A 72,089-nucleotide genomic window follows, 5' to 3' on the forward strand; every position below is an offset into this window, starting at 1 on the left:
AGTTATATGCATATATGAAAATTTATATTTATATACATACACAAACATAAAAAATAATATAAAAAAAATAACTCAACATAAAGTTATATTTATAGACATACAAATAGTCAAAATTATATTATGTTTTATTTAATTTTTATTATTATTATTAGTCATTTTATTATATTTTTATTAAAATTACTTTAACTTATTATATCATGCTTTATTTAGTCAATTTATTATATTTTTTATTACAATAATTTTTTATTTAGTTTCCACAAAATATCAGTAAAAAAACCCACCTTGGACTCAATTTTTGGACGAAACACAAGTTAGGTCCAAGGTCCAATAGATCAAAACAGACAAAAAGGTAAAAAAAGAAAAACAAATCACTCTGAAACCTTAACCATGTGTTTGGATGGGGGATTTAAAAATTTCAAAGAAATTTAAATATACTGCATTTTGATTGCCTTGATTTAAATTCCTTTCATTTTGTAAATATTTTGTTTGGATGAGACAATTCAATTTCTTGTATTTTAATTTTCTTATTTGGACAAAGTAATTCAATTTTTCACACCTCGCAATTCACAGCGAAGATGGGGCAGTGGCGGCCAATGAGGTACTGCCACACGGTTCACGACTGCAATCGCAAAAGGAGAAAAAATAGTGAGAGATGCAATGGCATCGTATGGAAGGAAGAGAAAATCACAGAGAGTGAAAGGGGAAATGGGAACGAACGGAGTGGTATTAACCCATGCAGCTCATGGGAATGATGTCGTCGGGTCTGTAAGCGACGGCGATTGAAAGAAATGACGGTAACAGAAGCACAAACGACAGTGATAGAAGCGGTTTCGCGGTGGCTGCTGCAGCCATGGCTACCAACAATCAACTGTAACTCCAACTCAGCTTCAACGTTTTAGGATTCGGACTCTGACTCACGGTGTCGTTTTGGAGCTTGAAGCACTTTGCCAAAGGAAACCCAACTCAGAACGATGGTGTGGATCAATAAGGTGCAGACGAACCTGGAATCAAAAAGCAGAGAGAGAGAGGGAGGTGGTAACTGTGCATTGAGAGGGAGGGAGAGAGAGCGCTGGATCAATAAGGTGCGAACTTTGAATCAAAGAGTAGAGAGAGAGAGAGAGGGAGAGGGAGGTGGTAGCTGTGTGTTGAGAGAGAAGGAGAGAGAGAGAGAGAGCTGGTGTGTTGTAAGTGGCTAAGGAATTTTAATTTCTTTATTTTTGGTGAGAATTTGGAATTCTGTGAAGTTACTATATTAAAATGCTTTATAAAAATGATAGTATTTTAATTACTTTTAAAATTTCTCCATCCAAACAGATTATATTATAATGAGGCATTTTAATATCTTTGTTGAAATACTTTACCTAGTTTAATTTTCCCATCCAAACACATTGTAAGAGAATGCAGCAAATGCCAACATGACCCATCACTCCATATTTTAGCAATGTACAATTGCCAACAGAGGACGCACAATGACGATGATGGCATTGTCCGGCAACAGTGATAGGGACATCAGGGACATAGGCTTCTGGTGATAGTGATGAGAAGTCCGTTGACAAAAATAGAAATGTTGAGATCAGACCACATACAGGAAGAGAAAAATTGAGCTACAAAAACCTACATCGCCACCTTTAACACGAGAATGGAATGACGTTCCTCCTATTTGCTAGAAAACACGTGTTGCCTGTGTGATCCGCCACAACTCCATTCTTTTGCTTGTGTTAGCTCAATGGAGCCCTCAAAACTTGTAACATGTACAAGTGAGTTTATTCGCGTTTTTTTACAGCATTGGAGGGTGCAATTGGTATCTAAAAAAAAGAGAGAGGGTGCAAAGGAATAGAGAGGAATAACAATGAGTACCAAAGGACAAAGGGGGTTCGACCAAATGAAGGTGTTATTTAAAAATTAAATAAAAGGGAAGGATAATTAGGTAACTTTATATATCAAATAAAAAGGAATGGGGGTATACTTAGTAAATTGGGAAGTATGAATATCAACAACCTAAATTAACCATTTAAGTTCATTGAACTTTTTGTTTCAGATTGAGTCAAGGCACTGTTCCTCTCATTTTGCAGTCATTTTTTAAAGGTTAATTATATTTTTAGTCCTTGAACTTTTTTAAAGTTTAGTTTTTAGTCCTTAAACAAAAGTTTTATTAGTCTTAGTCCTTAAACTTTTGTCCTGTTAAGCTTTTATTTCTTGTTGTCTATTTGTGTCGTTAAGTGATGACTTGACATTAATTGTAATAATATTTAATTAATTTACATTTGACAGATAAAAACTAACAAAAATTATTTAGATCAATGTTTATTAATAGGAAGGGTACAAAACAAACATGATTCTATTTGAGAACCCTCCCCCAACCAAAAACCCTCTCTCAAAAGACCAATGCCCATCGTCAAAACGTTCTCTCAAAAACCCATTACCCATCTCAAATCCAAGCAGCACTGAAATGGCATCGTCAAAACGTTCAGGTTGCACTTCTTGATCTGGAGCTAGTGGATGAGCACGACGTTGTTGAGGTTGCTATTGATGACAAAGATGTCGACGCGGTCAAGGAGATATTGGGGTGCACGCAAAAGCCATTTTTCTTACTCGAAGAATCCCTTCCTGTGACATCTTGCTACTTCTGAGCCCCTTTGACGTCGTCATAGATATGGTGTATTATGTGTCATCGTTCATGCATTGGCTTGTGCAGAGGCAGCTCGAGACTCGTCAAAGATTGCCCCAACACCACCTTCTAGATTCAGGAAACCCGCACAAGCCCACAAATCAATGATCAATGACGCTGCAAGGGTTTGTTATGATCATCCCACTTTTTTTTTTACTCGTGCGCCCCACCACCTCCTAACTTCTTTTACGTTGTGATTTGTGGAGTAAAAAAAGATTCAATTCTTATGGATTTGAATGGGTTTTGGTGTCACTGTCACAATTTTTTTTCTGAATTTTTATTTTTAGATATGGCTGGTGAACAAGAGTAGGTAGGTTTTTGGTTTGTTTCCAATTTCCAAGTTTTTTCTCAGATCTAATTGAAAGTGGGAATTTTTCCCTTTTAATGTTAACTACGTTAAGCAACAAATTGTGAAAAAGGATCAAAGGCTTATTGAGGATATATATTTGCAGTAAATATAACTACATAGGGATTCATCAATTTGTTAGAGTGAAGAAGCCATTCAAAATTATTTATGAAAATGAAATAAAACCTTTCGAAAATTATGTAGTCCTAAAATAAGCCTCAAGCATTTTCTGACATTTAAAAACCATCAGAAAATTAAACGAGATAAAATAAAATTTAATAACACTACTAAAACTAATGCCACATTATCATTTGAGAGTGATATTTGCAGTAGGAACTTAAACTTAAAAAAAATGTTAAGAGACTTTGACTAATCAAATAAAAGTTCAAGGATTAAAAATATAAATTTGAAAATATTTTGGACCTAAAAACATAGTTAACCCTATTTTTAATTGGGCCAATAAAACAAATATTTTATTGCTTTCTCAAACTACTCACTACCAGAAAATGCAAAATAATCACTGAATTTACCGACTTAACAATCGTGGTTGCTATAATAATGAGCATTTGGTCATTATAAAACGTATAGCCACCAATTAGTAGCGGATATTATCTCGATCTAAATTAGAATCGCTAAATCCATCTCAATCTGTTTCATTAAGATTTTGGCCATCCATTTAGCAACTGAAATTGGGACTGAACATAATCATATATTAGAGACTGGAGTTGTGATTGAACATAATTATATATTTGTGACTGAAAATTATTATATATTAATGTAAAATTGGGACCGCATGTTTGGTCGCTAATTGACCTAAAAATTGGAAATTATCTAAAATAAAATTTGCTATGTAGAAAAATAAATAAATATGTAAAATTGATAATATAAATTAAAAATATTGTTAATCATAAACTTTAAAAATATAAAATTAGATATTTATATTTGCTATAGTTAAATTAATAACTTAACATTTAATTGTTTTTAAACAATATTTATTATCATAATTTAAGAAATTCAATATATAAATAATTTTTAATTTTTTTTACATAATGATATACAACTCTTAATTTTAAATTTATGTTAGTTTTAGGATTATATTAGTTTATATTAAATTGATTTAAATGTCTAAAATTTCATGCTAGTTTTCTCTTCACATGATGCTTTACTTATTTACCACAAACCCGCTACTTCACTTTGGTTTAGTTGGTTTTTTAAATAATAAAGCACAATTCGACCTAATTGTAATATTAATGATTGACTAAGACCCAACTAGGTTAAAGTGTTACACTAATAATTTTTTTAGCACAAGTGATTGACAAAGGTCGAAGTGTAACATTAATGATTGGTTAGTGCTCAATAAGATCCTAGCTAGTGAAAGATTGATGATTGATCAATACTCAATTACATACAAGTGTAACATCGACAATTGATCAAAGCATAATAAAATGGTTGATCAAGGCCGTACCCGAATCAAATAAACATTAAAAATGCAGTATCTAGGAAGTGATCCTAGGTCGTCTCCCAACGAGCAATGATCAACCAAACATTCATAACAGATAGTAATAAAACAGTAACAAATTGGGGGGGGGGGGGTTTGTTTGTTTTTATAAATTAAACATCGAGTAAAATTGAATTAGAAAATATCAGAATTAAAACACGTTGCTTCCCCTTGATTCACAAGCAAGTCTCTTATCCTAGGTTACAAAAGTTTATCCTTTATCAGCTCAACCACTTAATCCAACCCTAAATTAAATTACTAAGCAAAATTTAAAATCAGACATTCATTATGTGATTAAGCAACACATACACCAATTAATCATGAATGATCATTAAGCATGAACGTAAATTAAGCGCAAAGACAATTAATCAAGCACTAAGCATGCATGAATTAATAGCAACAAATACAGAGTAATTGGTGAAGAGGAAAAACTTATCAGAATTTAATAGTAATAATAGAACCTCAAAGAGAACTGTGCTTGATCCTCAAAAGAAAACAACGCTGGAGACTTAGCCTTCCATTAATCAATAGAGAACGAAATTTTATTGCTAAAACGAAAAGTAAAAACTGGAATTGCAAAACGAAAAAGTGTCTAAAAGCAGAAGAGAAGCCTAAACTAAAAACGAAAAAGGAGAGAGCTAAAACTAGAGCCTTGGTGCTGCTATATATTTTCAGCCCCAAAGCTTACAAATCTGTTTTATGTCCAAACCCATAAATAAAATAAAATCTAGACAAGATAAGATAAGATTTGATGAAATAAAATCTAAATAAGATAAGATAAGATAAGATCTAGATGAAATAATATGTAGATTAAATAAAATCTAGATAAGATAAGATTTGATCTAGATAAGATAAGATTTGATAAAATTGTCTGCTCTCTTCAAGTCCAAGCCCAATTCTGGATTCAAGCCCAATTGCTTATAATTCTCCTGAAATTAAATTAAAAACACAAAGTTAGTCCAATATGCCCAAATGATAAAACTGCATAATTAATTTGACAATTAAGACTAATCAGTAATTAAAATGGTGCAAAAAGGGTTAAGAAATAGGAAAAAATAATGGCACATCAAAACCCCCCATACTTAGCCTTTTGCACTCCTAGGCAAAATGAAACAAAGAACAAAATCCAAGGGTATCAAAGAGAGACAAACAAAGATATTTACATATTTCTCAATGAACATCAAGGAATGAAAGGAATGGGTAACATCTAACATGAAGAGATCCAAAGAGTCAAGACATTCGTGAAAATCATCCAAGTAACCCAATCATGGCAAAATAGTTAATCAGCTCAAGAATGAAAAGTGATAAAACCTCACAAAATATACACTCTATCTCTCAAGTGTCTAGGCTACTATTTACCCTCAAAGCACCCATGAAAACCAACACCACATAAACTTGGCAAGATTCTAAAATTGACAATCAACCTATAAACACAAGCACATGAGGATCAAAAGGTCTTTTAAGGTTGTAATAGGGCCAAGGACAAGGTAGGGAAAAATATGGAATAAGTAGCTAAATCCCAAAGGAATAGAGGAGTAATGGGGAATAAGTGCATATTAAGAAAAAAAATAAGAAAACCTAAAGATAAAATTTTAAATGCCAAGAGTAGAGCCAAGAGTCGTCATTCTTTTTCCATTTAAGATCTTATTCACTCAACTTTATTGCTTTTCTTTTTCTTTTTTTTTCAAATTGATTCAACTTGATTTTTTTTTTTTGCAATTTTTTTTTGAAGAACGGTAGCATTTGAGAACTAGCATATCATTCGGCAGCATGTCCAACATTTAACCCATATACAATGTACATCAATATGGCCTAAAAATACATCATGAAGCATAGCCAACAAAACATGTTATCCAACAAAACCCCCCCACACTTATTCCCAAAACAATTCCAAAGCTCCAAAATTCCTTAAGGTTAAGGTGAGATCATGGTTTTTCACTTAAGGCTTGTAATGAGCTTCAAAACAAGAAAAGGGAAACAAGGCTCAAAAGGGCTATCAAAGGAATTAATTCAAGGTAAGTCCATTTGGCTAGAGGCTTATAAGAACAAAATTGCCTAAATCATTTCCAAATATGCATGTGAATTAGGAAGCATCAACAAGAATCAAGCCAAGGCTATTGTGCAAACAATCAATGGGGAAAAACACACCAAATGATTATGATGATGGATGGCTCAAATTCTCACAAAGGTAAACTTATCACTTTCAAATTGAGCTTTCAAAACTATCATGACATGTAGAGGAAAAACAAGGATTTCAAATCACAAAATGTCAAGAGACTTTTATTTTCAAAACAATTACCCATTACTTGAACATATCCTATAATTCAAAGAAAAACATGCAAAGTTGTACATGCAAACAAAATTGACCTAAAATATTAAACTAGAAACCCAACAAAACTAACAAAATTAACAAATCCAACAAAACTAGCAAAACCAAAGAACACTCCCCCCATACTTAAACAACACATTGTCCTCAATGTAGCACAATTAAAAGATTAAAGGCAATTAAACCATCAAATAGAATCGGACAAATGTAATAAAAATAAAGGAGGAGATAGGAAAAGAAAAACTTCCTAAGTCATGGTGGAGGAAGAGTAGGGTGGAGTAAGGAAGTCTCTTCCACCACTACGTCCACTAAAGAATGGTTTGTGAGAAATGGCTTAAGTCGGTGTCCATTGACCTTGAAGCTCTTGTTTGTGGAGTTGCTTTTGATCTCAACTGTACCATAAGGAAAAACATTAGTAACAACAAAAGGACCAATCCACTTAGACCTCAACTTACCACTCATGAGTCCAAGCTTAGAATTATACAATAACACTTTTTGCCCAACCATGAAGTCCTTCTTAATTATCATGCTATCATGGAACTTCTTGGTCTTTTCTTTGTAGAACTTGGCATTCTCGCAGGCTTCTAGGCGGATCTCATCTAACTCACTCAGTTGCAACTTTCTTTCCTCACCAGCTTGATCCATAGAGAAGTTGCAGGTCTTCACTGCCCAATATGCTTTGTGCTCAATCTCCACTGGAAGATGACATGCCTTTCCAAAGACAACCCGATAAGGAGACATTCCTATGGGTGCTTTGCAGGCAGTCCTATGTGCCCAAAGAGCATCATCAAGCCTGTTTCTCCAATCTTTCCTGCTTGGCTACACAATCTTCTCTAAAATTCTCTTGATCTCCCTGTTAGAAATTTCTGCCTGTCCATTGGTTTGCGGGTGGTATGGTGTGGATACCCTATGTACAACCCCATACTTTTTAAGCAAGGCATGCATTGATTCGTTGCAAAAATGGGTTCCTTGATCACTAACGATTGCTTTAGGTACTCCAAACCTGCAAAACAAATTAGATCTGACAAAATCTGCAACAACCTTAGCATCATTAGTTCTAGTGGGCTTGGCTTCCACCCATTTTGAAGCATAATCAACTGCAAGGAGAATGTAAACATAATCAAAAGAGACAGGAAAAGGGCCCATGAAATCTATGCCCTAGACATCAAACACCTCACAGAATAGCATAGGTTGTTGAGGCATTTGTTGTCGCCATGTAAGTGCACTTCCTACTCTGTGACACTGCTCACAAGTGCTATAAATCTTCCACGCATCTTTAAAGATGGTGGGCTAATAAAAGCCACAGTCAAGCACTTTGCAAGCTATCCTTTGAACACCCAGATGACCTCCCGGTGCGGAAGAATGACAAAACTGCAGGACTGAGTCAGTCTCATGATCTGGAATGCATCATCTAATGACCTGATCACTGCACAATTTCCACAAGTAGGGGTCATCCCAAATAAAATGCTTAGCATCACTTTTAATTTTATCTTTTTGAGCCTTAGATGCTAAGGGAGGAAAAACATAAGCAACTAAATAATTGACAATGTTAGCAAACCAAGGAGTAGAAAGAGAATTAGAAATACTATACAATATATACAAATGATCATCCGGGAAATCATCCCGAATGGGTGAATCCTCATCACACACACGTTCGATCTGACTCATATGATCAGCAACTAAATTTTGTGCTCCACTCCTATCACGGATCTCCAAGTTAAACTCTTGGAGCCAGAGCATCCATCGGATCAATCTAGGCTTTGAATCAGCCTTCTTCAATAAGTACTTTAGAGCTGCCAGACGTTCAAGCATTTGATCAATGAATGACAGGGAAAAATGGTCCTTTTTGGTAACCTGGTTCAGCCTCCTATAGTCGATGCAGACTCTCCAACTGTTCTGCACCCGAGTAGGAATCAACTCCTCCTTCTCATTTTTGATCACGATGAGGCCGGTTTTCTTCGGGACTACCTGGACGGGACTCACCCATTGGCTGTCGGAGATAGGATAAATGATTCCAGCTTGCAAAAGCTTGGTTACCTCCTTCTTCACTACATCAAGAATTACCGGTTTGAGTCTTCTCTGTGGTTGTCTTATTGGTTTAGCCCCATCCTCTAAATTTATCCGATGCATACATGTGGATGGGCTAATACCAGGAATGTCCGCCAGGGTCCAGCCTATAGCCTTCTTATGCTTATTGAGAACTGATAACAACTTCTCCTCTTGCTCATCAACAAGGGAGGCAAATATAATTACTGGAAAACTTTTGCTATCATCCAAGTAAGCATATTTTAAATTTGATGGCAGAGGCTTCAATTTTGGTGTGGGTGACTGGATAGTGGTAGAAAGAGATGGTTTCTCAGCCTGTACCTCATAAAGAAAGTCAGAGGTATGTGTACTTCCTGAAACAGGTTAGTTCTATCTGACTCTATAAAATCAATCTCAAGAGGTAAAACATCACCAGACATGTAATCAATATCAAATTTAGAGTCACTCTCAGCATCAAATTCAGACATATGATCAAGTACAAATTCAGATTTAATGCATGAAGAGTGACAGACATACAGATTAGAACGAAGATCAGTCATGTATTCATCAATAATATGGTCAATTATTTCAACACGAAATACAGAAAGATCTTCAGATGAGTGTTTTATAGCATCAAGAATATTAAAATGAACAGTTATATCACCAAACTCCATAGATAGTGTGCCTGCATATACATCTATCTTAGTTCTAGCAGTTTTCATAAAAGGTCTGCCTAGAATGATGGGAACTGATCCTTTAGAAAATCCCTCCTCCATATTCAAAATATAAAAATCAACAGGGAAAATCAGTTCACCAACTCTAACTAAGACATCCTCTATGAAACCAGCAGGATAGGCAACACTTTTATTAGCTAAATGAATTACCACATCAGTTGATTGCAAAGGACCAAGAGATAGAGAATTAAAAATAGACAGAGGCATAACACTAACAGAAGCTCCTAAATCTAGCATGGCATTGTCAAACTTATTGTTCCCTATGATACAAGGTATGCTGAATGTACCTGGATCTTTACATTTTTTAGGGATTTGGGGGACAAATTTACCAATCAATGCGGAGACATTTCTGCCCATGCTAATTCTTTCACTTCCTTTAAGCTTTTGCTTATTACTGCATAGCTCCTTCAAGAATTTAGCATATCTTGGAATTTTCTTTATTGCATCTAGTAGAGGTATGTTTACCTCTACTTTTCTAAATGTTTCCAGTATCTCCTTCTCTGCCTCTTCCATTTTTTTGTTGGAAATTGCACTTGGAGGGAATGGAAGAGGGATATGTTGTTTCTGTAAATCAGAATTACCATTGGAAGATTCACCTGCATAGAAATTGTTAGGTAACTTACTCTTTAAATTTTTGTCATCATCTTTTTCTGGAGTTGAGTGAAGTTGGGCAGGTTCATTTGCGGATGAGGAAGATGCTACTGGTTGAGGTCCTTGACATTGCTTTCCCGACCTCAATGTAATGACACTCACATTTTTGGGATTCTGGACAGATTGAAAAGGTAATCTGTCAGAATTCTGGGATTGCTGTTGATTTAACTGTGTAGCCAATTGTCCCATTTGATTAGTTAAGCTCTGAATGGAGACTCTAGTCTCTTGTTGAAATTATATGTTTTGCATAGTCATTTGCCTCTCAAGTTCTTCAAGGGAAGGTTGCAGAGGAGCCTCAACTATTTGCTGTTTCTGGGGCTGTTACTGTTGTTGTTGCTGCTGGATTGGTGGAGGAACGTATGGTCTGCTTGGGCCAACAAAATTATGAAAATAAGGCTGTTGTTGTTGTTGTTGCTGTTGTGAAGGATTCGACCATCTAAGGTTGGGATGATTCCTCCACCCGGGATTGTACCTGTTGCTGGAGAGGTCATAATTATTCTATTGGGCTGATTTTGCTATTGAGGTTGAGAAGGTCTATTGTAGATGTTTGCAGCATAAGCTTCAGGCTGTTCAATTGCTTCAGATTGTTGCACAGAAGGGCAAAGGTCCGCGTGGTGGTCGGTAGAGGAGCATAAACCACAGAGTCTGGCGACAGGTGTAGATTTTTGATTCATGGCCAGTTGGGTTACTAGGTTAACCAAGGCATCTAGTTTACCTTCAAGCTTCTTAGTCTCGGCTGATGAAGATGAATTCGTGACTACTTCATGCACTCCTCTAATGACAATAGCATAATTTCTAGCACTAAATTGCTGGGAGTTAGAAGCCATCTTCTCAATTAAATTTCTGGCTTCAGCAGGGGTCATGTCTCCAAGAGCTCCACCACTGGCAGCATCTATCATACTCCTCTCCATGTTACTGAGTCCTTCATAAAAATATTAGAGAAGAAGCTGCTCAGAAATATGGTGGTGAGGACAACTGGCACATAGTTTTTTAAATCTCTCCCAGTATTCATATAGGCTCTCTCCACTGAGTTGCCTAATGCCTGAAATATCCTTTCTGATGGCCGTGGTCCTAGAAGCAGGGAAATTTTTTTCTAAGAATACTCTCTTGAGGTCATCCCAGCTTGTGATGGACCTTGGAGCAAGGTAATATAGCCAGTCCTTTGCCACTCCCTCTAAAGAATGAGGAAAAGCCTTCGGAAATATGTGATCCTCCTGGACATTTGGGGGTTTCATGGTGGAGCAGACAATATGGAATTCTTTCAGATGTTTGTGTGGGTCTTCACCGGCAAGGCCATGAAACTTTGGAAGCAAATGGATTAGTCCAGTTTTAAGAACATATGTGACATCCTCATCATGGTATTGGATGCATAAGCTTTCGTAGGTGAAATCAGGTGCAGCCATTTCCCTTAGAGTCCTCTCACAGGGTGGAGGTTGTGCCATGTTCTCAGAATGTTCAAAATCAAAATGTTCAAAACTGTAATGCTCAAAATTAGGATGTTCAAAATTACCAACCACAAAATGCTCAGACTCACCAATAACAGAATGCTCAGGATGCTCAAAAGGTACAATATGATGCCTAACTAATCTATGAAATGTCCTATCTATCTCAGGATCAAAGGGTTGTAAGTCAGATGGATTGCCTCTAGTCATACACTACATTCAGCATGCACAACTAGTTGCCTTCTTATGCAAGTAACTGTGTAGGTTTGAACTACAACTACCCTCAAATGATATCCAAATGACTTGAAATTTTGTGAGCAACACCCTAAAATCATGAAAAGATGGCACAAAACTTTTCAGGCTAAAATTCAAAGTCTAACTATGGAAACTACCTAAGGAAAATTTAGAAAAATAAAACAATAAAACTTGAAAAATAAAAAAAAACTAGTAAACAGGCAATTATGGATAGCTAGAGACCTCAGCTGGCCCTTGGCCAATTGCCACAGTATGGGAAATTTTTTTCTACCCCAAATACATATATAATAATAGTCATTCTGATACCCGGAGCAAAAGTTATGGCCGTTTGAAGTTTTGGTAAACACAAGTTCTCAAATTTTTTTGAATCTCTCAAATCTGGCCACACCAAGTGTTCTTGGTATTTTTCACTGAAAATATGAGTCAAAAGAACCTACCACACCAAAATTCAGCCAAAAATAACAACCCTAACTATCAAAACAAAAATCGTCAATTAAATTGTTAGCAGTAGTCACTAATTCAGTCGCTAAGGGATTTGCACTACTACTTTGTTTTCCATATCAGCAAAAGTGGTCGCTAAATCCGTCGCAAAACACTATTCACAGCAAAACACAAAAACTTTAACAGGGAAAGCGCTGAACAAAAAAACTAAAACAAAATAACAAGACACTAAACGACACTAAACAACACTAACACAACACGAAAACTTAAAACAACTAAACATAAAACACGAATCACTAGCTATTATGAACCTTTGGATATTGCTCCTCGGCAACGGTGCCAAATTTGATCGAGGCCGTACCCGAATCAAATAAACATTAAAATGCAGTAACCAGGAAGTGATCCTAGGTCGTTTCCCAACGAGCAATGATAAACCAAATGTTCATAACAGATAGTAGGAAAATAATAACTAATTGGGGGGGGGGGTTGTTTGCTTTTGTAAATTAAACAACGAATAGATGTGAATTCGAAAATAGCAGAATTAAAACACATTGCTTCCCCTTGATTCACAAGCAAGTCTCTTATCCTAAGTTACGAGAGTTTATCCTTTATCAGTTCAACCACTTAATCCAACCCTAAATTAAATTACTAAGCGAAATTTAACATAAGGCATTCATTATGTGATTAAGCAACACATACACCAATTAATCATGAACGATCATTAAGCATGAACGTAAATTAAGTGCAGAGACAATTAATCAAACACTAAGCATGCATGAATTAATAGCAACAAATACAGAGTAATTGGTGAATAGGAAAAACTAAGTAGAATTTAATAGTAATAATATAACCTCAAAGAGAGCTGTGCTTGATCCTCAAGAGAAAACAACACTGGAGACTTAGCCTTCCATTAATCAATAGAGAATGAAATTTTATTGCTAAAACGAAAAGTAATAACTGGAATTGCAAAATGAAAAAGTGTCCAAAAGAAGAAGAGAAGCCTAAAACTAAAAACCAAAGAGGAGAGCTCCAACTAGAGCCTTGGTGCTGTTATATATTTTCAACCCCAAAGCTTACAAATCTGTTTTAAGTCCAAGCCCATAAATAAAATAAAATCTAGACAATATAAGATAAGATTTGATAAAATAAAATCTAGATAAAATAAAATCTAAATAAGATAAGATCTAGATGAAATAATGTCTAGATTAGATAAAATCTAGATAAGATAAGATTTGATAAAATTGTCTGCTCTCTTCAAGTCCAAGCCCAATTCTGGATTCAAGCCCAATTGCTTATAATTCTTCTGAAATTAAATTAAAAACACAAAATTAATCCCGTAGGCCCAAATGATAAAACTGCATAATTAATTTGATGATTAAGACTAATTAGTAATTAAAATGGTGCAAAAAGGGTTAAGAAATAGGAGAAAATAAAGGCACATCACTAAGGTCGTTGTGGATTTTGTTAGATCTAATCTGTTTTGCAGGTTTGGAGTTCCTAGAGCCATCGTTAGTGATCAAGGCACCCATTTTTGTAACAGATCCATGTATGCCTTGCTCAAAAAGTATGGGGTCATGCACAGAATTTCCACACCTTACCACCCCCAAACTAATGGGCAGGCTGAGATTTCAAACAGGAAGATAAAAAGGATCTTGGAGAAGATTGTGCAGCTGAACAGAAAGGATTGGAGCACCAGGCTAGATGATGCTCTTTGGGCGCATAGGACTGCCTACAAAGCACCTATAGGAATGTCTCCTTATCGGGTTGTCTTTGGCAAGGCATGTAATCTTCCTGTAGAGATAGAGCACAAAGCCTACTGGGCTGTAATGACCTGCAACTTCTCTATTGATCAGGCTGGAAAGGAAAGGAAGTTGCAACTAAGTGAGTTAGATGAGATTCGTTTAGAAACCTATGAGAATTCCAAATTCTACAAGGAGAAGACCAAGAAGTTCCATGACAGCTTGATAGCTAAGAAGGACTTCATGGTTGGATAGAAAGCTTTATTGTATAACTCTAGGCTCGGACTCATGAGTGGTAAGTTGAGGTCAAAGTGGACACCGGCTGAAACCATTCCTCACAAATCCCTCCTTAGTGGATGTAGTGGTGGAAGAGACCTCCTTACTTCACCCTACTTCTCTTCCGCCACGACTTAGGGACTTTTCTTTTTCTGTCTCCTTCCTTACTTTTATTGCACTTGTCCAAATTTATTGATTGCTTTGATTGTTCTTGATCTTATGATTGTGCTACATTGAGGACAATGTGTTGTTTAAGTGTGAGGGGGGGGGGGGGGGAGAAGATTGTTCTTTAATTTTGTTGGGTATTCTAGTTTAATTTTGTTAGGTTTTCTAGGTTAATTTTGTTATTTTGGTTTTATGTTTTGTGTACAACACTGCATGTTCTCTTTGAATTGTAGGTTATGTACAGGTAATGGGTAATTGTTTTTGAAATAGGAGTTTCTTGGCATTTTGTGAATTGAAATCCTTGTTTTTCTCTGCATGTCAAGTTAGTTTTGAAAGTTCGAATTGAAGGTGATAGATTTACCCTTGGTGAAAATTTGAGCCATCATCATCTATTTTATTCGGAGTGTTTTGCCCGATTTATTGCTTGCACAATAGCCTTGGCTTGACTCTTGTTGATACTTCTTGCTTCACATGCATGTTGGAAGATGATTTAGGCATTTTATTCTTATAAGCCTCTAGCCAAATTAGCCTACCTTGAATTAATTCCTTTGATAGCCCCTTTGAGCCTATGTTCCCCTTTCTTTGTTTTGAAGCTCATTACAAGCCTTAAGTGAAAAACCATGATTTCACCCTACCCTTAAGGAATTTTGGAGCTTTGAAATTGTTTTGGGAATAAGTGTGAGGGGGGGGGGGGGGGGTATGTTTCATTGGATGATATGCTTTTATTGGCCATGCTTGATGATGTATACATATATTGCCTAATTGTTGCTTTATTTTTTCAATTGCTTTCAAATGCTACTGTCCACGTTCAAGAAAAAAAATAAAAAAACAAAAAAACAAAAAAACAAAAAAAACAATATATATATATATATATATATATATATATATATATATATATATATATATATATATATAATGAAGTTGAATAAATGAGATCTTGATTTGAAGACTTGGATTGGTTGAAGACTTGGTTGATTTTGTTTCGGGTTTATTTTCTAAGGCTTAATTTGTAATTTTGGTTTTGGGGTTTATTACTTTTTCGTACTTCCCACTTATTCCCCATTGCTCCTCTATTCCTTTGGGTTTTAGCTACTAGCCCATACTTTCATCTACCTTGTCCTTGGCCCCATTACAAACTTAAAAGACCTTTTGATCCTCATGTGCATGTGCTTATGATGTGGTTGTCAATTTTAGAGTTTTGCCAAGTCTATGTGGTGTTTGTTTTCATGGGTGCTCTGAGAGTAAACAGTAGCCTAGACACTTGAGAGATAAAGTGCATATCTTGTGAGGCTCTATCCCTTTTCATTCTTGAGCTGATTGACTATTTTTCCATATTTGAGATGCTTGGATGATTTTCATGACGGCCTTGACTCTTTAACTCTTTACGTGTTGGATGTTACCCATTCTTTTCATTCCTTGAGATTTATTGAGAAATATGTAATTGTTGTTGTGTCTATTTGTTTCTCTTTAATGTCTCTGGATTTGTCCCTTGCTTTTTTTTATTTTTTTTTATTTTGCCCAGGAGTGCAAAAGGCTAAGTGTGAGGGGATTTGATGTGTCATCGTTTTCTCCTATTTCTTAACCCTTTTTGTCACCATTTTAATTACTGATTAGCCTTAATTGTCAATTTAATTATGCAGTTTTATCAATTGGGCCTACTAGACTAATTTTGTGTTTATAATTTAATTTCAGGAGAATTATAAGCAATTGGGCTTGAATCTGGAATTGGGCATGGACTTGAAGAGAGCAGACAATTTTATTCTACCAAATCTTATCTTATCTAGATTTTATTTCATCTAGATTTTGTCTTATCTTATCTTATCTTATCTAGATTTTATTTTATTTATGGGCTTGGACTTAAAAAAGATTTGTAAGCTTTGGGGATGAGAACTATATAACAGCACCAAGGTTCTAGTTTTAGGCTCTCTCCTCCTCTCTCTCCTTTTTTTCGTTTTAGTCTTTTTCGTTTTAGGGAGAAAGAATAATTTTAGGTTTTGCAATTCCAATTTTTACTATTCACGTAGCAATAAAATTTTGTTTTCTACTTCAATCTACAATTTCGTTTCTACTGATTAATGGAAGGCTAAGTCTCCAGCGTTGTTTTCCCTTGAGGATCAAGCACAACTCTCTTTGAGGTTTTATTATTTCTATTGAATTCTGATAAGTTTTTCCTTTTCACCAATTACTCTATATTTGTTGCTATTAATCCATGCATGCTTAGTGCTTGATTAATTGTCTCTGCGCTTAATTTACGTCCATGCTTAATGATCTGTTTCATTCATGATTAATTGGTGTATGTGTTGCTTAATCACATAATTAATGCCTTATGTTAAATTTCGCTTAGTAATTTAATTTAGGGTTGGATTAAATGGTTGAACTGATAAAGGATAAATTCTCGTAACCTAGGATAAGAGACTTGCTTGTGAATCAAAGGGAAACAACATGATTTTAATTTTGATATTTTCTAATTAAAAATCGCTCGCTGTTTAATTTACAAAAACAAACAAACCCCCCAATTCATTACTTTTTTATTACTATATGTTATGAACGTTTGGTTGACCATTGCTCGTTGTGAGACGACCTAGGATCACTTCCTAGATACTGCATTTTTAATGTTTATTTGATTCGGGTACGACCTCGATTAGTCATCTTACGAATGATGATCCAGCCCCCCCCCCCCCCCCTCAATACACCACACCAAATTCCAATGACACAACAAACACAAAAAATTTTGTTCCAAAATTAACTGACGAATTCATTGCTTGGCGCAAGACAGATTGTCTTCTTCGAGGGTGGATAATTGGAACACTCTCTGAGGAAGCACTTGGACTCATTGTTGGCTTAGACACTGCCCATCCTATTTGGACTACACTTAAATATTCATATGCGGAAGACTCGCAAGAACGTGGATTCACACTCCGTCAATAGATCACATACATCCACAAGGAAGATGATCAAAGTAATGGTGAACACATCCGCATTTTCAAAGGTTTATGCAACAACCTTGCTGCAATTGGGAAACCTGTCCCTGACAAAGAGAAAGTTTTCTATCTCCTCACAAGCCTCGGGCATGAGTATGAAACATTCACAACAACCATGCTAAAACCTCCAAGGCCATCATACTATGAGTTAATCTCACAACTCTAAAGCCATGATCAACGTCGCAATTGGTTCTCCAATCATTCCAATGCGCATAACTCTTCCACTCCGCAAGTGGCTTTCTATGGCAAACAAAACCGATCTTATCAGTTTTCCTCTCAACATCAAGGGAATTCTCAAACCTTAATGTCAACTGGGAGAGGATTTCAGGTTCAATAACCCAGGAATCAAAATAAAAGCCAAACCCTTATGAGCACACAACAGAGACGTCCTCCACCACCAGGACAACTTCGTATGACTCTTGCAGAACAAGAATAGTATCGGAATGCAAAATGTCAATATTGTGATAAAATGGGCCATATAGCAAAGATATGTTGGTGGGTGTCCAAGAAACCAACTCAATCTGATGATATACCTCAAGCACTTGCAGCCCTTACCTTAGACAACACAATTGCTGAAACAAAATGGACCTCTGACACCGGGGCCTCTAATCACATGACAGGTAAAGCTAGTATATTGAGTAATATCCAACAATATTCAGGTACATACTCTGTGCTTATTGTTGATGGTTCTTCTCTCCTAATTCATGGTATTGGAGACACATTCATTAAGCAAAAAAATATTAATCTACCTCTTCATGATGTCTTACTTATCCCTGATTTAACAAAAAAATTGCTTTCTATAAGCCAACTAACAAAACAATTTCCTGTTAATTGTGAGTTTTCTAATGCTGATTTTTGTGTTAAGGAACGAGAAACAGGGAAACCGATTATCACCGGGAGGCACAAGGGTGACTTCTATGTTCTCTCCCCTATGCCAGAATCATATTTTTCTAATCGTTTCAAATTCGGATCAGCAAACATTTGGCATCAACATCTAGGACATCCTCAAATAAAGTCTTTACAATTACTAAAGAACAAAGGATTAATTGATGTAGTTGGAACCTTGAAATCTGAACATCTTTGTGATAGTTGTCAATTGGGAAAACTTACTAAATTGCATTTCTCTTCTTCCGAACACTCTAGTTCTTTTATCTTTGAAAAAATACATTGTGATTTATGGGGACCCGCTCCTGTCATATCTATTAGTAAATTCAAATATTATTCAAAATGTTATTCAAATTTGTATGTGTATCGATACTGAGTGTTCACGTTTCAAAAGGCTATACAATTTATCAGTTTTCTTCTATATCAGCTCTATTCAACTGTTAGTGGCTTATCTGATCAAATCAGGGAATTAAGGGAGTCAATTGAACTACCTCTGATGAATCCTGAGCTCTTTCTTCAATTTGGAATTAAACCTCCAAAGGTGATTTACCCTTTCACTGCTCTTTCTAGTCTCTGACTTCTGTTAGTGTTAATCTATGTTTTAGATTTTTAGTAGCTTTGTTATGTCATTTTTCCTACATGTTTTTCTAGTGGAAGCTTACTTGTAATAGTTGTACTTTTGAATTTTACATTTAATCAAAATCTTTTCAATTCTAATTTTTAGGGTGTTCTCCTTTACGGGCCTCCTGGTACTGGTAAAACATTGTTAGCCGGGCTATTGCCAGTAATATAGATGCTAACTTCCTAAAGGTCAGATTATGTTTTTTTTTTTATAAATTCTGTGTGCTTTGAAGTCTTCTTCGTTGTAAAATTGACAAGTACATTGTCAATTTTATGCTAACTTCCCTTTATTCTGATGTAGGTTGTTTCCAGTGCCATAATTGACAAGTACATTGGAGAAAGTGCCAGGTTAATCAGAGAGATGTTTGGTTATGCACGTGATCACCAGGTGAGATACTTGTGTGAAATTGTCTTCCTATAGGTTTACACATACTAATTTAAAGATGTTCTAAATCTATACTTTTCTTGATTAGTCGTGCATCATTTTTATGGATGAGATTGATGCCATTGGAGGTCTCCGTTTCTGTGAGGGAACAAGTGCAGATCGTGAGATTCAGAGAATGCTAATGGAGCTGCTTAATCAACTTGATGGATTTGATCAACTTGGAAAGGTATATTTTATTCCAGAATCCCATTTAACTTGGAGTTAAAAGCTTGATTCGTTGTAGCAAATTCCAAGGTTAAGGAACTTTTGTCTTTTTTTTTGAGGAGGTAGTGGGTGGTAGGTCTGTGGTAAGCCTGTACAGAATGCAATTCATTATTTTTTATAAAGAAAATGTTATAGACATGGCTATGCATATTAAATAAAATATATGGAGAATGCAAGCCCATATGTTCAATACGTTTCACATACCTTGTACTTTCAAATTGTGACTTTACTTTCACTTGTTGAATTGTTTCTAATGTGAAAAATGAACTTGCAAATTGTGTTATGGATCATATTGTTTAGAAATTTAAAGAGCTGCTATTTCATAATTTGTAAAGTTGAAAATCAATTTTGTATATGCTTTTTAAGATTTGGAATATTTTTAGTATTTTATTAGACAATTCATTCCTTTATATTAGATAAATTCAAATGTAATAAATATAGAAGCAGTGACCTTTTCTCATTCATGTATTCTTATGGACATAATAGGTCATGTACAAGTTTTGTATGTGTCTTTCACCTTATTAATTTTTATAGGGCCCCACTTATTTAATATCCATCATGAGAGAGATTGACACAAAACTTGCACATGATCTATTTTTGTTTTATAGATTCCATTTAAAAATTCAATATGGTATTATAGTTGTGCGGTAGAGAAATTCACTCTATTGATTATCCTTTGGCAAGTATTTATACCGTGAGTACTGTCTAAACACAAACGTCCTTTGGCCCGTCCTACTCAATTCTTGTCACAACAAACCAAAGTGCTGCTGATTACTACATAGTGGCCTTTCCCAAAATTTAATTAACTTCATAATTTAAATAAAATATAATTGATCATTTATTTATCTAATTTATTTTTTATTTTTAAAAAAACTATATTGTTCTAAAAAAATCTAATTAAACTTTTAGTCTTAATAAATTGTAAATTTTTAATTTTATTTTCTTCTTTTTTATTCTTTTAAATATTATATATTTTCAACTTATATACTATCAATTAATCAAAAAAATGATAGATATTATTTAGTATCGGCCGATTAATTAATTGATAGAAGGCTGTTTCAATTTAACTAATGTTTAAGAATTTTTGAATTGAAATATGTAGACATTTCGAGAGAAAGTTTTAGTATTGTCCATAATAATTATATTCATCTTGAACAAAAATGTCACAGATGAAAATTACAAGATCTATGAAAAATTTAATGATTTTAAGGATAATTATTATGAAAATTAGCTTATCGTTTAATTTAATTTGTGATGGATGTTATTAAATATTTCATCTGTGGAGAAGTTATGGAGTTTAGGTTTGAGAGTAGGGTGGAGTTGGGAGAAAGGGGTTGAGAGGTGGAGGGAGGATGCTAAAGCCATTGTGATGATATGTGGAGGAGAAGAACAACAACAACTATTTTTCAATGATTACAATAATGTCTACAAGGCAACCATTTTTCCTCACAATGTTGGGCTAGGAGTTACTAGGCAAGTATACATGCACTCAATTAGTAGTCATGTTAACTTTTTTTACTTATTGGTAATATGAAGACCTTGGTTTTTCAAATGCTAATGCTGTTATATGCAGTTGAATATTTCAATATGCTAACATTGGATTTATCACTAGACCCCTCAATTAATTATCCTTCATTCAATATGCTAGCATTGGAGAGAATTGAAAAGGAGAAAGAAGAAGCCTTCAAGATACATGAGCAAAAGGTGCGAGCAACAATCCATTTCTTTCTTTCCCCACCCTTTAATTACTATCATATTTGTATTCTGATCCCTTCTACTTTCAGCTTACTTTTTGTTTCCTTGTCAAACAGATATTGCAACTCCAATCTGACTATGAAAAGGAGGTTGAAAAGTAAGTGTAAAGTACAAGATGTTGCTTCAAAATGTTAATACTAAAGTAGCTCTAAAAAGAACGGAACTTGAGACACAATGTGAATTAGTGTTAAGGAATAAGGTATTAGCTCAAGTTTGGACCCATAATCTTGATAGTTGTGAAGGAAATGGTGTACAGTGCACAGAACAAGGTACAGATCATGCATAAGGTTCATATATTTGTTGAGCATGTTAATTATCCATTTATTGTACACTTATATGTTTATTCTATTTTAATGTTAGATTCTTATTATTTTGCACCCAACTTATGCTAAATTCTTCATTTATCATTGGTCTTTCCACCTTGATGATATATGTATATAAAAATTATAAATTATAATTGATCAAGAGGTTGCAATCAGATAAAGACATTTTGGGTGATTGTTTCTAGACATTACATGTTGATTAGCAATGTCTATGTTTCATTGTTTACATTTATTCTATCTCTTTCTTCATTTTCATTTAATTATTCATGTTTACGTACCTTGCTTTAGATTTCAAAGTCACAATTATAAATTATGTACCTTGCTTTAAATAACAATGTCATTTATTTTTACCTATTCTTTTTTGGGGTAAATTACAATTTTAGTCTTTCTTTAATTCTTGATACATAATTTTGATACACAAAGTCATTTATGAAGCAAAAAAAAATACAGAGGAATTGAATATGTTGTATGGTTTTTTTATTTTTTTTTAAAAAGGCATTCTAAGACGGTTCTCGAAAAACCGTTTTAGAAGGTTTACATTCTAAGACGATTTTTCAAAAAACCGTCTTAGAATACTAAAATTATTTTTAATTTTTTTTGTTTGAAAAATTATATTCTAAGACAGTTGTTAGACAACCATCTTAGAATATGATCACATTCTAAGACAGTTATTTTCCTGAGAATCGTCTTAGAATGTGTAACTTTGCTAAGACGAATTTTTAAGAATCGTCATATAAAGTTTTAACAAAACTTTCTATGACGTTGGTGTTAGTCGGTGAAAACGACTAACTTTTGTGTATAAAACTTGTTTATATTGTATCAAACTTCTCCAATTTATAGTTGTTTTATAATATTATAAGTACTTTATGTTAAATATAGGTAATAGATAATTTATACTTTTGTTTTGTGTGTTTAATAATCAATTTCTCTCAATTTCAGGTTAATTAGGCAAATTAGCAAAAGTGTTGTTTTCACCTTCTTGCTAAGCCAATCTGTTGACTTCGCGAGTGTCGCAACGTGCCCTTTTGCGGGCGAGCGAGGCGAGGCTCACGGGTGCGCTTTCCAAAGGAGAAAAAATGCGCGGAGTCGCCACCAACGTTTATTTGTGGAAAACGTCGGAAAAATCGAAGGAAACCGGTCAAAATGAAAATTCTAAGTTCAGGAGTTGTATTTACGTTTGAGGAAGGTATTAGCACCTCTCACGTTTGTCTCAAAGGACAACAGCCTATTTTTTAGAATTGTGGAAATTGTGTTACCTTAACTTTTATTTCTTTTTATTTTTTGAGGTCGACAAAAGCGGGGCTTTTGCTCCTATGTATCCTCAATTTGAAGAAATCAGACTTACGTAGTTCTCTCTTAAGAGTGAATCAAGCGATTTTTTTTTACTTGAAAGGTGATCATTTTAAGGCGTTGGACCTTAAGAATGATCCATTTACTTGGTAAGGAAAAACTGAGGTAATAAACTTCCAAACCCCTTTTTTAGTGATTTTTGTGGACGAGCTTGACTTGACGAATTGATTTTAGCCTTAGTTTCGCTTTAGTTATTAATCAATTCAATTAAGAATGAGAAATCCCAAAGAGAAAACGTTCGATTGATTTGCGCTTCATTTTACTAAAAGATATTTTTTTTATTATATTATTATTTTACCTCTTTTTTTATTTCCAACGTGGTTACGGCACGACCGAATGGTCGGAATTCATTTTAACAGAAATTAACGGATGATACGATTCAAATGATCGGTGGAAATTTATTTTATTTTTAGATTAGGCAAGGAACGACTTAAATAAATGACTGAAGCACGTCAAAAGGGGGTACGGAAAGTAAATGAAAACGAGAATAAAAATACATGAAACAAAATGTGGACCACCACAGGTACATAGAATGAATTGAAAAACTCGGTTTGGAGTACTTACCAGTTGAAGACTGAAGAAAACGAAGAACGAATGATGAATGTCGAAGAACAGTTGAAAATCTTCGCGTAATTACTCACGGAAACGTTACGGAAATGTTACGGAAGCGCCTCGGCTTGGATTTTCTTCACGGAAACAATTTTCCTCAGCAATTTCGAGAGAATAAGAAGTGGCAAGAAGGCTGAACCCTTTCCCCCTTCATTCCTCCCCCTATTTAAAGCAAAATAGGGGAGGAGCTTGCCACCCAACTCGCCCAGGCGAGCAAGGTTGCTTCCTCCAGAAGCAACCGCCTTCTGGAAGAAGAAATTGGAAGGCCCAAGTGGGCCTGATTGCTATTTGTACCCCCTTTTTTACTAAATGCACCCCCCTTTACCTTTTTTGGTAATTCTTTTTTCCGTAACGTTACGAAACTTTACGAATTTCGTAACGATACTTATTTTCCTTCCGCAAGGTTACGAATCCTTAGAGATTATGTGCTTACTCTTTTTTAGCTTTCGAAGAAGTTACGGAAACTCATGGATTGCGCAAAAACACCTCCTTTCGATCTCCATCACATTACAGAATTTCACGGATCGCGTAAGCCAGCTTCCTTTTGATTTCCGGCACGTCTCGGGACTTCACATATTATGCAACAAAGGGTGCCAAGTATCTTGAAGCGGCCAATCAAAGGTTCCATATCATCAAGTAATAATCCCTGGACGAAATTAGGGTATGACAGTTGCTCCTCTTTACTTACCTTTTATCGGAGATAAGATGAAAGCAAAGATAAGACACTGATTTCGTCCGTCTTGCCCTTCTCGTGATTAGTCTATGACGACTCTCGTCTCTACTCCTTTTTTTTTTTTTTTTTTTTTTCTGTACAACACAAAACAAAATACAAACATAATATACACATATACACATGTTTGGCGAAGGAACCGATCGGGAAAATAACAAAAAACCATATTTCCCAGTCACCAGAGGTTCCGCGCTTGATAACGGAGGACACATGAACAACGCTAGGCAATCAATTCATGGGTCTCCGAAAGATTGAGAATGGAGAATTGGCGAACAGCGCTAGACAATGAATTCATGGGTCTCCGAATAAGATTGAGAATGGAGAATTGGCGAACAGCGCTAGGCAATGAATTCGCGGGGCTCCAGACTCGATGGTGGAGGACACATGAACAGCGCTAGGCAATGAATTCATGGGTCTCCGAATAAGATTGAGAATGGAGAAATGGCGAACAACGCTAGGCAATGAATTCGCGGGGCTCCAGACTCGTTGGTGGAGGACACATGAACAGCGCTAGGCAATGAATTCATGGGTCTCCGAATAAAAGTGGAGAATGGAGAATTGGCGAACAACGCTAGGCAATGAATTCGCGGGGCTCCAGACTTGATGGTGGAAGACACATGAACAGCGCTAGGCAATGAATTCATGGGTCTCCGAATAAAAGTGGAGAATTAGTGAACAGCGCTAGGCAATGAATTCGCGGGGCTCCAGACTTGATGGTGGAGGACACATGAACAGCGCTAGGCAATGAATTCATGGGTCTCCGAATAAGATTGAGAATGGAGAATTGGCGAACAGCGCTAGGCAATGAATTCGCGGGGCTCCAGACTCGTTGGTGGAGGACACATGAACAGCGCTAGGCAATGAATTCATGGGTCGCCGAATAAAAGTGAGAATGGAGAATTGGTGAACAGCGCTAGGCAATGAATTCGCGGGGCTCCAGACTCGTTGGTGAAGGACACGTGAACAGAGCTAGGCAATGAATTCATGGGTCTCTGAATAAAAGTGGAGAATGGAGAATTGGCGAATAGCGCTAGGCAATGAATTCGCGGGGCTCCAGACTCGATGGTGGAGGACACATGAACAGCGCTAGGCAATGAATTCATGGGTCTCCGAATAAGATTGAGAATGGAGAATTGGCGAACAGCGCTAGGCAATGAATTCGCGGGGCTCCAGACTCGTTGGTGGATGACACATGATCAGCGCTAGGCAATGAATTCATGGGTCTCCGAATAAAAGTGAGAATGGAGAATTGGCGAACAGCGCTAGGCAATGAATTCGCGGGGCTCCAGACTCTTTGGTGGAGGACACATGAACAGCGCTAGGCAATGAATTCATGGGTCTCCTAATAAAAGTTGAGAATGGAGAATTGGCGAACAGCGCTAGGCAATGAATTCGCGGGCTCCAGACTCGTTGGTGGAGGACACATGAACAACGCTAGGCAATGAATTCATGGGTCTCCGAATAAGATTTGTTGGCAGGACCGAACGGTCCACCGGGTTTTTCCACCTAAAAAGGCGAACATGCTTTTTGCAAAAGAAGAAAAATAAATCATTCGCGAGAGCACCATATCTTAGAGAAACAATACACTCGTGCCAAGGGTAATCTTCCTTGTAACCGAAAATGAAGGGCAGGATGTCAACATTTAGCTTTTAAATGAACATGCGGGGGAAACATCGAGCTAAGCTGAAAATAAATCACTCATAGTGTATAAAACTCACACAGGAAAGTGTTTCATCCTATTCCCAAACCATAACTGCACCATGACTTTATTTTGCACACGATTTCCTATCGAATCAAAGATCAAACGTACGATCACGGACCAATAGGATTTTCTCGAGGGTAGTATTTTTTGGAGAGGAAGCTGGGTGTTTCGGTCTTTTCCTCTTTGTTCATGTGGGGTGGGATATCGCCAGTCGAGAATGACTTTGAATGGCAATTCGAAAAGAAGAGACACCAAAAATGGGTTTTCCTTTGCCGACAGTCACTTATTTTGCCGAAAATTTATCTGGTCTGAAGATTTTCCATTCCCTTTCTTTCATTGATTGAGAATTACTCTGTTTTCCTCCGATCTTTTCCATTTTCACTTCCTTTCGATCTTCGATCGAGAATCCTTCTTTTTCTTTCTTTTTTATTGTTCTTTTTCTTTCTTTTCTTTTCATTTCTTCCTTTTCTTCCCACTTCCTCCTTTCCTTTCTTTGGGAAATCGGGTTTTAGCATTCTATTTGCTCTCCCTTGAGGAGATTCCGCTGTCCTTTGCGTCGGGGGAAAGAATGAGGATTCTTTTGATAGGCCAAGGTTCAAAAAAATCTAAGGTTGTGTTTCAATGGGGTCTTTTATCGTGGGAACCCAATCTTGAAATCTGGGGCAAAACAAATTTGGGTGTCAAGGTGTCGGTCTCGGGCCGAACTCCCATATCACTCCAAAAGGCACGCGTGACAATGATGATTTAAAAACAACGTGCAAAATTAGTCATGGCTACAACCAGGTGGGCACTCAAGCATCCCGTTTATGGCATTGTGATACTACGATTGGGAATTTACACAAACAGATCCAACGTTTCCAAGTTATGTTCTTTCATCAGTTCAATGAATTCATCCATTCTTATCTCGATTATTTCGGAAACTAAACTCTTAGCGTCAGTCCCTTGTTTCCAGAAGATACATTTGCTCTTTACGAATGATTTATACTTCTTAACTATAACATGTCGATCTTCGCAGTCTTTCTTTCTTTTTCCTTTTTGTTTCATTTTTATATATTCACAAAATTATACACCTATGGTCCTCTATGAAGAAATTTTCTTTGTATATCTACACTCTTATACATGACAAACTCTTTCTGTATATGCATTGGAACTCTCTCTCTTTATGTCACACGGTCAAACCCTATTTACATTCAAAGATCTTTTTTGTTTTTCTCCAACGTACACTTATGGTTTATACAAAAGTTTCTTTATATACACTCATTGTTCACACACACAAGAATCTCTCTACACGTATTTTTTTATAAAAAACCCTTCTATGCACATTTTCCTTTTTCTTTATATACGCAGACATTTTATTCACAACACGTCTTTCTTTTTTATCATGATTTTGGTTCATTTTATTTTTAGGACGACGTTCCTAAAAAATGAAAAATTCTACGCGATTTTGGAACTTCAACAAACACTATTGACAACAACGAAGTAAATACAAACGTAACAGTTCAAACGACACGTATGCACAAAACAAAAGTCAACCAAAACGAAACAAACGTTAGTCCCTTAGTTAAACAAAAATAAAATGATACGTAACAGATAAAAGAGGAAACATAAAAGAGAATATGGATCTGGGGATCCCATGGTCATGTGGCTCCGCATGCCACCAGACTCTTGGGTCACGATAACAAAAAGTGGGGTGGTCGACAAAAGCAGGGCTTTTGCTCCTACGTATCCTCAATTTGTGATGAGGAACTCAGACCTACGTAGTTCTTGATAACTGTGAGACTAAAAATAGTCTCGGTGTTTTCTTCACCAAAATATGAACATGCTTTAGTAAAGAGACAAAACTTCCAACTGATCAGAGCAACATATGCTTTTTGGATGAAAGACAATGTGTCTATCGGGAAAGAAGAGTATGCTGATGAAATTTTCTCATAACCGTAAATGAGATTTTGGATGTTAGCATTTCGTTTCTAAACGACCATTTAGAGGAAACACTGGGTCCAACAAAGATAGGAGAAAATCACTCAAAGTGTATCAATCTCACACAGGTAAGTGTTTTATCCTAATTCCGAACCATAGATATGTCATGACTTGATTTTGCAAATTATTTCCTATCAAATCAAAGATTACATGCATGATCATGAATCAATAGGACTTATTTTGGGAATGGTTTTTAGGTGGGGAATTTGGCTTTGAGTGTTTTTGCCTCTTCCTTTTCTGTTTTTGTTTAGTGCGTGGCGAGAAAGTCACTAGCACACAGGATTTTGTCGGCAATCAAAGGGAGAGGACCACTTTAGGTCGTGGTTTCCTTTTTCTTGTTTACTTGGTGACAATTCTGTACTGTTCAGATATTGTCTGGTCCAAAGACCTTTCTGGATGTTTCTTCTGTTTTCTTCCACTCTTTGATTTAGGTCGGGAATTTTCTTTCCTTTTTTTTGCTTTCTCCCACTCTTTGATTGGGAATTTTTTTTTTGTTTTTTGTTTTGTTTTCCGAGGGCAAGGATTGACATTCTCACCCTGGGTCAAGGTTTATGATAAGTTGGGATTTTGGCTCAAGGCTTGTAGAACGGCTGGTCATGATATATGTCAGGGTTTGGCCAGCGGTTCGGGGATAAAGGGGATGTCCTACATTATTTCCATGATACACATGCAACAATGATGATTAGGAAATTTTATGCAAAACTGGTCATGCATGCACCCATGTGGACACTCAAGCATCAAGTTTTTATGGCCATGTGACACTAGGGCTCAGGATTCATTTTCCCTACTTAAGTCAACCTAGTGGGCGTTCGGGAAAATTTTCACAGCACTCACCCTTCAAGTGTATACACATTTTTTTCAAAAACTGGTTATGATCAGTGAATTTTTCAAAGAAAAGCTGGAAGTTATCTCTTTTCACAAGCATGTTGTTTTTTAGCTAGACAACCTTTTTTATTTTTTATTTTCTATTTTTTTTCTTCCTATTCTTTTCTTGCTCGCTCTCTTTTTGCTCTCTTTTTTTCATGAGGTATTTTGCTACCTAAACATACGTATATTTTTGTGAGGTATTTTGCTATATACATGCATATCCAAGGTATCTTGCTACCTAAACATACATATATACATTTTGTGAAGTATTTTTTGCTACATACATGCATATCCAAGGTATCTTGCTACCTAAACATACATATATATATTTTGTGAAGTATTTTTTGCTACATACATGCATATCCAAGGTATCTTTCTACCTAAACATACATATATATATATATATATATATATATATATATATATATATATATATATATATATATATATATATATATATATATATATATATATATATATATATATATATATATATATATATATATATATATATATATATATATATATATATATATATATATATATATATATATAGAGAGATATATATATATATATATATATATATATATATATATATATATATATATATATATATATATATATATATATATATATATATATATATTTTTTTTTTTTGTGAGGTATGACTACCTTCCGAGCTTGTGCTTGTTTTATTTAAATTCCTAGGATCATGAGCAAATAGGTGTGTCCTACTATGACTTGAGAAACAAAAGTGATCAAATAACAAGCAGAGATTTAAAGGGTACTAGGTTGCCTCCTAGTAGCGCTTCTTTAACGTCTTGAGCTGGACGCGTGATGGCTTGTCGGTCACGGACCTAGTACTTTGCTTACCTTTGGCTTTGGACTTGGTCGCCTATTGGTCGGCCATGGGTCGTAAGCAACGCTCTAACCTTTTTGCGGATGAGCTGAGGTGAACTCTAGAGGTGATGGCGGTGCGCCTGTTGCCCGCTGTCGGCCATCCTCAAGCTGCTGTGGTGTTTCGCCCTGCGCCTGCCTGGGGACGCAGTACTTCTTGATGAAAGCTCAATTAGTAGGGGGCCTGATGACCTTGCTGGGGGCGACAGGCACTCCGTAGAACTGACCGAGGCCCGTAATTAGAGCTTGGCAACTCCAAGACCCTGTTGGACTTCTTTGGGTCCACTGGGTGTCTTGTGGGCGCGATCCCTGCAAACAATAGATGAAATCAGAAATCAGTTGAGCGATGTGCATACTTACCTATGTCATGATGACGTGACCTTGCCGGGTGGAACGGGCACCCTGTAGGACTACAGAGTCTCGTAACCAGAGCTGGAAACCCCAGGGCCCTGTTGGACTTCTCGGGGTCCACTGGGTGTCTTTGTGGGTGCCATTCCTGCAAACAATAGATGGTATCAGAAATCAGTTGAACCATATGTATACTTACCTATGTCATAATGGCATGACCTTGCTGGGGGAACGGGCACCCGGTAGGACTGACAGAGGCCCGTAACCAGAGCTGGAAACCCAATGGGTGTCTTGTGGGCGCGATCCCTGCAAACAATAGATGACATCAGAAATCAATTGAGCCATGTGCATATTTACCTATGTCATGACGGCACAGACCAACTGATACATCTGTAGGGGGAGATTGGCATTGTGGTCGCTGGGCAGAATGTTGCCAAATAGCAACGTCATCCATATCCATGTAAGAGTGGTCATGTTGGTGCGCATGATCCACACTCGTCTTTTTGCAGCGGCACGGGTGAAATTGCCCCGGTATGCATACTAGATGCGTGATAGCCTCCCTCTCTGGATGTGCTCGCATAGTTGGTCGCCCTCCAATATCAGGGGGTGGCCCAGGAACTGATAAAAGGAAACTACTGGCCCCTTAACCGGGAACGCAAGTCTCGGTTAAGCATCTATGGGCAAAGGACCTTATATTCTCTTAAGGTGTGGATATGGAGCACACTAAAAATGAGGACGCGTAGCCCTCTAAAGGCGAGGGCGTGCAGCCCTCTGCAGGCGAGGATGTGCAGTCCTCTGATGGCGAGGACATATAGTCCTCTAAAGGTGATAGGTACTAGTACCCAAGGGTCCACCTTTATAAGAAAGCAAGAGATCAACTTATCGAGAGGGCCGGTCATCCAACAAGATTGGACACGAGATGTAGGAAATCTATGCAGTTAACATGATTTTTAGGGATGCAGACGCATGCAACCTTTGTCATGAAATTTGGTAATGCTGACCTCATATGAAACAATGCAATGCAATGGAAAGTTGTACAATGTTCATGACATTCTTTCCCTACTTTGTGATTTTGATTTTGATTTAATTTTTTTGGAAAACACAGATTGACTGTCCTTTTGAAAAAGGTGATAATTCATGCAACCTTATCCTATCTTTTGCAAATCTCTCCGGGAACTCCCTCAGAATGTATATTCTGTTTGATTTAGTCACTTGACCATTTTGGAGTGACGACAATGGAGCCGTTTTGACGTTTAATCAATCTATTGAAATTCCAGGGCTTGTCCCCTTTTTTTTTCTTGTTTAAAAACATCGACGGGTGAGAACTTTTTATCTGCCCCTATGTTTACTTGAGGCTCATGCACGATGCCCCTCATTGCCCCAGTGTAAGGCTTCGAGGTACCAATTGTTATCTTTCGTCATGACCTTGTAGCTGGGAACCTATTGGGTGAAAACTTCTAATCTGCCCCTAGGTTCGCTTGAGGTTTTTGCATGGTGCCTTTCGTTGCCCCAGTGTAAGGCTTTGAGGTACCAGTTGTTGTCTAGTTTTCACAACCTCGTAGTGAGGAAGAATGAAAGAAGCAGTTGATTCTTGCAAAAAGAATTTTCCAAGGACGAGAAATAGTTGAAGGATTTTTCAGTTGATGGATTAAGTCAAATGACTCCTATGTAGAAGCAAGATGTTTTGATGTCTTGATGATGCTAAAGGATCAAGTGCTTCTAAGTTTTATTCAAGACAAGAATCCAAGAAAATCAAGATATATGATCAAGTTGATCTCTAGAATCTTTAGGAAGAAGTTTCCAAATTGAAAAAACAAAAGGTTTGACCAAAGAATTCTATCATTTCGAATTGAGATTTTCTCTCTGATAATGGATTACCAGCAGCTGAAAATGTTTATCACAGTCACTAGAAATTTGAATTCAAAATTTATAACGTGTAATTGATTACACATGGATGGTAATTGATTACCAGCAGTTTATTGAACGTTTTAATTCAAATTTTTAAAACCTGTAATCAATTACACAAGTCTTGTAATTGATTACCAGAGGGGATTTTCAGAAAATAATTTCCAAGAGTCACATCTATTCAAATGTTTTATGACTGGCCATTAAAGGTGACTTGGAAACACGAATTTAAAGGGAGTTTTCGTTGCCCAAAAAGTTTTATCCTCTCAAAAGATTAAGAGTTTTTCTGAACTGAACTGTCTTATCCTCTCAAAAAGATTCCTTGGACATAGGCACGGGAAGTGGCCGAACCAGTATAAATCAAGTTTGCATTCCTCTCTTCCCTTAAACTTCTTTTATTTATTGCTATTTATCTCTTGCTTTAAAGAAGTTTATTTTGAATTGTCTTTTGAGTAATTCATGTTTAAGGGTGCATTGTTAATCCGAAGAGAGTGAAAGTTTAATTGGGAAATAGTCTTCGTATCTTAATTCAACCCCCTTTTTCTCAAGATAACTGAGGCCATTTGTCCAACATCCTATTCTTGATAACTCACTTCTCTCTAAAATGACAAACTTTCCGGAATGATAAAATGAGCTCACATGAACGTCTTGAAAACACAGTCAATCAAATGCCCCTTTTTTTTTTGAACTTTTTTTTATTTTTATTTTTATTCTGAAACTTATTTGTTTTGAACTTTATTTGTTGTTTTACGGCAGCCCCACCAACACGCAAGACGAGTAATCTCTGATTGAACGGTCTTGGAAGTCCAAACTCAGGAGCACAGGTCGCTTGAGCAAACAGACCAATGGCTTGCACCCACTTCCGGTGAAAGTTGAAAATCCTGATGAGTCATTAGAGACATCTAACAACAACTTTCAAAATTGCTCCATGTGTGGCATCTCTTGTCAATGTCAAGATTTACACGCGATTCTCCTCAAATTTCAGCCAGCCCATGTCAATTAGACCTTGCACCTTACACTTCAGAGCCCTACAATGCTCAATGGAACGCCCCGGGGCTTCTCCGTGACAAGCACACATTGCGTTCGAGTCGTATTCTCGGAGAAATGGAGGTTGATGAACCTTGGCTAGGGTTATGGCTACCATTGAATTATCAAGTAGATATGGGAGCAAGTCAGCATAGGACACTGGAATTGGGGTGAATTCTACAGGCTTTCTCGCTGCAAAATTCATTTCTTGGTTGGTGTTTTATGCTAAAGGTGGTGTTTGTCATTGGAAGTGCGGTAGGTAGGCTTTGTGGTTGATTTTAGGGATGACCTTTGTGGATGACTGGGTGGTGGGTAATGAGAAGGGTTGTTATTGGCTGAGTAATGATATTGTTGGGTTGGTGGGAAACTTGGTCGTATAAGAATGGCAGTCACAGCATAGGTTTCTCCCTCCTTCTCATCCTCTTCACTTGCCCCAATTTTTTTTTGCATTTATCAAATCAAAATGATCAGATTTGCCTCTTTTTAGACCCACTTCGATCATTTCGCCAATGAAGACCAAATCCGCAAAGCTTGAAGGTGTGTAACCCACCATTTTCCATAGTAGAATACTGGTAACGTGTCTACTATCATTGTCATCGTTTTTTCGTCATTGAGGTGCCACTTGAGCTGTCAGGTTCTCCCCCTTTGGGCATATTCTTTGAAAGATCTGTGCCCCCTTTTTGCACATGTTTTGTAGTTGCATCCTATCCGAAGCCATTATACTGACACAGCCTAACGAAGGCAACCATTAGGTCCTTCCAAGAATGGACTCGGGAAGGTTCCAAGTTAGTGTACCAGGTAACAGCTACCCCAGTAAGACTTTCTTGGAAGGAATGTATCAACAATTCCTCATCTTTTGCGTATGCCCCCATCCTCCGACAATACATCTTTAGATGGTTCTTGGGGCAAGTAGTCCCCTTGTACTCGTCAAAGTCTGACACCTTGAACTTGGGAGGGGTGATGATATTGGGTACTAGGAACAACTCTTCTAGGTTAGCAAAGGCATAATCTTCACCTCCTTCAATGGCCCTGAGCCTTTCCTCTAGATGATCCAACTTTCCCATTTCTGTCATAGCATGAGGGTTTTTACTTATTGTGGAATGCAAAAGGTGTAGCTGGGGGGTGATACTGAGGGCCTTCCGAAGTGTTTTCAAGGGGTATACCACCAACTGCTTGCCCTTCAGTGGCATATCCGAGCCAAGGCTCGAAGTCGGCTAGATTGTGATTGGGAATTTCATGTGCCCCCCCCCCCACGGTTTAAGAGACATGTGCATGATCAGTTTGGGGTTGTTGGCTCTCAATGGGTATAGAGTGGAATTATTGACATTCTTATTGGGAGTGTACGCCACATTAGGTGGCGTATAGTTGAGAGGCAAGCCATATGGCGGGAAGGCGTGCTTGTTTTGATTTTGCACATCATGGGGGCCGTCCCTACTTCCCAAATCTTTGCCTACCATATCTAAGGTTGGATGATTCATTTGGTTGAGGCCAGATTGGGGCATCGGGTTCACTTTAGCAACGGTGCTGGTAGCGGCAATTGTAACCGCATTGGCTTCCATTATCTTCCTCATGCTCATCATGGCCTCCATCATTATGGCCATTTTCTCTTTCATGGCCTCCATGTCGGCCTCCACCTACTCTTGTACCTCCTCCGCTTTACCCATTACTCTAGCTCTAGCACGGGTTCGGTAAGGGCACCGTAAAACATGTTTTTTTTCTTCTTTTATAACAATGATTAAGTTCTTTTTTTTTCTTTATTTTATTTTTCAAGGAAAGAATGTAATGAGCAAATGCAACTAATAAAAAGCATGGATGTATGCGAATGATGCACAGTTGAAGTATTATGAATTTTTTACGCAGGACATGGGGTTGAATCAATTTAGATTTTCAACATGGTCCATGACATCTTTGTCAAGGTGAAACTGGAAGTAATAGGGACATCGACAGCCCTAAATGTGTTCGGCAGTAGACGAAGCAGCGATGTAACACGATCCATCTTTTGCCCCAATTTTTTGCAAGATGGTTACTTCCATGCTTCAACTTGACTTGATGAACTTTTTCGTAAAAGTGTGAGCTTGGTTCAACCCGATAATCCAAGGAATGGCAATTCTGATTGCCAATACTTCGACAACATTTCATAGAGATGAAAGACTCGGGAATTCGTATGCTATGCATGGAAAATGTAATTATGAGGTTAAGATGCCCGAAGAAACATCATTTCCTAGTTAACCATGCATTAGGTGCCATGCTCAATCATTTTGTTTTGTTGTTGCATTTTTTTTTAATTTTAGAAATGGGTTTATGATCCCAACATGGTTGGCTCATGGTGCCTAACACATGCAACTAAGAATGCATCATGAATTTTCATGCTTCCCTTTTTTTTGTTTTTGTTTTGTAGAGGAAAGCACAAGGATCATGTATGAGCAAACATGTAGAACAAAAAGTATGTTGAACGCATATGCATGATGATGCAATGACTTATGCAAAATGTGAGGCTTGAATGTGATAACGGACAAATGCAGGAATGATATGTTCATTATGATGCCGAAGAGATGCATGATATGAATGCATTTACGGACACGAGAGCCCGGAAAATCATCTCTCCTTACTTGCGCATTTGGGGGCGCAGTGCCCCATGTGTGCAGTTAAGAAGATGATATGGATCTTCCGACTTCCCACGACAAAAGACGATATCAACATACAACGCGTGCGTGACGACATGTCGCAGACGCGCAAAAGCATAACACGGGGATGCACATAGTACGACAATATCCACAAATAATAACAAGCAAAGGTGTACATGACATTTAGGACTACATGCAATGGCAATCTTAAAACGGCACGCAGCGTGTTTGCTCTGTGCCCTTATTCTAGGGACCTATAGGATAATATCTAGGGGTCTCTAATAACTACTCTCTATGATTCATAGTTCACACGGCTGTTTTCTAGAGGTATCATCACTCAAGATAATAGTATTGTGGCGGTATGGAATACCAGCGACAACATATTATAAAGAGAGAAAGCTCTAGATGAGGTTTCACTATCATCAAGCAAGTCGGAGACCTAGCATGATGATAGATTCACCTCCACTCCTTAAATTCCCATGAACCCGGGTATAGGGCCCCCTTTTTTACTCAAACCCGTGGGTGCTTAGTGTAAAAATGTGAAAAAAGACAGCAGTTATTTACACTTTACACTGTTCAATAAATGCACACACAAGGTTTCACAATTCCACAATTCCTTAGAATAGGCCTAACTCACAAAAAGGTCCCCAGTGGAGTTGCCAACTGTCGCAACGTGCCCTTTTGCGGGCGAGCGAGGCGAGGCTCACGGGTGCACTTTCCAAAGGAAGAAAGATGCGCGGAGTTGCCACCAACGTTTATTTGTGGAAAACGTCAAAAAAACCGAAGGAAACCGATCAAAATGAAAATTCTAAGTTCGGGAGTTGTATTTACGTTTGAGGAAGGTATTAGCACCTCTCACGTTTGTCTCAAAGGACAACAACCTATTTTTTAAAATTGTGGAAATTGTGTTACCTTAACTTTTATTTCTTTTTATTTCTTTTTACTTGAAAGGTGATCATTTTAAGGCGTTGGACCTTAAGAATGATCCATTTACTTGGTAAGGAAAAACTGAGGTAATAAACTTCCAAACCCCTTTTTTAGTGATTTTTGTGGACGAGCTTGACTTGGCGAATTGATTTTTGCCTTAGTTTCGCTTTAGTTATTAGTCAATTCAATTAAGAATGAGAAATCCCAAAGAGAAAACGTCCGATTGATTTTCGCTTCATTTTACTAAAAGATATTTTTTTATTATATTATTATTTTACCTCTTTTTTGATTTCCAATGTGGTTACGGCACGACCGAACGGTCGGAATTCATTTTAACAGAAATTAACGGATGATACGATTCAAATGATCGATGGAAATTTATTTTATTTTTAGATTAGGCGAGGAACGACTTAAATAAATGACTGAAGTACGTCAAAAGGGGGTACGGAAAGTAAATGAAAACGAGAATAAAAATACATGAAACAAAATGTGGACCACCACGGGTACATAGAATGAATTGAAAAGCTCGGTTTGGGGTACTTACCAGTTGAAGACTGAAGAAAACGAAGAACGAACGATGAATGTCAAAGAACGGTTGAAAATCATCGCGTAATTACTCACGGAAACGTTACGGAAGCGCCTCGGCTTGGATTTTCTTCACGGAAACAATTTTCCTCAGCAATTTCGAGAGAATAAGAAGTGCCAAGAAGGCTGAGCCATTTCCCCCTTCATTCCTCCCCATATTTAAAGCAAAATAGGGGAGGAGCTTGCCACCCAGCTCGCCCAGGCGAGCAAGGTTGCTTCCTCCAGAAGCAACCGCCTTCTGGAGGAAGAAACTGGAAGGCCCAAGTGGGCCTAATTGCTATTTGTACCCCTCTTTTTACTAAATGCACCCCCTTTACCTTTTTTGGTAATTCTTTTTCCGTAACGTTACGAAACTTTACGAATTTCGTAATAATACTTATTTTCCTTCCGCAAGGTTACAAATCCTTACAGATTATGTGCTTACTCTTTTTTAGCTTTCGAAGAAGTTACGGAAACTCATGGATTGCGTAAAAACACCTTCTTTCGAGATCCGTCACATTACGGAATTTCACGGATCGCGTAAGCCTGCTTCCTTTTGATTTCCGGCACGTCTCGGGACTTCACATATTATGCAACAAAGGGTGCTAAGTATCTTGAAGCGGCCAATCAAAGGTTGCATATCATCAAGTAATAATCCCCGGACGAAATTAGGGTATGACAGTTGCCCCTCTTTACTTACCTTTTATCGGAGATAAGAGGAAAGCAAAGATAAGACACTGATTTCGTCCGTCTTGCCCTTCCCGTGATTAGTCTATGACGACTCTCGTCTCTACTCCTTCTTCTCTTTTTTTTTTTTCTGTACAACACAAAACAAAATACGAACATAATATACACATATACACATGTTTGGCGAAGGAACCGATCGAGAAAATAACAAAAAACCATATTTCCCAGTCACCGGAGGTTCCGCGCTTGATAACGGAGGACACATGAACAGCGCTAGGCAATCAATTCATGGGTCTTCGAAAGATTGAGAATGGAGAATTGGCAAACAGCGCTAGGCAATGAATTCGCGGGGCCCATACTCGTTGGTGGAGGACACATGAACAACGCTAGGCAATGAATTCATGGGTCTCCGAATAAGATTGAGAATGGAGAATTGGCGAACAGCGCTAGGCAATGAATTCGCGGGGCTCTAGACTCGATGGTGGAGGACACATGAACAGCGCTAGGCAATGAATTCATGGGTCTCCAAATAATATTGAGAATGGAGAATTGGCGAATAGCGCTAGGCAATGAATTCGCGGGGCTCCAAACTCGTTGGTGGAGGACACATGAACAGTGCTAGGCAATGAATTCATGGGTCTCCGAATAAAAGTGGAGAATGGAGAATTGGTGAACAGCGCTAGGCAATGAATTCGCGGGGCTCCAGACTCGATGGTGTAGGACACATGAACAGCGCTAGGCAATGAATTGATGGGTCTCCGAATAAAAGTGGAGAATGGAGAATTGGCGAATAGCGCTAGGCAATGAATTCGCGGGGCTCAAGACTCGATGGTTGAGGACACATGAACAACACCCATGGATTCTCCGAGCCAATCCAACTGAATATGTTCATAGATGACCTGAGACCACAAACCAAGCAATTATTAGATGCTTCTATTGGGGGAAAAATAAAGTTAAAAACCCCAGAAGAAGCAACTGAGCTCATAGAGAACATGTTAGCCAGTGATCATGCCATTCTGAGGGACAGAACCCATCAACCCACAAAGAAGAGCCTGTTGGAGCTAACATCACATGATGCTTTGTTGGCACAAAACAAGTTCTATCTAAGCAACTTGCGATCCTAATGGAAACACTTGGTAAGTTGCCAACTAAACTGTCGATTGGATAACCTACACATTCTTCTATTTTGCAGGTCACGGGTTGTACCATGTGTGGTGAAGCTCATGAGACAGACCAATGCTTCCCCTCTGAAGAAAACGCTCAAGAAATTCATTTCATGGGGAATCAGCAGAGACAAGGGTATACTCAAGGAGAATTTTCAGGCTTCCAGTAAGGTCCTTATAATCAGCAAGGACAGTGGAGGACACACCCTGGCAACCAGTTCAATAAAGACCAGGGTGGATCCTCAAACAGGCCAATTCAACAAGGGCCTAACATCTTTCTGAGGATGACTAAGTTGGAAGAGACCTTGACTCAGTTTATGCAGGTACAATGTCAAGAGTACTGAGTCAGCACTAAAAAACCATGAGGTCCAGGTGGGACAACTGGCCAAGGAGATAGTTGACAAGTCATCCAACAGTTTTGGAGTAAATACCGAAAATAATCCTAAAAAGGAATGCAAGGCTGTGATGACTAGGAGTAAAAAGTTTGTGGAAGCTGATGATAAAGAGAGTATGGTGTACAAGGAGCAAATGGGTGAAAAGATAGGTGTTGAGGTTAAGGAAAATGATGTGAAGGGTAAAAAGAATCAAGAAAAAGGGAGGAAAATAATGGTTCAAAATAAAAAGATAGAGAACAAAGAAAAAGATAAAGAAGGAGAAATAGAAATAGAAAATGAAAAAGAAGAAAAAAAATAAGATTTCAGAGAAGAGTAGAAGTGGAAAGGCTGTGGACAAAGGTGTGGAAGTACCATATCTTGTGGTACCTTCCAAGAAAGAAAAAGATCGTCATTTGGCAAGATTTTTGGATATTTTCAGGAAATTGGAAATAACCATGCCCTTTGGCGATGCTCTGCCGCAGATGTCACTCTACTCCAAATTTTTTAAAGATATGTTGACAAGGAGGCACAAGTACATTCACCAGGAAAACATCATAGTGGAAGGAAATTGTAGTGTTGTGATCCAAAAGATTCTTCCACCTAAGCACAAAGATCATGGGAGTGTAACTATTCCTTGTTCAATAGGAGAAGTCAATGTGGGAAAGGCTCTGATTGATCTGAGAGCCAACATTAATTTGACGCCACTCTCCATGTGCAAAAGATTGGGAGAGTTGGAGATTATGCCCACTCGAATGGCTCTACAATTAGCTTACCGCTCCATTACCAAGCCCTACGGAGTAATTGAAGATGTATTGGTCAGGGTCAAGCATTTTATCTTCCCAGCAGACTTTGTGGTCATGGATATCTCTGAAGATACTGACATCCCTGTAATCTTGGGGAGGCCGTTCATGTTGACCGCAAGCTGTATAGTTGACATGGGGAAAGGGAAGCTGGAGTTAGGTTTTGAAGACCAGAAAATTGATTTTGACTTGTTTGTTGAAGACAAGCCTACTCCAGAACACAATGTTTGCTTGCAGGTAATGGGAGAAGGTCAAGAGGTTCTGAAGGTGAGAACCAAAACGTAAGATCGCCCAGTAAGGTAAAAGCGTCAAGCTAATGACATTAAAGAAGCGCTCCCTGGGAGGCAACCCAGTTTCAATTTGTGTTATTTTTTGGTTTTTCATGCATTTGATAATTGGGAACTTGTTGTATAATCTGAACATTGGAGCATATCAGCCTCCCTTTGAATGGTAAAATTAAGGGTTTCAATTTCTTGGGAAAGGACTAAGTTTAAAACTTAGAAAATCTTTTTGAAAACTAGTCCTTTCACCAAGCGCCTGCTTCTCGCTAAGCGCATAATCGTTCATGCACTAAGCCACGAGATTCAAGCGCTTGGCGCACAACCCTGGCATCTGAGGCTGACTAATTCCACTAAGCTAGCCAAGGTTTAGCTAAGCCAAAATCAATTCGAGTTGAATTCAGCTAAGCGACAGACTGAGCGATGGATTCCCATGGCTAAGCGAGACCTAGTGTCACTGAGCGCAATTCATTGCGGCCAGAATTAAGGGTCATGGAGCTTAGCGCTTAATCTACTAGCTAAGTGGATATTCTTGCGGTTTAAACTGGATTTGATGCAGCGTAGCACCACTCATGGTCGCTGAGCTCAATTGCTTGCGGTAGTATGCACGCTAAGCGATACTTTTAACCGCTCAGCGCCAGCTCCTCTGTACTTAAAATGCATAATTTCAGCTAAGCGGATTAGAGCTTGGCTTAGTGGAAGTTGCAAGTTTTCTGATCTGCAGATCCCGCTAAGCGACAACACCCTCGCGCTAAGCCAATTTTTTAATTTTGAATTTGGCTAAGTGCGGGCCGCTAAGCGGGAAATATTGAGAAACCAAACGTCTCGCCTTCTCGCTCAGTGAACCTCGTCGCTAAGCGAAAAAAACAAAACGTTCTTGGTGGGTGCAACGTTAGTTACACCCATTTTCCAAAAATTTGCACCCTTTTTGCTCCCTCTCTCCCTCAAGCTGCTTGTTGTGCGTTTTGTTCTTTTGCCTTGCATCCTTTTGTTCTCATCAATCATTCGTAAGTTCCTTGATCTTTCTCTTTGTTATTTTATCAAACCTTAGGATAGACAACTCTAGAGTAGGATTAAACTTTTAAGGTTTTGCTGTTTTAAGAATAATTTAAAATTGAAAACTTTAGGTTCATTTTGTGTCTGAAAACTGTATTGAGGGTTATGCATGTTTAATATACTAGATAGAGGCCCAAAATATGGGAGAAAATGCACCACTGTTTCAGCATTTTTTCTGGAAAACGGAATGAATTCGCTAAGCGCGCTTACCGTGCTAAGCGAGTTCATCAATATTCGTTAAATATAGGCATTTTCCTGAAGAACTCGTTGAGCGCACCTACCGCGCTAAGTGAGTTTATTTCTTGAGGATGAACACTCATCCGCCTGGTACAATACCTGTGGCTAAGCGAGGCTGATTCGCTAAGCCCAGGTTACTTAGTAAAAAATTTTGATTGATTGGCTACACGCTAAGCAAGGATCTCCTACGCCAAGCGAAATTCCTTGCGGCATCTGCTGAGCTGAGCGGCCCTGTTTGCTAAGCCTACATAACTTAGTGAAATTTTTGCTTAATTTAGTGCCGCTAAGCGCAGCTTATCCTTGGCTAAGCGCAAATCCATGCAGCCAACCTTAGGCTTAGTGGGCTCTTTGCCAGCTAAGCCAACTTTGCAGACACTGTAACCTAGCATTTTCCACTAAGCGGCATTCCTGTGTCGCTAAGCTTAGTGTCATTTTTTGTGAAGCCCGCTAAGCGAATTTTGTCTCGCTAAGCGGCTAGTGTCTTTTCCTGTTCTATTTTTCAGTTTTTAAAATTTGAATAACTGTGTCCTGATTAATTGTTTGATTCCTTTGTCTGCAGATGTCTTCCAGGAAAAGAAAGAGTGTCGGTTCAAGGCCAACCACTCAACATGATACAAGAAAATTCCACTCTTTTGAGGCTTGGACCAGATACACTGATAATGTCCTGGGAAGACATGTATTAGCTGAGAGGAAAGTGGAAATATATCATACAGAGCTGGATGAATTTAAGGATGAATTGGAGAGGCGTAACTTCCATAATCGCCTCACCAATTTAGCTGACAGTAGCATTGACCTAGCATTGGTGAAGGAGTTCTATGCCAACCTCTACAGTCCTGAGGGACCTTCACCAAAAAGTCAGAATACGGGGCCACTTGATAAGGATTGATGCAGACAACCTCAATGCCTTTTTAGAAACACCTGTGGTGCTTGCTGAGGGTGAATCTTTACCCACTTACTCAAGATATTGCAGGATGCCTACTGAAATCAGGGAAATTGAGGCTTCTCTGTGCATACCCGGTCGAGGGTTTATTTTAAATACTGAAGGTCACCCTGGAAAGATCCTCAAAAAAGATCTAACCACTCTTGCTCAGGTCTGGAGTGTTCTCTCCTACTCCAACCTGGCTCCGACTTCCCACACCTCGAATTTGACCATGGATAGAGCTAGGTTAATCTTTGGCCTAGTTACTCAGCTGGACATGAATGTCGGAGCTCTCATCTCTGGACAGATCACTTCAATGGCCTAGTCTAACTCCTCTAGACTCAGGTTCCCTGCTATTATCATAACTTTATGTAGGTCCAAAGGAGTCATTTCCGATAGCTTAGCCTTTGAACGTTTGAGCCCGATCATTAATTTGGCCTACATCAGGAAAAACTGTTGGAACCCGGATGATCCAACAGTTATTATTAGGGGGACCAGAAGACCAAGGGCAAGGCCAGCTAAGGTTCCTGCTACATCAGCAGCTCCTCCTCCATCACGTATGACAGCAGCTCCTTCTACCCTACCTCCTACAGATTTTCAACGTTTCGAGGCCATGCTTCGGAGCATACATCAGGGGCATATTATTTTACTGCAAAGACTACAGCTGGTAGCACCTCTAGACTCCATCCCGACGGTAGAGCAATTTAATGAATGGGTAGCTTGGCTAGGGACTCAGCCTCCTTTTCACAGAGAAGACGAAGATCCCGCCACTCAGGTACCCCATCAGTCGGAGGATGAGTCATCAGAATCTTCCACTCCTGAGCCCTTGATCAGGAAAATGAGGGTAGTTGTAACCCAGAAAGCTGCAGCCACCTCTGAAAAGTCTCTTGAAGCTACTCCAGAGCTTCCGGCACCAGTGGCAAATACCACTTCTCCACAGCAGGCAGTAGACCCTTCCACGCCTGAGGATCAAACCACCCCAGTCCTATCTCTGAACACCTCTCCTGTAGCTACTCCAGTACTTCATTTGTCAAAAGAGGAGGAGGGTCAGACACAGGACACCCAGGACCAATCACAGGATATTTAAATTCCTGTTGATTTTTTGTGCTTTTTGATCTATTAGTATAATTATGGTTTTAGTACATTATTTACTTTTTATTAGTTTTGTGCATGAGTAGTGTAGTTGCTCATCCAGAAGCATCTGGAACAATTTAACTTAACTTTTGTTGGTATGGCAGTGAAATAGTTTATTTATTTTGTGAAATGGATGTATGCCTTGTTTTAAATTGAATGCATGCTTAAGATGAGATATGTGTTTCTTTTCATGAATTTGAACGAATATGCATGTTGAACAAAGAAAGAACAAGAGTGTGAACTTATAGTAGAATTGTTAGTCAATAGACAAACTGATTGTGAAAGAAAAAGCTTGAACCAAAAACCGGTGAGAGTGTGACCTTACTCTATGAGTGAACGACTAACTGTGAGTAATGATCTTTGCATGAATCTCTGAATTCTAGAATGATATGTATAACTTAGAACATGATGAAGGCCATGATTTGTATATACACAAGCTCTTTTGACCAAATAGTTGACCTTGAATGATAACTGTATCTTTTGCTCCTTCTATTAGCTGAATGATTTTTGTCATGAATTGAACCATAAACTTAAATGATTATCTCCTGATACCTTGTTTAGATTCTAGGAGAGCATATGGTTCAAGGCAAATTTACTCTAAATATGGGGGAGGAAAGTCAATTAGAATGAAAAGAAAAAGGTTAAGCATCGACACACACAACAAATAAGTTGTATGTTAAAAAAAGAGAAGAAAAGAATAAGTGTGATGTTTCAATAAGGTCAAAAGCGACTTAAGAGAAGAAAAATAGTGAGAAGTCTACTTGTATGATACAAGAAAAGATCATTGGGATAAGTCTAGGACTTTTGCTCTCTTAGAATCTAAACCTTTGAATCTTAGGAAAAACCAATGAATTTTTGTAGCCAAACCTCACTACAAGCCTGAGAAAGTTCTTCTGGTTCTATTTATACATTTCTGACTTGATGGCGCGAGATGAAATGCAAAGATTGGACTTTCCGTTTGTTGTTATCAATGAATAGCTTAAACACTTGTGCTTGAGTGAAACAGTAGCCATGAGACTGTGGTTTGAGCTACTTTCCTTGATATCTGTCTTACGATTAACTTCATCTAACTGTATAGTTCAGATTTTGTTCTCCTCTTTGTCTTGCTGCATATTCTGTGAAAACAAGTGATAGGTACACATTGCTTCATTTTTCTCATCATGGAATCAATTAATTTTGATGCATACACCTTTGTACATAAACACTGCATGTTTTACCACTTAGGACAAGTAAGTTGTTCTCTTTTGCTTGAGGACAAGCAAAACTGTAAATTTGGGGGAGTTGTTAGTCGGTGAAAACGACTAACATTTGTGTATAAAACTTGTGTATATTGTATCAAACTTCTCCAATTTATAGTTGCTTTGTAATATTATAAGTACTTTCTATTAGATATAGGTAATATATAATTTATACTTTTGTTTTGTGTGTTAAATAATCAATTTCTCTCAATTTCATGTTAATAAGGCAAATTGGCAAAAGTGGTGTTTTCACCTTCTCGCTAAGCCAAACTACTGGGTCAGCGAGCATTCGCTAAGTGCAACACTTAGTGGCTAAGCGCAAGGAAGAATCCAGAAGAAGATGAGTTGTCAGGTTCACTAAGCGCATCGCTCCAGGTCATCAAGCGCACCGCTTCAGCTCATCCTCTAAGCGAGAGAAGCGCACTAAGCCAAAATCCACTTATACGCGCTAAGCAATTTAGATTTGCACTAAGCGCGCGAGCACGGACCAACCCACCTATTTAAGCTTGAAATCAAATTTTTTGAGGGAGTTTGGCATTTCTTCTTGAGAAGCCTCTGCATGCACAAGAGTCTGGCCTTGGCTTGAAGCTTTTGCATGTTTAGGAAGTTCTAGAGAGAGAAAGGTCCAAGTTCCAAAGAGTTCTAAGAGATTTTGCTGTGTGAAGATCTGTAGAGACGAGAGCTCAAAGTGGAAGGCATTCTGGAAGCTTGAGATGAGTTTGTGAGTGATTGTGAGATCCTAGAGGTGAAGGAGACATCCTCACCACTTGTATTTTTGCAATCTTTCATCTTGTTCTTCTCTATGCTGTAAAGGAGGTTTCCGGACTATGGAAAGCTAAATCCTTTGTTGGATCTTCCTTGTAGGTACCTGATATAAATATATTTCTATCTATGTAATGATGTTTTGTGTGTTCTCTGTGCTATCTGCTTTTCATTACAGTATGCCTTTACCTTGATTGCGTAGATGCATGCTTTGTTAGGGTCATTCAACAGTGGTAACTGATTTGATTCTAAAGTCCTTGATAGTACGGGGCTAAGTTGTTGTACTGTCACGAGGAATTGGGGTACAAGAACTTAGTTGTGTATGTGTGTCTTAATGCGGTCCTGGTTGAGTTTAGTCTTACAAGAGGAATCTGTGAATGAGGCTTGATCAGGATTAGGCTAGGCTATCATGAGGAATCGGGGTCTAGCAGTCCAGGAGACAACATAGGAATACATGGGCATTGTTAGATAGAGAACATTCATTTTAGCATCAGGAACCTATTAGGAAGACCAAAGCGTTCTCTACTTGTTTTTACACAACATTCCTCTTGCGTGATTTTCTTTATTTTTGCATAGATAGTTTACATACCTATTCATAACCACAATCATCTTTTCATACCAGACACTTATTTACCGAAATAGCTTGCCAGATAACACAAGTTCCCTGGGAGTTCGATACTCGGTTCTTACCGTTTTATACTACTTGTACGATCTGGTACACTTGTCGGCCGCGAACATGACTACAAAGACGGTTTTTTAAAAGTACCATAGAACCGATGTAGAATCATCTATTTGGTTTGATTATATTACTATCTATTTGGTTTATTGATTATATTGCAGGTAAACTTTAAGGATATGTTTAATATAAGGAAATATTTTATTTTTTCATATAATTACAAATATAAAGAAAATAATATTATATCTACAAAGAAAATAATATTTTTAATTTATTTAAATTTTATTTAAGAAAATATATTCTAAGACGATTATCTGAAAAACCATTTTAAAAGGTCTACTTTCTAAAAAATACTCTTCAAATTCTCAACTTTTAATTTTTTTTTAATTTTTTTTTTAAAAATTCTAATACAAAATCATCTTAAAAATTATACCCTCCTAAGATGGTTTGAAAACCGTCATCAGAAGTCTTGATTTTCCACGACGACAACTTCAATGGCAGTTGAAAATCATCATAAAATGTCCTTCAAAACTGTCATAAAAAACACTTTTTTAGTAGTGATGTTTCACCAAAATAGCTAGTACAATAGTTTTATTATTACAAGTGATGTGTAACACACACATACACATAATACACATTTAAAACTTTTTTTCTAATTGAAGGGCATATAAGAATCTCTCATATGTAATTGAATCATTCTTTAATTACTAGTAATAGTAGTAAATAATTTTAAAACAAAATCTTTTTACAATGAAAAAAATGTAGAAATAATGTATTGACATGAACCAATTTTATGTGAATGGATGCAAACATAAATAAAATTAATACATGTCATGTTGTTACCTTGATATGAGTTTGCATAATAATTGGAGGTTGGATAATAGGACACAAGATCCTATGGACCAATATTCAAATTAACCAACCCTACATGCAATTCCTCTTGTTGCTCTCTCACTCAGAGTTCCCTCTCCCTATTCACCCCGCCTTTGTTCTTCTCAATTTCAACTGAAAAGAAAAATCCTTAAAATTAGTGAAATTACCTCTAATAATTCATGTTTTTCAAGTTGGGTTAATGAAACAACTGGATTTTGTGCATGCATACACATACAAACAAAAAAAAACATGTTGAAGATAAGATAAGATGGGGATTAGAGCCAGAGAATTAATATTAATTACCATCTTTGAACATTGAATAATTCTTAAGAACATCAATTTATTGGTACAATGTTTCTTCTTCTACTATCTAAGCTTACCTCTTGTTTTGGTACAAATCTTGTAGTGGTTGCTTTTGGGCTATTCTAGTCTGCATATGTATACACATACAAATTTATAAATGTGTTACAATAATAGATCAACAACAATAGTCCCACCTCATTAAATAAGGTTGATCACATCATGTACATCATACACATCATTTAGCATAGTTAAAAATTAAATTTTCAAATAACCTTGTCAAAAACATTGATTCCAAAAAAAAATAATAACATTATTCACCTCAAAAGTTTTCTTTAGAATCTCCAAATTGGTCAAATGATTTTTCTTATTCTCCCTTGATCTTCGAGCACCAAATAGGTTTAAAAAGAAAATTAAAGAAGACATTAAATGGCATGCAAGAAAACAAAACCTTCTTATTGCAAGAATAAATTGAAACTCAAATCAGATATCGTATCTTCTTAATCTAGGATCCAATATTTGTTTCTCAAGATCAAGATCCATATCAGCTTCTACATCTCCAACTTGGTTTGCTAGTTTTGTAGCAGAAAAGACAAAGGAAGAATCCAAAACTGCATTCATCGCATGAGGGTTCTCTACCTTGTTTATTTACTTTAGGGTTCTCCATCTAATCTTCTATGGAAAAAACAAGCAAAAGGTATATATAAGAGCTAGATAGTCACAATTTTGTTTGTATGTAGCCTAAATAAAGAGAATTATCTAGTACACCCAATTTCACTATCACTCGTAATTGCACTAGCTCTCTTAGTGTTATAGAGTGCACAATAGCGGTTTGTATATTTGTGAAAAGCAGAGCCAACAAGGGTAATTTGGGTTGATAAATCATTTACACCATCGTTATTATTGGGGTTGGAATTTATTTGAAGTGTATTTGCCCTGATTCTCGTGCTTGTACACTTAGATTTTGCTAGTTGTCAGCAAAAATACACACTTAAAATTTAACATTATCCTTGTCTAGTTGAGGACAAAACCTTCATAATTATTACACCCAATTTTTTTAAAATAACATGCTAGTTTTGATTTGTGTTTTGGTTCACTAATTAGAATAAGAGTTTCACCTTAGTAATTTAATTGTATGATAAATTTTGCATTAAAAGTAAATATAAACATATGAAGCATGGGGATGCCTGCTAGGTTGCGTTCCCCATTTCCGGTACTGCACGGGGATGAGACGGGTACGACCATGAGACAACCAGAGGATGGCGTTGACTTATTGTGTACGGCTAGCCAAGACGGGGATGACGACTTCATTTTGTGGGGACGTATTGGGGACGACAATGGCCTACACGTGTGTCCTCGTAGTTCATAACTTTAAAGAAAGGAAAAAATGGAAATAGTGTAGGGAAAAGCCAGCGGTTTTGAGGAAGCTGGAGAGGAACTAGAGATGTATCATGAAGGGTCCACCGAAGGTGCCGATAGTGAGTAAGAGCCAATCTATTACGAGAAAAAGGTGCTTCATGGTCCTATCTTTGTCATCATTTCTTCCTTCGGCCATGTCTGCTTCAGTTTTAAATTTTGATTCTTCTCCTCTGCTGCTAGTTTGTTGCCAATGGACCGTCTAATACTTCAACAAAAACATAGGAAACTTATTGTTTATCGATGTCTTTTACGTTATTTATAGTATATATATTTCACATTTGTTTAGTAATAAATGTTTGTTTTAATGTTTTTTGGCTTTCTTAACAACTACAACTACAAGAAAGCAAGTTGTTTCTTTAATAATAAGATAACAATAATAATAATGATGATGAAAACCAAATTAGGTCTATGCCTCTATGTAAAATGGAAAATATTTAATGGGCACCTACAATGCCATTTAACATGCAAGGAGATATCAAAAAAAGAGATGGAGAAAAATAAAAAATAATATAAAATTTTGTCATTTTCTAACCATACCTGTATCTTGGGATTTCTAGATTTTCCATTTCTCGTCCCTGTCCCCATATATGTCCCCATCCCTATTTTGGTGCATCCTAGATATAAACTACTAAGGTGAAACTTTAATGCTAATTAGAAAACAACATAAAAAAATTAAATTTTTTATTTAAAGTTCTATCTTAGGAAACTAATGGGGTCTAGGGAGTTTATATCTACTAGGTCTAAGAATGTTTAGTGGTGAACAAGAAGAAAAAAATAATCACTAAGTAGAAGAGGAACACAAACATGGTCCAATATTAACTTGGTGTCCAAGGGTTTACCATTCAAGTGGTGATGGTGGGTCAAAATTCCAAAACATTTTGGCCCAATTATAACACTTAGGTGAATGAGGTTTAGGCGGTAGAAACTAATTAATAGCACAAATATTAACGAAAATGTCTGAAAGGAGAACTACATCTTATAAAAATAAGAAATAGTCACAAATAGGGTTTGTTTTTGTCAAGCACATAGTTCAACACTCACACAGAAGCACAGATTTAATAATGTGTGTTAACTGTCTAAAGTAATTTTGTTACAGGCAGTGACAGTAAATAGTAGAATTATGTGATCTCTAACAAATCAAATGAAGAAGTAGAAAATGAGATTTAGGAATTTTGGAAAATGTTGGGGCTGAAAAAGCTAAAGGGAGGAAGGAGAAAACATTAATTAGTAGTTGCAATATTAAATTGCTATGGTGGTTGGATCATCATCACTAGCTAGATCTTAATATATTTTTTTTTTGCATTTAAGGGAGGTTTAGTTAATTTTTGCTTGTTCTTCCTAAGAGTACTTATGGTACTCTGTTAATTATTAATAAGTTTTTCTTACTTAAATGAAAACAAAAAATATGGTTTCCAAAATTGAATTGAACCATTTATTGTTTGACATGGAATTAAGAAATTAAATTCAATTATATGTAGTAGCTCTTCGGTTAAATTTAATTCATCACTGATTCATACTGATCAACTATAGAAGATTATGAAGGACTTAGGACTAACCTAGCATAATTCATTTTTTGTGTTGAGTTGTTAAGTGTGAATATAATAGGAGAGTGTAAATCGGCTTGATAGTGTTCTATGATTCACTACAAAAAAAAACTGTGATTTGTGGCAGTTAAAAAAGTTATTTTTGGTCGTTTTAACTGCCACAAAATGTGTCTCCAATGGTTAGGATTAATTTTTAGGATTATTGACATAAAAATAGTTTGCCATAAAATTTGAAGCGGTTAAAAATAGCCACAAAGTTCTTTTTTATTTTTTTTTCTCTTTTTTCATTTTTTGGAATTCTAGCCTCTTTTTTCTCTTTAAATAATAGGAGTGTTTCCTGTGTGTTTTGTTGGAGCACCCTAGATTGGATCATTGACAAATGACTTTATCTGGTATTGCAATTAGAAAAATACATGAATTATTTTACATGTAGACACTACCACAAAAATAATCTTCTACGACGCAGGTTTTACGACGGTTCTACAAAAATTGATGTCATAAGTAAAGTAGTGACATTTTTGTAAATAACTGCAAAATTTTTAAAGATGGTGTTATCATAATCGTCTTTGAAAATGCATTATGACATTGGTTATTGAAGAACCGATGTAGAATGCAAGAATACAATGTCTTCGGGAATGCGAACTGGCTCTTTTTCGCTCCTTATTTTCATCTTCTTTTTAATCTCTCTCTCCCTCAGTTTTAGAAAACCCTAAATTCCTCCCCCAACCATAAATTCCTCGCTCTCTCCGTGTTCGTGTCTCCATCATTTGGAGACCCCCATGGAGGTGTCGGTGAAGGTCAACAAGTGCACCCTCACTCTACCCTTCTCATACACCCTTTCTTTGTGCTCTGGCTAAAAAAATCTCCTCACCATTGTGACCCTCACCTGCACCTTCGCAATCCCTTACCGGTATAGTCACTTCGCAATCCCTTATTAACAAATCATTAGGGTTTTTTGGTTTGCGAGTGAGAGAGAACAATGAAAGGCATAACAGAGGGAGTGAACAACATCAACATCGCTGATTCTTATAAGAAGAATCGTATTCAGGTCTCTAACACCATGAATCCCCTCCTCCAGGACATTGGATTTGATCTCTGTTTTTCGAAACGTGAGCTTCCTCTCCCTCACCTTTTCCCGACATTGCTTCCTTCGTATAGGTTCGCACGCGATCTGCTTCTCTTTGCCTCTTTTGTTGCATAAATATTGCAGAATAATGTGTGTCATCTAATATTGTAGCTTTGATTTGGATTTTAGTGTTTTAATGCTTTCTTTACCTAAAATCGGTTTTCTACATTTGCTTCTTCATCATTGTTGTTCTTGAGAGACACCTTTTAATTTTGTTCTTCACAGAATGCGTACCGATATTGTACTGGAGTGACGATAAATTGTTTAATGCAACTTATTTTAACTTTAATTCCTTTTTTTACTAAGAAGAAGAATATTGTTATGATCATTCTATTTTTGTGTTGTTATTGGTCTTCTTTTTTTGGATGAGTTATTGTTAAGTATTTTTTGGTTAAATGTTTCTCCTACAGTGGAAGTATTAACTTGTTTGGATTGAGTTTGTGCTTATTAAAATTCTTAGTTGTTGCAGTGAAGGTGTTATTGATTGAGAGGGTGAGGAGTGTTGAAAACGAGCATGCAATGGAAGCAGGAGGGGCAGGGGAAAGGGGGAACTAACAAAGGAAATGGGTTTCCTCATGCAGGTGTTAACTGAAGAGAATTTTCATGGGCTTCTCTTTAATGAGATGGTTAACTCAATTTTTTGATGACCTACTCTTTATGCAACACTAGATTTTGGTATGGTTTCAGGTAGCCAGCAGCTTGACCCAAATTTATGTACCAACTTTATTTTCATACAATGATTCTATTTAATGGTATTTATATGAAAAATATCTTCTGAAATTTCAAGGGTATATAGTAAGATTTCGAAGTTGCAGGTGCTTGTGTGTGGCCAGTAGTATATCCTTGAATGTTAATAGTTATGTTTGTCCCACCATTCTATTCAAGCTTTTTGCTTGGTTTTTCATTATATTTTAGCATTTCATTTGCCTCCTTCACATTTGTATGCATCATCGGTGTCTTCCAGCAGTGATGATATAATTTTTATAAGATAACCAATTGCCTACTTCTTCCAAAATTGAGGTGTTTGTTTGGGTTGTTGAAATTTTCATATTTGATGTTACGCTTTTACCCTTTATTTCAAGGTTAATTGTTCTTTCATTGCCTCGCCAGACAAGATCTAAGAGGTTATTGGAAATTCAACAATTGAGGGAGCATAACAAAGAGTATGACTTGAAGAATAATGTTGCTAAACAACAAGGAGTGAAAAAGGCCTAGTATGCATGTGTTGGTATTCTCTGAACCTTTCCTTTTGTTTCTTGTTGTTTAGCAATTGGTGAGGTTGCTAAGTTCCACAACACCAATTGGTTGGCTGAACAAAACGATACAATTTAAAGAGACATCTTGCAAGGTGGTGCATTCATTGTTGTATGAATTCCTAATTTCTATTTTATAAAATTATTTATTATTTTTCTGGTTTTATGGATATAATTTGATTTCTTAAGTTTTATTTTATTATTTCTTAATTTCATAATTCCTATCTGTACGTTTCCTTCTTGACAGTGGTCTTCTCGAAGTAAGATAGTTTAATTTAATTCTTTAATTAAACAAACATTGGGAATAGGATTCAAAGGCTTATTTACTTTGGACTGACTTTATCTTTTTATATTTTGAATTCAAACAGTGATCACTGAATTCTAAGTTGGTTGAATTATTTAATTTTAAGAACAATTGGAAAATAAAAAGGATCTCTTTCTCTCTCACATTTCAAGTTGCGGATGACAGTAGTTATTCATGAATAAATACACAAAAATGGAAAGAAGAATTTGTTTAGAATGTCAAGAACTTGAATACACACCAAACCATTTTTGAGCTTTGGTTGGGCTTCAATTCTTAGTAATACAAACTATTACCCTTTTGGTAACTGCTATTTAAATAATGGAAGGTAGAAGCTTTGGTTTAGATATTTAGGCCTTGATAATCAATAAAGCCTATTGTAAATTAATATCTAAAAAGGTAGTGACTAAAAATGCAAAATTACATTTTAGTTTTTCAGAAGCATAACATCCAATACAAATCATAAGTTTATAATTAGTCTCATAAGTTTTTCATAACATATCACAAGTCACAACTAAAACAAAAGAAAATAGTCCAAGTGTGCAATTATAGAATCTAGAATTCTTGATATTTAGACTAGCACCAAATCGCTAATTTTTTCCAAATAAAAACACAAAGGTAGAAATAGAGATGGTGAGGGGCACTTGGTGTGAGAGAAGAGCTTATCTCTACTAAGCCTCAGGCCAAAGTGCAAGGGTGAAATTGGAGAGAACAAAAGTTACAGAGCAATGGGTATATTGAGGTCTTTGGGGGAAGAAAAGAGAGTCAAAGGAGATAGCAGAGACCTGTGTCTGTTCTGGGATGGGGTTTGTACATGATTATATTAGGTTTAGAAAGCTGATTTTTTTTCCTTTTTGGGTTGAGAAACCCAAACTGGTATCCACTTTCTGGTGGAATTGTATGAGTTTCTCTGAGCTCACGATTCCACACTCAAACTTGATGATTTCGCCATGATTGCACCAAAGTATGATTTTGCTTGCATTTTGGATTGCAAGGCCTTAGGAAAATTTTAAAATCATTCGATTCCATGGTTTAACATGCAGTTTTAGCAACACTGTATATGCTATTAATGTCTGTCCCTTCCTGTTTGATTGTACTATGTAGCTTGTCTTTGGCCAATGTAGGCTTGTTAAATCAGGCCCATGTTTTTCTTCAATGCTCCTTATGCTGACTTGTATGTTTTCATTTATCCAATTAATAGATTCTTTTGGAATTGGATCTGTAGGGAGATGAAGAATTTGGGGTTGCCCTTTTCACTTATCCTGTTCTGATATATCAAGTGATTTTTGACACACTACCTTGTGAAAATTTTATAAGTCCTTGTATGTAGTAGTGAGGAGGGGATACTCTTCTGAGTTACACACCCTTGAGTGTTACATTGCTTTCCTCTCAGGCACAAGACAATCAAGTCGCATACCAGTCTTTGAAGTTCTTAGAAGAATTGGATGGAAAAATCCCAATAGTTCATGTTGAAGATGTCTGTGAAGCTCACATCTTTTGCGCGGAGAATTGGTCAATTAATGGAAGATTCTTAGTTGCAAGCTCATATGCATCATCCGTAGATATTGCAAATTATTATCTTCAAGCCTATCCCGAATTCCATTTGAACCACAAGTAAGTTATCACTACTTTCTATAAAATTAATTATATGCACATACAAAAAATGATACGAAATATGATTAAGTGTATGTTTGGTTTCATATTAGTTTCTCCAAAACCATGTTGAGACACTGATTAATGTGATCTTAAGTAAACCTTTATATGTTTGATTTTTGAGAAAAATTTAATTATTTAATTGGAAATATGTAAAGTTAACCTTTACATGCTTGAATTAAAGAGTATTTGGTAATTGGTTTTTAGGTATTTGGAAGGTCCAAAAAGGGATATAATATGGGCATCAACGAAGTTGACAGACAATGGGTGTTTATGTACAAATATGACTTGAAGATGATATTGGATGATTGTATCAGATGCACAAGAAGGATAGGCAACCTCTAGTTTTGGAACTGTGTGTGAGGCTTGAGGGAGCATATGTATATGAGTGTGAGAAGAGAGAGAAAGAGAATGGGGATGAAATCATGCTTCAAAAGGACAACTAAATCACATATCAAAGCCCACCAGATTCTATATTTCTTCCTTACTCGTTTCTTTTTTCTTTTTAATTATTTAATATTTTTGGGAATTTATTTGATTTATCGTATTATTTTGTGGCTTTTTTCTGTTCTGGCTTCCTTCTTTTTTATTTTCTAGCTTTTCAATTGTTACTATTTTATATATGCTTTTGTTTTTTTTTTAACTACTACTGGTTTGACTATAGTATTATTTAAGAGAGAAAATTGTTGTAGGTTTTATAGTAGGATGAGACTTAACTAAGATAGATAACGATTAGTTTTCTAAGAAAAGTACTAAAATAAACTCACAATTGATATTTGCAATGATGAGTTAATATTGTTGGTTGCCAAAACTAGGAAATTGAAATTTTAGAATAACTAAATTGAAATTAAATTATGAATTGCTAGCAAACACACACTCTTCCTATTTATATTTTTGCTTGAATATTTATGAAATTTACATAGCATAATTGCACCTAAAATAAAGCTGCAAGAATACGGGTTTTTATTGAACAATTGTGTATTGCCTAGGTGGCTAATTGAATTTTGACCGATATTTGTTATTTAGAATTGGCATTTAAACATGATCTTAGTCTAAGTATCAATTCATTATATCTATTTTAATGATTTATAAGTGGAGTTTCTGTCTATATCCTTCATGCAGGCCAAACTAGTTATGGCAGAGGGGTGGAAAATAGGAATTTCATACATTGGGGTGCCTGTCCTGTTGGTTGGAGTTACTCCACTGATTAGTTTCACTTTATGAAATAAACTCCTAGTAATGCCAAAGAAATTCTAAAATTGCATGCGTGATTAAACCAGACTTGGTAATCCTTGGAAATACTTTTTCTCTTGGTGATTATTTGGTGAATTTCATGTGATTTAGTAATATACCACATATTCTCGTTGTTATTTACTTGATAAGATGACGTGACCATCAATTACGCCTCTTCACTACTTTGTTATGCCTAAAATTTTTAGTTTTGCAGTAGCATTTCTCCGTGTGTTTTCACTTCCTTTTTTCCCGAATAAACCTTAGCATAAGAGTAAGGTTGTTGCTTTATGAACTTTATGGCATGAAGTTAATATTGGAAACAACCCTTGTACTAATTGGAGTAATTAATTAAAGTAGCATATACTAGTAATTATTATCTTAGGTGCAAGAAGTCTTAATTAATCATTGGATCATTCTTTCTTGTTTTTTTTTCTTTCAAATTTCCTCCTTTCCAGTATGAGTTATCATCTATTTGGAGTTGCTAACTTTGTTTTTGCAATGTGCATTAATCTAGTTTCATTATTCTCCTAAATATTTTACTGCATGTGAGTATATACCTATAAATTATTACCCAGTATAATGAATATGATGATATGTTGGAGTATTAACTATGACTTGACAATTATGGATAGAAAAGGAGCTTAATAATCAATAAATAAAGTGAGGGCATTTAAGTCCACATGAGAGATATAAAAATTGGATAAATACATGCTTAATGGTAGCTTGGAATCATTTATTTTTTGTATGGATACAAGGAATGAATTGTATTTTAAATGGTTAATACTAGTTTCATGATTTTTCTTTTATGCTTAATTTTATAAATTGGTGTCTATTCTCTTTCTAGGGTGAAGTTATTAAAAATTTAGAATGTTGAGATTATGATAACAACTTATTCAAGTAATTGATTGCCTGATATGTATTTTGCTGCTTTACTTATTCAAGTATGAATATTTATAAAGTGGATGCATTCAATAATAATTTTGATTTTTGTTTTTTGTTCCACAATTAATTAAGTAAATTCCGAGGTTGCACTGTTTCAAACCCAATGAAGACAAAGGGCCAAGAGGTATGTTCTTCTCCCGACTTCTTAGGTTCTTTATTCTACTAAAATAATTATTCCTTTGATTTCACTTTGTTATATAATTCTCAATATATTTTATTTTAAAAAAAAATCATTCTAAGACGGCTTTTAGATGGTTTTTTAGAGAACCGTATTAGAATTCTCAATATATTTTATTTTATTAAAAAAAAATGCATTCTAAGACGGTTATCTGAAAACCGTCTTAGAATGCATACTCTTCTAAGATGGTTTTTAACTAAGAACCGTCTTAGAAAGATACCCTTCTAAGACAGATTTTTATTAAAAACCGTCTTAGAATGATATTTTTTTCTAAGACGATTCTCTATGGAACCGTCATAAAAAGTCTATACTTTCAATGACATTAGTTACGATGAATGTTAATAACCAATGTAGAATGCGTAGATTAACCAATGTAGAAAGTGTTTTTCGAAATAGTGAGAAAGAAAAATTTAAACTAGGTATTATTATAGATAGGAAAATCCAATAGTTCAAACAAAATTTAGGCTTGGAGAATTCATTAAATGAGGGAAAATGAAGTCCTTTCCTATAACATTCACAATCAAAACATACTCTAGTAAGAAAATATCACATATTGATTCAGTCTTAAGAGTTGATAAGGGAAGAGATTGATTGTATCCAACAATAACTTTATATGCAAAGTTTTTAAGCAACACAAAATTAACATTTTCCAATGAGATGGTAAGTCTAGTTATTCCTTGAATTTTGGTTTCCTTGGAAAAATTTATCTCTAGGGTTTCACTGAAACTAAAATTAATGGGTTGAGAAGAAAAAAAATTGAGCTAATTCCTTTTCTCTGCATTCTTTAATTTTCTAGTAATTTAAATAAATGAATGCTCACTGATGAACGTAAAGTGATGAATTTGTTTCTCCTTTGTTTGTACTTACATAGAGAATTAAATTATGGTCATGATTTAGACTTAAGTTTGTTAACTCAATGCCATTAGCTTGAAAGAATACTCAATTCAATATGCCATCTGAACAGTTTTCCCACATGAGAATATGCCACACATTGTTTTCTTAACCAAATGGGAATACTCAAATAGTCTTGTTATAAAAAAAAAGATGAATATTAATCAGAAAAAGAGAACATATAAAACTACTAGGAAACAAAATGATGATAAAACTATGATAAATTTTGTATGTTTTAATACTGAAAGTTTAGTTACATTATTATAGTCCAGAAATAGTAAATAAGCATCATAGACTAGGTTAAGTTACAGAGCTCAAATGGTCATAGATATAGTAAACACATTCTGGAATGAATCTTAGGTTGGCAACTTCACACTATATTAAAAGAAGATACAAAAGATACATACCCATATGTAGTAATTGGAATTGCTGCATGCACTTCTCACTGTATGGTTGGCAACTTGCAATATACATCCATTTTAAGATGTTATTTAATATTCAAGGAAAATAATTTTTATTTAATATGATTATAATAATTAAGAGTTAAGATCACCTTCAAAAATCAAAAAATACAAATAAGTCTATAATATGAAGCAGAAGAACCAATTAGTTAATCTATAAGAATCAAGATATACCAATGAGAATGCTATAAGCTCATTGGCATAGGTGAATCCAATTTGGTTTGACCCAGTTTCCATATAAACAACCTTTGCATAATAAAAGAATGAATTCAACTTCAATAATTTTCCATAAATCAAATGATTCTTATAGTGCCTACCAACTCTTTGCTTCAAACCTTGAGGGACAAATAATCCTAGAAATCTCCAACTACTAAAAACTTATGCCTCCCATAAACAATCAATAGGAAATTCAAACCAACATGATAATAAAAGGAAAATAAAAATAACAATAGCTTTAAACAGTTCTAACTAATAAATTTGAGATTTGCAAGAAACCTCCAATTTTGCACTTGGCAAGATTTGAAACACAAGAGTTACCGGAAAAGTATACAAAATAATAGAAAAGTATATTGGTTTTGTTGCAGTTGACATGGGGAAGGATTTGATCTGGGTATATTTGTAGATGTATTGTGGTGTTTGAAAACGGTTTTGATGGCTACAAGGGTTTAGATTTAGAAAGTGAGGTCTATGGTTGCCGAAATCAATGTCGATGGTGGCAGAGCAGAGGTAAGGTTCAAGAGAGAGAAAGAATGAGGGTTTCTTAATTTGTTTGAGTTACATTTTTTTCCTAAAGTTGTTATGTCTCCCATGTGGTTCAAGACGAGGACATAAATAATGAAAAGATGTAAAAAAAAATAATGTAAATCGTCATTGGTTCAACATTGTAAAATCCAATTTTTGAGGTAGTGGAAATTTTATAAGAATGGGATAAGTAAGACCATGAGAGGATTTAACGGCAAAAAGAAGGATTTAATTGCCAATATTTATGGCTTGGACAAATTCTGGGAATCAATGGCAATGGCAATGACAATGGTGTTGGCATCCAAGATTTTTTGTTCGGACGAAGATTTTGTTTGTCAATTGGAGAAAATTTTCTCCACTATTGTACATTTAATTTCGATCCGGATTCACAAGACTTATGGAGTTGGAGGTCTGGAACTGCTATCATGTTTTCTGTTGCTTATGCATATGAGCATGTATCAGCTTTGTTTATGGATACTCAATCATTGGTGGATTATTTACAAGAGGGTAATTGATTTGCTGATTTCTAGAAATGTATTGCACCAACTAAGTTTTTGGACTTTTCTTGGAGACTTTTATATGGTAGACTGCCAACTCATTTGGCTCTCAATTATGCACCTTGTTTTCACATAATGATGAGGAAGTGAATCACTTGTTCTTCAAATGTTACTTTTCTCATCAGCCTATTTTTGTGGTGTGTCTATATACGGTTTGGAGTTTGTCAAGTTCAACATCAAGAGCTAGCATGATATGCATTTTGCACAACATCATTCATTTTTGAGGTATTGAGGATGTATGGAGTTGTGGTATATGATCTGGCACGCCACCTACTGGTGCTTGTGGTTACAAAGAAACAAAATCATCTTTATGGTATTCAACCATGGTTTAAATATAGAGGCCCATCATCAGTAGGAGTGTGATCTTATGCTTTTTGGTGTAATAGTTCTTATGATTGCTTTCAATTTGTTAGCTAAGATTCATGTTTTATACTTGGCTTTGGCATGCCAAACATTGTGCCTTTATGTGATGTTCTACCTTTCCAACAGGATCAGATTTTGTAACCCATCTAAATAAATATATAGATTTACTTTTTTTTATTATCTAAAAATTACTAAGCCCTATCCCACACACTTCACATACTCCGAGCCGGTTTTAAAAGAAGGAGAAGGAATAGAGAAAACAAAAAAAAAAAAAACAAAGGAAGACGAGGAAGAAAGGACGAGAAGCCAGAGATCCCCAAGCCCCCAAGAGCGTGCTCATCTTTATGCTTCTTTAATTGAGGTGAATGCTTTTCCACACTCTCATGAATATGCTTTTTGTTGCCCTTTCCCTTTACCTAAAATTGATGTTTAGGGGGATATTAGAGTGATTACAGAGTACATATGAGGTTTAAAGTCTTAGGAGAGGTTTTAACTATGTTAATTTCTTTTTTCTTTTGTTGCATTTAGGAGGTATCTGAGACTTCCTATTTGCCACCTAAGTAGTCTCCCATCATATCAGTCAATTTTGGGATAAAGTGGTACCTCCAATTGTAACTTTATGTCCAAGTCATGGATCAAACCTCAAACCTTGATTAAGGAACCCAAGTGTGTCAAATAACTTATGCCAAAAACTTTGGGTTCAAATATGTTAATTTCACACTTCAACAATGAATTTATTAAAATAAACTAACAATGTAAAAAATTTTATTTAATTGGTTGACATTTATACTTATCGTTATGAAAATTAAATTCTTTAAAAAGTTTGAAACAAAATTCAAAATATACCTTAAAAGATATCAAAATATTTGTAACCTATGAAGCTTCAATACTCCAAAACTGAAAAGTATTGGTGTTGTACCCTTGTCAAACACAAAGATATGTCCAGATTCGTATCCAAGTAGTTTCCAATTTTATATTTTGATTTTCTAAAAGAAAATTGCAAGACACGGCTAGAATACAACATAAGATGGCTAGAATTTTTATATTTTATAATTTTTTTGTTTTAAATTTAGGGTTTTTAAAATAAATAAAAAAGTTCCAAACATAAACAAAATGCAACTGATTTCCTCTTCTCAAAACATAAACAAAAACACGACACACCCTTCTTCTCTGACCATGACAACTCCTTTTCGACAGTTTTGGATGTTCTTTCAGTGAGGGTGTTTATTTTTCCAGTAACTTAGGCAAGTGGGTCTCTCTCTCTGAATAATGCACAAATCATGCTTTTATTGAATAAATTTATTTTTTCAATCAAGAGTTGTGATCCGCATATATGCAATGTTTTAATAACACTAGAGATCATTTGCATAATTATATTTTATTTTGCATCCATATATAATTTTCATTTATAATTATTCATCAAGGTGTCCATATCGTATCCTTAATTTAAAAAAATTTATAGTATCCGTGTCGTATCAGGTATGTAGGCTTCATAGTTTGAAACACAATGGTTTACTAGGAAACCTATTGAGTCGCCAATTCACTAACAAGTCACATCTCTTCCTTCAATCAAGTCAAAAATTAAATTCACTTTCAAAAACAACCAAACACACTATACCACATCTAATCTAATAGCATTTTTGGTCAAATAACCAACTCAAACAAATTATATTACTGGTTCTCAATTGAATCGATATATTTGAATCAGTTTTGATAACACAGACACTCACTAACTCACATTTTAAGCCATCGGCCAGAACACAACATATTAGATCTTCTAATTGGAATACCAAAAATAGGATTTGTGAAGGGCTTCATTTTATGGGAATGTCCATAGACCGTTATGATTGATGGTTATTTTAAGCTTATATGGAAACTAAAATTAAAAAATTAATTACTTTAAGTAATATTTTGTCTCTATTACTAAGAAGTCACTAAACCATGCATAACACAATATAAAAATGTTCCAAAGCTGCTTATTAAATAATTAAAAAAATACTATAAAAAAGGCGATTGCACTACAGCCAACATATGTTGTAGAATAACACAGTTGATCTCACTTCAAGTCTATAGTTCAGTTTTGATAGACCTGAACTGTCAATTAAAGTTGCTCAAAATCATACAATAAAGAACCAAAAATTAGAGAGCAGACACAAAAAATTCATAAACTAGTTTGTACAATTTTGATATCATAGAAAAAGAAGAGATAAAAGTCTAGTTTTGATTGTAGGATATGATATGTTCCAACCTAGCATTGATCTAAATATCTGTAAGCATGCATTTTTCCCAAGCTAGAGGTTGAGATCCAGTCGACATCAATTGCATCTGAATTACGCATTTCATGTTGATTAGCTTGCAATTGAATAGTCTGGAATTCTCTAATCCTATTCACTTATGCTATAAATCATCTTTGTTTTTAAAAATGTACCTTTTTGCTAACATAATTAACTTTTATAGTAAAGGTTCTTTGATTATTCATAAAATTTAAACCAACGAAAACTTTAGTTATAGCAAATTAGAAGCCATATATCATTTTAATCAAATACTCATTAAATAGGGAAACAATATTTGATAAAACTAGAACATTAAATAATTAATAACCCTCCACATAAACAAAAGCAGTACATTTGAAATCCTATTCTTCATAATTGCTTACTGTGAACCACTACAACTTCTAGAGACAACAACTATATATATAGAAACACACTAGAAACAAAAACCAACCTTCCAAATTTCAAGTCATATTAAGCAATCATAAAACTGGGAAATCTAAAGTAAAGTGACGCCTAATTAAGGTTTGTGGTTCGGAGCGGTTTCCCTTGTAAGATTTGTCTGATCCACTGATCCCATGTTGTTGGGTAGACTCAAGTTCAAATCATGCAAATTTGGCACAGTAGGAAACCGCATCTCCCTTGGCTCTGGTGGTATGTATGACTCAAGTGGATCCACTTCATTTGCTGCAACTTAACTCAAAATTGAAAAGTATGAGAAAATCTCAGTTGAAGAGATGTGTGCATCCACAAAATTATACATTTTCAAAGATAAATTAATTATGTTAAAAAATTGTATTTTAAAATGAAATTATTATATTTTTATGAGACAAAGGCAATACTAGTTCATTTACAAAGACACAAGAAAATTAAAACACATGAGAAACCATTAAACATAGACATAGCAATTATTCCAAAACAATTGCATTGATTTCTTTATTTAATTACTATGATTTCAAATTTCTTAGAGGGTCAATTGATATAGATCATATGTGTAAACGACCATTTTCACCACCTGAGATATGACTTTATTTTGTTGCATGTAGTATTAGTATGTCGAAGATTTCATATGAAAACTATTACAAATATTTAATGATCAATTATAATTAGAGAAAAAATAAGACTAATTGAAAGGAAGCATATGAAAAACTGATAAAATAAAGGTTTTTTAATACTATTTTTTACATTAAAGCAAACAAATAACTTAAATGTCAATTTGAATGGAATTCATATTTGAATTAGAAGAAATAACATATAGAGAGTATGAGACAAAAGTAATGAATAATATAAAAGCATATACAGTTTAAGATTTGCTTGTATAATTAATTTTTGTTGAGGGATATGCCTTTAATAAGCTTACAAATTGGTCGAGAAATTGAGAACATTTTTGCATTGATTTAATATAAAATTCATTGCACAATTAAATTATTGTACATCTAGTTTAATTTATTTTGATTAAAAAAACGAATTAAAGAAGCTTCCTTAAATAAAGTACAGTTTCATTGGAACTTCCACTCAAGAAAAAAAAATATTCAAAACTCACATTAATTAATTATACATGAAGACAAATGCCATCTACAAGGACTATCTTTGTTGTCTTATTCACAATAGCATCAGGTACAATAAAAAAATACATGCAAAAGCAAGCCAGACTGGTTAGCAACACACTAGGGTACTACTAGTGTTACACACACACACACACACACACACACACACACACACACACACACACACACACACACACACACACACATATATATATATAATATACAAATTTATTTTTTTTTCTATTTGAAGAGCATATAAGAATCTCCCATATGTAACTGAATCATCCTTTAATTACTAGTAATAGTAGTAAATAATCCTTTTAAAAAATATTTTTATACCGAAGAAATGAACAAATAATTTATTGAAATGAAAAAATTTTATGTAAAGGGATGCAAATATAAATAAAATTAATACATGTCATGTTGTTACCTAGATATGAGTTTGCATAATAAATTGAGGTTGGATAATTGGACACTCCTGTGGACCAATATTCAAGTTAACCAACTGTGCTTGCAATTCCTCTTGTTGCTCTATCACTTGGAGTTCCCTCTCCCTAATCACTTCACCTTTGTCCTTCTCAATTTCACCTAAAAAGAAAAATCCTTAAAATTGGTGAAATTATCACTAATAATTCATGTTTTACAAGTTGGATTAATGAAACAACTGGATTCTGTGCATGCATACACATACAAACAAAAAAATGCTGAAGAAAGATAAGATGGGGAATAGAGCCAGAGAATTAATAGTAATTACCATCTTTGAACATTGAATAATTCTTAAGAATATCAATTTCCTGGTACATTATTTCTTCTTCTACTATCTGAGTCTGCCTCTTATTTTCGTACAAATCTTGTAGTTGTTGTTTTTGGGCTATTTCATTCTGCATATGTATACACATACATATATAAATGCATTATAATAATACATCAACAACAATAGTCCTTCCTCATTAAATAAGGTTGATCACATTGTGTAGATCATACAACATCATTCAGCTTAGTTTAAAATTAAATTTCCAAATAACCTTGTCAACAATGTTGATTCCAAAAAAATTAATAACATTATTCACCTCAAAAGTTTTCTTTTGAATCTCCAAATCGGCTAAATGATTTTTCTTCTTCTCCCTTGATCTTTGGGCAGCAAATCGGTTAGAAAATATTCTTAAAGGAAATTAAAGAAGACATTAAATGACATGCATGTAAACAAAAACCTTCTTATTGCAAGAATAAATTGAAACTCAAATCAGATAAGGTACCTTCTTAATTTAGGATCCAATATTTGTTGTTCTGGAGTAGGATTACCTTCTGCATATCCGAATTGGTCTGCTAGTTTTGTAGCAGAAAAGACAAAAGTAGGACTCAAAATTGCATTCACCGTATGATGGTTCTCTACCTTGTTATTTTCTTTAGGGTTCTCCATCTAATCTTTAGTGAAAAAAACAAAAAGGAAAAGGTATATATAAGAACTAGATACTCACAATTTAGCTTGTATGTGATACAGAGCAAAACAGCCCAATCAAACAAAATGGGCCACTAGAACAGGCAGATAGGCCCAAGCACAATTGAAAAAGGCCTCTTTATTTAAAAGTCTACATCTGACCCAAATGACCCTAGTCAGAAATAAAAGTAATTTATGAAATTATGTTTATGTTTATTTTACAATTTTGTAAGAGGGACACTTGTCCCCCTAGGAATTCATGTATCAAGGTTGTTATAACCTTTTCGTGAGTACTAGGAAAAAAGGGAATAACTTTAAGAGAAAAATATTCTCTCTTTCTCTTCCCTTCTCATTCTTTCTCTCACTAATTTTCTTAGCCATTATTCCCTTATTAGTATGTAGCCTAAATAAAGAGAATTATCTATTACACCCAATTTCACTATCAATCATAATTGCACTAGCTCTCTTAGTGTTATGGAGTGCATAACAACTGTTCTTATATTTGTGAAAAGCAGAGTCAGCAAGGGTAATTTGGGTAGATAAATCTTCAACACCATCGTTAATATTGAGGTTGTAGTTTATTTGAAGTGCATTTGCCCTGATTCTGGTACATGTAAACTCAAATTATGCTAGGTGTCAGCAAAAATACACACTTAAAATTGAACCATATCCTTGTCAAGTTGAGGACAAAACCTTCATAAATATTACACCCAATTTTTTAATTGACATGCTAGTTTTGATATGTGTTTTGGTTCCCTAATAAGAATAAGAGTCTCACCTTAATAATTTAATTGTATAATAAAAGTTTGCATTAAAAGTCAATATAAACTACAAAGATGAAACTTTCATGCTAATTAGAAAGCAACATAAAAAATTATTATTATTTTTTATTTAAAGTTCTATCTTCGGAAACTAATGGGGCTAGAAGAAGAAATGATCACTAAGCAGAAGAGGAATGCAAACATGGTCCAACACTAACTTGGGGTGTATGTGTGTGTATAACATGTTTTGTATTTTTAATCTAAATTCTTGAAGTTTACCAGAATTCATTTTTGGCATATGTGGAGTATGATGGTGACTGATAAAAAGAGTGGACTTCAAACTCCAAAAAAAAATTGAGAATTCTAACATGGTTTTGCAAAAGCCGTGTTTGAATGTTTACAATCTAAGACGAGTTTTTAAAGAATCTTTTTAGAATATTTTTTTAAAAAAATAAAATAAATTGAGCATTCTAAAACGTTTTTCCTAAAAAACGAAAAATCATCTTAAAATGTAAACATTCTAAAATAGTTTTTCAAAGAATCGTCTTGGATGTCTTTTAAAAGAAACAAATTTAAAAATTAAGGATTATAAGATAATTTTTTAGTTAGAATGTATTTTTCAGAAGAAAAAAATTAATTTTTTTTAAAAAAAATTAGAATAATGAATTTGAGTATAACACTGTATTCTTATGATCATTTCACAAAGTAGAAAAATAAGTTACTCTCTTACCATCATCATTCGACAATGCTAACCAGAAATAACTAGTAATTTGAATATATAAATTATGCTATCAACATTCAAATGAGAATAACAATATGATAAAAATGTCTAGAATCACACTCTTGTCTAAGTCAAGTAAACATAACATGATGTGGTACCTCCCTAGGGAATAACAATGAGACGTTATCTTTTCCTTTTTTTTTTTATCAATGATCAATACACCAACATTAATTATTCTGCCTCTTACATCAGCATCATTTGGATCAGCCTGCAAAGGAAATCAATCTCAAAAGTCAAACATTTTGTAGAAAAGTTACCCTATACAAAGGTAACATAATTTTTTATTTGCAGTCGATTTTTAAATAATTTTAATCTTGACCTTATAAATGGTTGTATGACTTTGATTTAAAATTATTTCATTATTAAAATGGAAATATTTTCACTTGATACTCTATAATTCTCTCAATATATATACTTTTTCTGGAAGTTTTTAGAAAGAAATTTTTAACAAATATACCTTAAAAATGTTTTAGAAAGAATATACTCTAGCTCTAGGGAGTATAATTTGTTAAAATATATTTTTAAATTAAGAAAAACAAGTATATAGATAGATAAAGATAGAGATCGATATAAAGATATATTGAGAGAGTTGTACAATGTAGTTGTAAATTACGATTTTGATGTTGAAAGGTCATGGATCCAAGTTGTCAAAATAGTTATCCTTGCATTTACATTAACAATCCCAATATATGGCCCGAGTTAACTCCTTCTGCCTACAAAACAAAGAGTGAGCAATATTATATGAATTTCATGTGTGATGTTGCAAACAGACCGAGTCCATGTCTCATGAATTATAGTCATGAATTATTGCATGCATAAGGAATATACAAGTACCAAAATAAGCATTGCAATGTTTTCCTATAATTTGATTATAAATTTTACATTAAAACATGTCACAAAAAGAAAAGAAAAATTGTAAAGGATGTGGTAACCAAAGTGACAATGAATTAAAAAGAAAAAAATGTCAAAGTTAAAGGAAACTAGCAATGTTTAATAGCAGCAAAGTGGCATTTGAGATGTTACATAATTATGCTGCTTGTTGCTTGAATGTACGGTCTTAATCGATAATGCCAAACATTATGCTCTAAAATTATAGTTACATAACTCTTTTGGCTATGATACTTTTTTTCTTTGCACTAAGCATATTTTTAAACTAATAAGACTAATTTATTTGGAGACACGTACATATTATTAAAAAATAAATTTTATTTCTTTGGATAAAGTCTGCAAATATATTTACATTATATTATTAAAGAAAAGGTTAGTCCATTGAATTTATTAAAAAGAATCCATAGGTCAACATAAATTTGTGTTTAGTCTAGCTCGTACAGTCTCAATAATTTCATTGCCATGCCATGAGCTGGCTCGTGTAATTTTAAACCACGTATCATAAACCATGTTCAATAAACTATAATAATAATAAAACTAGAATAAGTTCAAGGCCTCTATATATGTTCAATCAAGAGTTGTATATTGGATTCACAAAAAATGAACAAAATAACAAATTAAGAAATTAATTAGTCAAACTTACATGGATTCCATCCCATCCTTTCTTGATATCATCTGAAACACTTGAGGATTCATTAACTCAACCCAATAAGGCTGGTTTCCACCTAGGAAGTATTTTGGCTGAGCCTGACCAACAACCATTGAAATCAGACGGTTGTGAAGGGTAGAACAGATGTAAGGTCCTTTTACTTCATTGGTCTTGTACAAACAAGCATGCATATCTTCAGCCAAAACATGTACATATACCTTAATCTATTTTTCTCTAATTATGCATGTTTTAAATATATAAGCGGGGACCATGGAGCAAGAACTTTTCAACTAATAAATTTAACTATATAAAAAAAGGAATTTCTTAATCAAATACTCATTTTGTCCCTACTACAAAGAATTGGGATCTTGGATTTCAGTATTTCATTCATTTTGAGAAGTATAGAACAGAAATGAAGGAGTGTGACAAAGAATAGAACTAACCATTAGGGTCCATACAATGTCTACAACATAACATCAAATGAAAAAATGAAACAAAATGAAAAATAGTTAGAGATATAAAATATTTCCCAAGGAAAATTAAAGTAAGGAAAAGAGGATATGAGACTACTTGGCCCGATTTCTTTTTTCGACCAACCTGAAAATTGGAAACATTGAATAGAAAATTCATAACACCATATTAAATTTCAATATCTGAGACGAATTCATGCAATGATAGTTAAAACTATTTTAGCCTCTCTTGATTATAGAACCATAACTGATTTGGATGAATATTGAATAAAGTTGGCATGCACATAAAAGCATCAATACATGCATATAAAAACCAACTAAAATCGTGAGGTCAATATACCTGGTGATATCCTCCTCTTCTAGTCCCCTCCAAGTAAAACAGGTACAAGTCCAACAATGTTTTGTTAGTTATAGATTCTATACATTTATATTTAATGAATCTATTACATATTGTAAGGATATTAGAATCTATGATTCCCTCATACAGTTTGAAAATAAGTAGAACTTACCTTACCCATGAAAGATATAAGTTCTTCAATCTTCTTTGTCCCAATCTATCTCTTTCTTTCTTTTATTTTCCTCTCACGTTCTTGATGGGTAATTAGAGGAAAAAACTCTTATGGTAGAGATAGAACCCTTTGCTTTTTTATTAACAAACTTCCATCAAGTTAGTTATCAGAAGTTTATTAAATTCCCATAAGTTTATTAACTTCCCATATTTGCCAATAGGTCTCTTTATTTTATTAAATCAAGTTTAGGCCCTTAATTCACATGAGTCATATTATCATGTTATTTAATATTTTTTTTCTAACATTCTCTCACTTGACTCTTGTGATGCCATAACACTTCATGATTTAATAATTACATAAATCATAATGCGCATTAAAAGACTTTAGATAAATTGGCTCCATATATCATTAATCATAATTAAAGATAAAAAACAATAAAAATCATGACGGTTACATGTCATTTAATCAACATATTCTCTTCCATGTACTATTATATTATCCTTTTCTTTAATATGACTATAAAATGAGAAGTTCATAATGAGTTCAAACAAAGGTCATTCTTTCATTAACAAAAACATAATATGTTTTCCACATAATAATTTGCATGCATATACACATAAAGTGGAAAACACAAATTTCAGAAACTTACATAATAATGAACTCAAAGTGTCAAATAAACATTATTAATAATAATAACATTCAACATTGCTAACATTGAAACTGCCAAGAAAAATTGGAAAATAGAGCAGTATTCATACCTTTCATGTTCATATCACCTGGATTTTATTAGCAAGCACTGTCAGGCCATGGATTTTATCATTCAAACTTGCAATAAAAGAAAATTGTTTACAATTCACTTATTCAGTTTTCTTCAAGCAAGATTGCATTTACTATCTATCCATGGGCATACCCATCAAATCAGAGCAAACTTAGCCTAATAATCAATTGAAAATTTCATGCCGGATAAGATAGCAGATGAAATTTCATCATGATTTCACTGTGAATTCAGTAGTTACCATTGGATAGCATATAAAATAGTGAAGCAAACACAAAGCATACAACACTTATGCCATCACCGCACTCTCCATCTCATCACATGAAAAATCATTAAAGAATAAGTACTATTTGATGCATCAAGGAAAAAGAAAAACACCATGATATCACAAGACCAAATGATGAAGAAATCATCATTATCATCAATATAGAATTAAACACAGCAAAAAGTTTCAGATGATTCACCATATTTTCTTTGAAATTCATAATAGAAGCTACATTTCCAAATCGGTAACAATAATTAGGTGCATACCATAATTGCAAGTTTCCAAAGGGGAATTGATAACTTCATATCTATATGAGCCCAAAATTATATTTTCAAACTTTAGGGTACAAAAGAATTATTGTAATTCATATAAAAAACATAGAGTTACAAGGCCTTTATCTTGAACATATACTTAAGGCCTAGGCCTTCCTGAACAAGTTGGTGCACTCGACAAACAAGAATAAGGTTGTTTATGTGATTGAACTACATGAAGAGAATCGCTGTCTATCAGATGTCACTTCTCAAACTCTTGTACACAATGCAAAACACAAGTAGAAAGGAAGATATCCCTTCTTTGACACACCAAGTGTTAGGACAACAATACTCCTGTGTCACCACAAAACACAAATCAAACCCATCAAATCAAAGTTCAAACCTTGAACAATGTTATTAACTACTAAAACTTTGGAGATCTATGAGTAAAATTAATGAAGCTGATAAATGGGGTATTACAATAAATAGAAAACATTCAATATGAAAACAGAAACCCAATTGGCTCAAATTCAAACCATAAAAAGTAAGACTAATTTGTGCACTAAAAATATTTTTTAAAGAAATTTAATAAAGGGTCACAAAATCTAATCAATTTGGGGGGAATAAACAACACAATGTAACACTTCCAGTCTTTTGATCTTTCAACATTTATCACAAAATAAAACAACAATCAAAGGAAGAAAAAAAAAGGCAACTTTCTAACCTTGAAGAACCTAGATCTACTATGCTGGCAAGGAAATTGAACCCTGAAGACCGATCCAACTAAAAATTGCAAAAAAACAGGGAAATTAAAACCCAAAATGCATTGTGTGTGGAAGGGTCAAATGGGAACAACCATGAAAGCTTGAAAAAGGTACTCGGTTACCTGAGAGACAATCAATCAATTCCCCTCTTCTATTGCTACAACAAAATCCAAATTTGTGAGGTTGGACGCTTGTGTGGGTTGGTTGAATAAAGAAAGGTAGATTCACAAAAACCTTCTATTCTTGGACGAGGCAA

At 35.4% G+C, this 72,089-nt stretch overlaps 1 protein-coding gene across 1 annotated transcript; it reads left to right on the plus strand.

Annotated features, from left to right (window-relative positions):
- Positions 1 to 18,016: 18,016 nt before the first annotated feature.
- Positions 18,017 to 42,787, plus strand: LOC106795046 (ATP-dependent zinc metalloprotease FtsH-like). Its single transcript, XM_014763580.2, is given in 12 exon segments — positions 18,017 to 18,167; positions 18,413 to 18,455; positions 18,844 to 18,973; positions 19,157 to 19,199; positions 19,202 to 19,242; positions 19,355 to 19,441; positions 19,527 to 19,664; positions 21,514 to 21,554; positions 39,186 to 39,390; positions 39,529 to 39,730; positions 40,176 to 40,345; positions 42,461 to 42,787. Coding segments are annotated over 12 exon segments (1,578 nt in total).
- The last annotated feature ends 29,302 nt before the right edge of the window (positions 42,788 to 72,089 follow it).

The sequence above is a fragment of the Glycine max genome, chromosome 11, assembly GCF_000004515.6.
Source record: "Glycine max cultivar Williams 82 chromosome 11, Glycine_max_v4.0, whole genome shotgun sequence".
NCBI classification, from domain to species: Eukaryota; Viridiplantae; Streptophyta; class Magnoliopsida; order Fabales; family Fabaceae; genus Glycine; species Glycine max.